The sequence below is a fragment of the Primulina huaijiensis genome, chromosome 16 (assembly GCF_012295235.1).
Source record: "Primulina huaijiensis isolate GDHJ02 chromosome 16, ASM1229523v2, whole genome shotgun sequence".
Taxonomy (NCBI): Eukaryota; Viridiplantae; Streptophyta; class Magnoliopsida; order Lamiales; family Gesneriaceae; genus Primulina; species Primulina huaijiensis.
Window position 1 is genome coordinate 15,161,210 of NC_133321.1, and position 70,038 is coordinate 15,231,247.

At 34.0% G+C, this 70,038-nt stretch overlaps 11 protein-coding genes across 16 annotated transcripts in view; 8 read left to right on the forward strand and 3 right to left on the reverse strand.

Moving 5' to 3' along the window:
- The window catches only part of LOC140960798 (transcription elongation factor SPT4 homolog 1-like), a 3,112-nt gene extending 1,508 nt beyond the window's left edge, over nt 1-1,604 (forward strand). For 2 of the 3 annotated variants that reach the window (XM_073419076.1, XM_073419077.1), the window contains exons 5-6: nt 900-961; nt 1,341-1,604. In XM_073419076.1, coding sequence (XP_073275177.1) covers nt 900-961; nt 1,341-1,391 — 113 coding nt within the window. In that variant the 3' untranslated portion in view covers nt 1,392-1,604. The remainder of the gene's footprint in view (nt 1-899; nt 962-1,340) is intronic. The other variant, XM_073419075.1, reaches the window with a different exon arrangement.
- A 979-nt stretch (nt 1,605-2,583) lies between these two features.
- On the forward strand, nt 2,584-13,232 carry LOC140961690 (casein kinase II subunit alpha-2-like). The gene is made up of 10 exons (XM_073420352.1): nt 2,584-2,775; nt 4,580-4,709; nt 5,469-5,663; nt 7,955-8,112; nt 8,865-8,955; nt 9,037-9,102; nt 11,527-11,609; nt 12,097-12,160; nt 12,278-12,346; nt 12,983-13,232. The coding sequence occupies exons 1-10, from the start codon at nt 2,690-2,692 to the stop codon at nt 13,040-13,042; spliced, it is 1,002 nt and encodes a 333-aa protein (XP_073276453.1). The 5' UTR covers nt 2,584-2,689; the 3' UTR covers nt 13,043-13,232.
- A 5,935-nt stretch (nt 13,233-19,167) lies between these two features.
- On the forward strand, nt 19,168-22,830 carry LOC140961814 (acyl-CoA-binding domain-containing protein 3-like). Of its 3 annotated transcripts, none has more exons than XM_073420530.1 (5): nt 19,169-20,319; nt 21,311-21,416; nt 21,505-21,623; nt 21,735-21,841; nt 22,558-22,830. In XM_073420530.1, the coding sequence occupies exons 1-5, from the start codon at nt 19,352-19,354 to the stop codon at nt 22,560-22,562; spliced, it is 1,305 nt and encodes a 434-aa protein (XP_073276631.1). In that variant the 5' UTR covers nt 19,169-19,351; the 3' UTR covers nt 22,563-22,830. The 3 variants fall into 3 exon arrangements, with proteins under 3 accessions (XP_073276633.1, XP_073276631.1, XP_073276632.1); XM_073420531.1 differs by having other exon boundaries at nt 19,170-20,319; nt 21,735-21,813; nt 22,558-22,827; XM_073420532.1 differs by lacking the exon at nt 21,735-21,841 and having other exon boundaries at nt 19,168-20,319.
- A 2,404-nt stretch (nt 22,831-25,234) lies between these two features.
- On the forward strand, nt 25,235-28,700 carry LOC140961867 (uncharacterized). Of its 2 annotated transcripts, XR_012172405.1 has the most exons (6): nt 25,235-25,442; nt 25,668-25,782; nt 25,896-26,549; nt 26,657-26,875; nt 27,336-27,608; nt 28,142-28,700. XR_012172405.1 is itself a non-coding variant. In XM_073420622.1 (5 exons), the coding sequence occupies exons 1-5, from the start codon at nt 25,366-25,368 to the stop codon at nt 28,165-28,167; spliced, it is 1,053 nt and encodes a 350-aa protein (XP_073276723.1). In that variant the 5' UTR covers nt 25,235-25,365; the 3' UTR covers nt 28,168-28,700. The 2 variants fall into 2 exon arrangements, 1 of the variants encoding a protein (XP_073276723.1); XM_073420622.1 differs by lacking the exon at nt 27,336-27,608 and having other exon boundaries at nt 26,657-26,837.
- A 781-nt stretch (nt 28,701-29,481) lies between these two features.
- Nucleotides 29,482-30,873, reverse strand: LOC140961890 ((S)-8-oxocitronellyl enol synthase-like). Its single transcript, XM_073420657.1, is given in 3 exon segments — nt 29,482-30,442; nt 30,444-30,697; nt 30,783-30,873. Coding segments are annotated over 3 exon segments (1,167 nt in total). The 5' UTR covers nt 30,828-30,873; the 3' UTR covers nt 29,482-29,574.
- A 6,667-nt stretch (nt 30,874-37,540) lies between these two features.
- LOC140960914 (putative cyclin-A3-1) lies at nt 37,541-40,255 on the forward strand. Its single transcript, XM_073419237.1, has 7 exons — nt 37,541-38,208; nt 38,687-38,919; nt 39,017-39,169; nt 39,265-39,298; nt 39,416-39,565; nt 39,655-39,789; nt 39,889-40,255. Exons 1-7 carry the CDS (start codon nt 37,855-37,857, stop codon nt 39,961-39,963), a joined length of 1,134 nt encoding a protein of 377 aa, XP_073275338.1. The 5' UTR covers nt 37,541-37,854; the 3' UTR covers nt 39,964-40,255.
- A 3,784-nt stretch (nt 40,256-44,039) lies between these two features.
- LOC140961064 (protein NRT1/ PTR FAMILY 8.2-like) lies at nt 44,040-47,195 on the forward strand. The gene is made up of 4 exons (XM_073419383.1): nt 44,040-44,509; nt 44,814-45,031; nt 45,637-46,196; nt 46,334-47,195. The coding sequence occupies exons 1-4, from the start codon at nt 44,410-44,412 to the stop codon at nt 47,193-47,195; spliced, it is 1,740 nt and encodes a 579-aa protein (XP_073275484.1). The 5' UTR covers nt 44,040-44,409.
- A 2,341-nt stretch (nt 47,196-49,536) lies between these two features.
- Nucleotides 49,537-50,248, forward strand: LOC140960711 (MFP1 attachment factor 1-like). The gene has a single exon (XM_073418955.1). It carries the CDS (start codon nt 49,634-49,636, stop codon nt 50,096-50,098), a length of 465 nt encoding a protein of 154 aa, XP_073275056.1. The 5' UTR covers nt 49,537-49,633; the 3' UTR covers nt 50,099-50,248.
- Nucleotides 50,249-53,398: 3,150 nt separating this feature from the next.
- On the forward strand, nt 53,399-54,272 carry LOC140961625 (F-box protein GID2-like). Its single transcript, XM_073420269.1, has one exon. The coding sequence runs from the start codon at nt 53,560-53,562 to the stop codon at nt 54,103-54,105; it is 546 nt and encodes a 181-aa protein (XP_073276370.1). The 5' UTR covers nt 53,399-53,559; the 3' UTR covers nt 54,106-54,272.
- Nucleotides 54,273-56,177: 1,905 nt separating this feature from the next.
- Nucleotides 56,178-57,442, reverse strand: LOC140961868 (transcription factor MYB73-like). The gene has a single exon (XM_073420623.1). It carries the CDS (start codon nt 57,323-57,325, stop codon nt 56,441-56,443), a length of 885 nt encoding a protein of 294 aa, XP_073276724.1. The 5' UTR covers nt 57,326-57,442; the 3' UTR covers nt 56,178-56,440.
- Nucleotides 57,443-66,395: 8,953 nt separating this feature from the next.
- Nucleotides 66,396-68,065, reverse strand: LOC140961810 (probable isoaspartyl peptidase/L-asparaginase 2). Its single transcript, XM_073420514.1, has 4 exons — nt 67,790-68,065; nt 67,408-67,641; nt 67,192-67,281; nt 66,396-67,089 (listed from the first exon to the last, which is right to left on the reverse strand). Exons 1-4 carry the CDS (start codon nt 67,949-67,951, stop codon nt 66,589-66,591), a joined length of 987 nt encoding a protein of 328 aa, XP_073276615.1. The 5' UTR covers nt 67,952-68,065; the 3' UTR covers nt 66,396-66,588.
- Between the last annotated feature and the right edge of the window lie 1,973 nt (nt 68,066-70,038).

Below are 70,038 nucleotides of genomic sequence, written 5' to 3' on the forward strand. Positions count from 1 at the left end.
AAACCCTTTGATCTCACACCCTTGTGTGACGAATTTTGTCTTCTTTTTTCATTTTCTCTAAGATAAAGTCATCTTGCCCGGCGGCCAGCACAAACAAGCCCAGAGAACTTGGGAATTGTTCCTCATTGAATTAATCCTTCCAAGCTGCAGTGCAAAAGATATGTGCTGCCTCGTATTAAGCCTATGCTTAATCTTGCAATTCGTGAAAAAAGAAATCTTAACTCAGGCATCAGTATAACTGGGAAATTTGACCACTCCGCGTCTCCTTGAAAAATCCAAGAATACCTTGGGACAATGCTTAGTTTTTCTCTCTGATTATTTTTTAGTTGAATTCAACAGTAAAACGACCATTTGTCTTTTCCACGGCCATTATGTCCATAATAATCATTTGTATTCTCTGTGATGCATGTTAGCACAACTATGATCAAGCTGGCAAATGGTGATTTTTCAGAGACTTGGACCATTTAGATTTCCTTTTTAAAAAAAAATTGGCTACTGTAGACAACCTGTATGTTTCCATGCAAAAGACAAAGACCATAATCACCAATTAAGGATAGAATGTTGGGGAATACATGTTAATATGACTTATAATGTTAGCATGAAATCTGGAAGATAGATCACATCGAGGACAAATGTGAATTTTATTATTAGGCTTTTTAGGGGAAGTAAAGAAGAATTTTCACATTCTTTCTTCACCATTATTCCTCTTTTCATCCATGAACCTACGAGAGAGATTGGGCTTGTTCATATTTTATCTAGCAAGTGAACAGATATTTTTTTTTACACGTACTCAAACTCCCTTTTGCACTTGTTTTGATGCATACCTCTATATTGTCTTGTTATGATGGAAAAATGTATTATAGCTTTTTCATTTGTGTGATTGTTTTGAAACTTTTCAGGAAAATTTGTTCCTGGTTGTTACACACTAGCAGTTTCTGAAGCACTGCCTCACGACCTACAGGTTTGCTCTCTTTGGTATCTCTTCAAGTAAACAAACTTGAAAAAATGGTCTTACCCTACTATCTATTCCCCCTTCTACATTTGTTCCGTTAGCACTGTGTTTCTTACAAGGTTTTAAATATCTTTGCCTATCAATTTTGAGTCTGAAGGTCTTCTTTGGGTGTTAGCCTCAGTTATGGTCAATTTTATCGGTGTCACTCGACCTTTTCTGCACACAGAGAACACTTGAGTTCCATTTAGTTGATTTTGGCTAAAGTAGATTAAGTGTGTCGCTAGCCGTGCTTGTTCGCCATATAGTTCATATCATGCTTGAAGTTTGCTATTAACGTTCTTTATTTGTCATGTCTACTGTTTCTGATAAATTATTCGGATGATTGTAGAATATTTGTGAAGACGAGCGTGTGCCATATGTTCCTCCAAAACGAGTATAAGTGATCAAATGTTTGCCCTGATTGATGATCATCTCTACACCTTCAGTACGCAGCTGTGGATGTCCTGTATTTTGATCATTGAGGAAGCATTTTTAGTTATTTAACTAAAAAAAATTATTATAGGAGCATTCTTGATGCTTGAGTTGCATAAATGAACAAGATGTTTATTGTTTAATAAATCTTTTTTTTTTTTGTCATTTTTCAATCGCTTGCCCGTTTTTGTTGTTCAAGTAGTTAATAGTGTATATATTGATGGTAATTAGTATCAATTTTAAATCCATATGCCCCACAAATGTTTTCAAATTCTCTACTTGAATTTAGTCGAATATACTCTTATAAAAATAGCGAAAAAGTGTTTGTAACATCTAAAACGAATGGCCCTTTTTAGTGTGACTAATGGAACCTCACTTTGATTAGATTGAAGAAGTCGCTATCATTGTTTATTGTGCTATCATTGTTTATTGTTTGTTTGGTGGTAATGGTCTCAAATCAGTTAGATAAAATCTCTGAGGAGAATTGAGTTAAATTCAAGTCTCAATCTTAATATGATATTAGATTGAAAAATGACAAAAATCTCTGAGGAGAATTGAGTTAAATTCAAGTCTCAATCTTAATTGATAGACTCAGACAATCTTTTCATTGAGTTAGTTTATGAGATTGAGTTAAATTCAAGTCTCAATCTTAATATGATATTAGAGCTCAAGTTATGTGTTGGACTAGCTATAATTGGGTCACATGTCATGCCATAGTTGGATCATTTGTAAATTTCACGTAAATGTGTGTGTTAGTTGTCACATATTGCTTGAATAAAATATCTGGGAGTTGAATACATGAACTTGGACAATCATTCTTTCTTGAGCTAGCTTTTAGGTTGAAATATCAAATATTTCATTGTTATTATTTGTTTAAAAACATCTCAAATATTTTCGGTTACTTCAATTTTCGCTTGAAACTTATAATTTCACATCTACATTTTTTTTGTACAATTGCTCATTTTACGGGGGATTGGGGATTGTAATACGACGTAGATTTTTTATTTTTAAATTATAACTGGGCCAAAAAAAGCCGAAGCAAAGATCAAAGAGCTAACAAATTATAACTGGGCTAAAAAACATATCGATTGACGTCGGCCCAATTTCCTAATAATCTCATCCAGCCCGTCCAGTTTGTAATATTATTTAGGGAATCTATTACATGAGTGAAAAAACAAAACAATGCAATAGCTAAATTCAGGTGTAATCGGAATTGGAGTCCAAATCCTGAGAAAATCTTCTTCAGCAACAGAGCCGAAGCTTGAGATGTCGCAAGCTCGCGTTTACGCTGACGTCAACCTTCACCGCCCGCGAGACTATTGGGATTACGAGTCGCTCACCGTTCAATGGGGGTATGAATTATCTGGAAATGTAGTGCCTGTATTTCCCACTTTTTCCGTCTTGTTGTGTGATTTTTTTTAAGGGCTTGGGAGTTCTTGTTTTTCCTCAATAGATTCCACGTGTTTCGTGCGTGAACAGTTTATTGCATTCGACTTTGTGCTCATAGATTTTTTCTCTTGGATTAAAGTAGGAACAAGCTTGTGGAACAATGGGGTCTCTTTGTTTGTTTATCAGAAACCTATTCGAATTGGATAATGAAACGCGTGACTTGCTATGCCCTGGAGGAAGTCTTTATCATTAATTTTACCTCTATTTGGACTTCTTGTTTTTTGAAACTCTTTTCTTCTCCCAGAAGTTTGTATTTGGCACAGTGCCTTCTGTATTAACCATTTCCTTCTGATGCTGGTGCCTGAAAAAAAATGTTGCAGTCTGGTTGGCTTTTCTGCTAAATTCAGCTTGAATTGTTTTGACTTTAATAGAATTCTATATTTTCTTAATGTAGGCTCGAATTTTTTTAGCCATAGTTTTTTTCAAAAGTTGATGTGGTGTAGAGAGATGTTAAAACTGTAACGATTATAGGAGAACAGTGAAATAGTTTATTGATTGGTTGGAAAAAAGTAAAGAAAAAATTTATTGTGTTACTATTTTGTTTTCTCTGTATAATAATTGATTTAAAATGTGAAATGATGTATCAATTTAAAATTTTGAAAAAATAATTTGAACTTATAAATTTTCTGCCCTTCATTTTGTTGGGCACTCCACACAAAAGCCCAACCAAAGTTGGCCAATGATTTTCCAAAATTTTTCTGAGAGGAGTTGGATAAGTTTTTGGCAGTTTAACATGCTAAGTTGTAATATTTAGGTTTGAAAATAGCTTGTTTGGATTCCTAAATTGTCTTTCATTTGTGTGTCTTGTGTCATTCGGCTGATTCGCTAATTCATAGTTACTCAAGATGGAGATTTGTTTTTTGTTTAATTGATAGAGTTCTGTATCATGGACTTGGATAAAATAAAAAACTGAAGGGCCAAATTATTGTCTTTGAGAATTTAAGTTATTTGAGATGACAATTGGTTTGGATGAGATCGAGCCTTTCAGTTGTCAGTTGTCTAATTCAAGGAATGATTAGTTGCTACTGAAAAGTATATTGGCACAACATATATTTTGTTTGTTGATTCAGTACATATAATTTTAGCATTCGCAATCTCGTAATATGAATCTCAATCTCTTTGAGATGTTCACTGTCAACCTAACTCCATTTGCTGCTCTCTTACCTTTACTTACCATCTTCAGAATGAGTTTAAGAAGTTGACAGATTAATTGCTTAATGAATCACTATCTTATCCTATAAACTAATGAGTTCATGGATAAGGACAATCCGAAGAAGGAAACTAAAAGATTGAAAATGTGATGTTCCAAATGGTGAGAATGGAGTTGTTACATCAGATAAAATTCAAGGGAAAGGATAATGAAAATGAGTTTTGTTGGTGTTAGAATCTTTTATGGTCATATTTATGATTTAGGACAATGTAAGGATGGAAACATAAAAGAACTTCAAATCACCTTACAACGCCGAGAAAGAAGCTGCTAGCTACTATGAATTTGTCTTTGGTTTACTTGGACAGCTTTGGAAACTCTTTGCATATAATTGATGTGGAAAATATTTAGGTCTCTGCTGGTGGAGTGGGTATCTTTATTTTATATTGATGGTTGTTGCCCCACTACTTTTTTAGCAAACTTGTTCGCTTGGCTAGGTTTTTATTTATTTGGTGGTTTTCTTGGTTTAGAATGACAGCACATTCATTTCTTGTGTTCAGTGATCAAGATGACTATGAAGTTGTTCGGAAGGTGGGAAGGGGGAAATACAGCGAAGTCTTTGAAGGTATAAATGTCACAAACAAAGAAAGGTGCATTATCAAAATTCTCAAACCAGTCAAAAAGAAGAAGGTAATGTTCATCGTTGTATTGTGCTGAATGAGAAAAAAGATACTTGATAATACCACTTAAGTAGGATTTTGATGGACTGGGAAAGGTTGATATCATGTGTTCTCTTTGATATTATTCCGGTGAACCTCAATATATGTATGTTCTCTGGTCTTCATGTCTATTTCTAAGTTGCAATTTTTTTTTTCTTCCTTTTCAATGTATCCTATTCAAACATAAGAAACATATTCTGTAAACAACAGACAAAAAGACTTTATTCCACTAAGTGGGGACGACTATATGGATTCTCCTACATTTGCTCTGTTCCCTACTGACTATATCATTGTCTATGACTATATTTATTTGAATTTATCATGTTTAATTGTTGCCAACCAAGTTTCTTCATTCTCCCTCTTACTTAGTTAATTTACATATTTGTCAAGGTCTCACGTTGTCTAACCGGGGCATTTATTGGTCACCTAAGTACATTTAATGATTATATTTTTTCCTCGACTCCTAGGGTTAGAATGGTTTTTTTCTTGTTCCATTCATGATACTGTTGCAATTTTATTCGATTGGATAAGGTTGAGTATGGTTGCTTATTTTTACTTTTTAATACATGTGCCTAGACACACATGCATGTATGTTGGTATATTTCACTATTCATCATGCTACATAAAGATAGCCTCTATGTTTGATGACACAATTTTCTCATTATTCGACACTGATTCAAAAGTCATCAAGATCTTTTACAGTACATGATATTATGTTGAACTTGTGCAGATAAAAAGGGAAACAAAGATTCTTCAAAATCTGTGTGGAGGTCCCAATATTGTGAAGCTGCTAGACATAGTGAGAGATCAGCACTCAAAAACCCCTAGTTTGGTTTTTGAATATGTGAACAGCACTGATTTTAAAGTTTTGTATCCAACATTGACAGACTATGATATACGATACTACATATATGAGCTTCTAAAGGTACAGTCATGTGTTAAATCTTGTAGCTTCCTGAACTTTTGCAGTTTCCTGTTGGTCTGCTCCTTTGTAGGTGTGGTAGCTTTTTATTTTTAATTTTCTTGATTTCGAGTTCATCATATCTGTTTCTGATTTTAAGCAACTTTATTTTCCTGCCTTGAATTAAAAACTCTAATGATTAAAGTTATGCCTCTCTCTTTTTTTTTCATGTGCAATATTGATATGAGAGAGAAATAATATAAATAAGAGCATTAATGAACTCTAATCAGCCAATTTATATGCTCCTTTCATTCTCTGATTATAATCTAAAAGCTTATGCCGATCGTGTGTCAACCTTTTTGAGCTTCCTATAATCAAGCGAGTACCCAAGTTAGGATAATAAATGAAGCATGTAGAAGCTGAACTTTGTTCATTTATCCTGCACGATACCATCTTTTTCTCGGGTTTGAGTTACTTGCTAAGTTATCAGACAACTGTTTAACAGCTGCTGACATAGAATGATGATATTTTAATTTTTAGGGTGTCTGGAGTGCTTCTATTTAGTTATGGACTTGAAAATAAGAAATTTTTTGTACGGTTTACTTGATCATGTAAATGAACTTCAGTGTTATACAATCAATTTACACATTTATCAGTAATATGAGTATTAGTTTACCACCCATAAAGGAGTATTCAAGTCCCTACGGGAGGTCCGGTGAATGATATAATTCGGAAACAGATGCGCCTAAGGCAGGACCACCTTTCCATTTCGCTCGCTTGTCAAAGTTAGAGCTGCGAGCATTCTTTCTGTCCCCGAAGGCGAAGCAGGAGGAACCAACCCAACAGTGTATCAAAGCGAGCACTAAATAAAGTGTATGAAACGAACAAATGAAGTAATAGTGACCAACGAGCTATTGCTTGCCTTTGCTTTAATAGTTTCTATTCGACTGAAAGAGAAAGTAAGCAACGAAGACATAAGTGTGAGCTAAAGACTTTTGTCTTTAAACCCGTCTCTGATCTTCTCTGCTGTTTTGGCTGCTTTCTTTCATATGGGTTTAAGGTTCCTAATGTTGTAACTCAGAAAGTATAGTCGTTTTCTCTTCCTAACCCTTCGGCCAAGCCACTTTGTCTGTTCATTGGATTGGTGTCTGATAGCTTTTCCCTCTCCCCAACCGCTGTCATGTCGTCTACTCTAGTTCTTTCCGTGTTGTGCTTTCCTTCATGTCTCGTATTTGTCTTGATTCTACTAGTTATCTCTCAAACAGCGGTTATTCCGCTAACACAGGATAAGCCGCTTTTATCTAATAATGAACGATTATCGGCTACTTCGGAGTCTTTCCGCCCCGCTTGAGAAAGAAAGAATACATTCCTCACGTCTGCATAGGCCTATGGGCTTTAGCAAGCCCCTTTCCAGTCGTGGCATATCATTTCCAAAAGTTCAAGGCATATCACCGTCAGTGCGCTGAAAGATCAGTAAGAAGATATAGGAGCACAACAAGGAGGTTATTGTACGCCTAGGCAGTGACTCTTCTATGTCACATAGTCTTTCACTTGAGATTTACGGTTCTGAGTTTGATTCTAATTGCGAGAAGGAGGAACTGAACTCTGATTGTGATGGCGACTGCCTAATAAGAATGGAGAATAGGGTAAGAATGGAAAGAGATAACGGCAGATAGTGAACTCTATTGGATCACCAGGGTCGCTTGGGAGCATCTTCTTGCTCCTGATGATCATAATTTGATTTTATGGAATCTAAGGTTCTGAAAGAACGTAGTAAGTGGTGAACTTAGTTTAATCTCACGTTAGATGAAGTGAATGGTTGGCTCGAAGAGGGAAGAGATGTCTTCAATGTTACCTGTGGGATGGTAGCTTTACTATCTCTATTTTAGTTGAGTAAGGATAGTATTCAGTTATGTTCTAGCTAATTAGAGCCTCTATGCATTGCTGACACATCTTTGAAACTGCATGTTGTTGCTGGTCTTGCTAGTTTTGATCTGTAAATTAATTTTGCACGAGATCATAGTGCTTGCTCTCTCCTTTTTCTAGTGTTTAACCTTTCTTTTTTTGATAACTGCAGTATCAGTTTTCGATTATTGTTGGTGGCTTTACGAGGACAAACTTTTCCTTCTCTGAATTCTTGTGATTGACATATTTTAAAATAGATGCTATTTGAATTTTAATCCTTGTTTAGCTTTAGCATCTGAGGGCTGAATTACAGTTTATCGGTGAACTCAATATACCAAAGATAGTTACTCTAGGTGATTTGGACGAAGATCTATTTTGATGTGATAGCTGTTCAAAATACAAAATTGCAGGCATTAGATTACTGTCATTCTCAGGGGATCATGCATAGAGATGTCAAGCCTCACAACGTTATGATTGATCATGAATTGCGAAAACTTCGTCTGATTGATTGGGGGCTTGCCGAATTTTATCACCCTGCCGAAGAATACAACGTTCGAGTGGCTTCAAGGTTTTTGTTTTGCCATTTTTTCCTTTAATATGTTTGTAATGTATAGGGATGGCAACGGGTCCGGGTTGGAGTGGGTTTGGGCGTTTGGCCAAACCCAGGACCCGCCGAAAATATATAATTTTATATTTATTCAATAAAAAATTTAAAAATTAACAAATTGTTAAATTTACATGTCCAAATTTATATTAATAATATTCAGGACAAAATCAATATTATTACAAGTTAAAATATATCAACTTGTATTCAGTTAATAACAAAAAAAGAAATGTAATGATATATTTTCATATTAAACATATAATAATAAAATAGAATAATTTCAATCCAAAAATTTTATAAATTAAAATTATAGATAAGGTATTAATTATTTAGTATAAATAATATAATTATATCATTAATAATATATATACATATATATTATATTTTTAAATATATAGCCCCCGGACCCGCCCGGACATGCTTTTAGACCCTACAATGCGGGTCTAAACCCGACTCATCGGGGCGGGTTTAGTACAAACCCAACCCATTAATGTAGGGTGAGGGTAAGGGTCTTTGTGCATCTTGATGTAAGTTGTCCTGAAGTTCCTATATTGGAGATACATATAGTGTTCTTTGATTCAGAAAATTTTATGCATATAATTATCTCATAATGCTCTTAGCCACTTCCCAATGCCTATATGGAGTTAATTAAAGTTCCCATTATTTTGTCATAGAGACGTGCTTTATGTATTTTTATCTTTCTTATTATCATCTAGATACTTTAAAGGGCCTGAACTACTTGTGGATTTGCAAGACTATGATTATTCTCTAGACATGTGGAGCCTTGGATGTATGTTCGCTGGAATGGTAAACATCCTTCTCTGATTAAAAACATATGTTATCCGTTTGTTGTTATTACCATTTGAATTATCATTACTTAATTTGCAGATTTTTCGGAAGGAACCATTCTTCTATGGTCATGATAATCGCGATCAGCTTGTCAAAATAGCCAGGGTATTAACAAATTACAATAACAATTGAAAAACTGCTTTATTGCTGTATAAGATTTCTTAATTACTATTTCTTCTTTCTTTTAATTAATAGTGGACTGATTTAAGGAAACTCATTCGTAAATGGGCTATAAATCCAAAAGTTTTTGGTTTAAATTTTCCATGAGTGCTACTGATACTGCAGTTTTTGACATTTTTTTTAACAAATTTTACTTCAAAATAGCATCCATATTGTGATGGCCTTTGTATCTATACTGTTATGGACCCAATTATACTGGACCTAGACAAATGGGGCAGAAGAGGCCCAAGCCTCCTGTATCTCGAAATAACCGAAAGAATTTAGATGGGGAGATTCATTCACGTTTTTACAGATTAGTGATTAGTGAGTTACTATCTGGAGCTACGGTATTTTGTAAAGGATTTAATGATTTGGCTGAGTGTTTCAGTCAGATTATTGCAATAACTTTTACTTTGAATCGATTGAACATTTAGTTCCTAACATATTCCATAATATTATTTGCACATCTTACCTGAATGAGCGGTTCTTCTTATTCTTTTAGGTTCCGTTTGGACAAGTACTTTAGAAATGTTTTTGGTGTTTTATAATTGAAAAAACTTAAAGCATGTGTTTGGATAAGATTTTTTAAAAAGTTTTTGAAAAATCTTTTTACAAAAGTCTTTTCTAAATATTGTTTTTAGAGAAGAATTGAGAGATATTATTTTTTTGTTTTTGAAATGAAATAACAATGAAAATAAAAAATATTACTTTTTAACTGTAAAAACATTTTTACAGAATAGTTGTCCGATCGCGTATTTGTTCTTAAAATAACTTTTAAAATCTTTTGTATTTTTTTTTTGTAAAAAACACTTTTATAAAAACGTTCTATAAGTATTTGCCCAAACGGAACCTTATATTATTATACAATAGCCAATATGCCAGAAAAGGCATAGTTGATTCTGTCTATACTTGAAGACCTTGTTAGGAAGAAGAGTACTCGGTGCTTTATGTCAAATAACTTGTTTGCCTGCTCTCTATCAATCTTCTGCTAAGTATCCTTTCTCGACTTTCTTCTTGTTTCATTCTTTTGCTTTTTTATGTCTGGTAGATTGGAACATGATAACAAATTTGTCCTTTTATTTTTTCTACTCATGCAGTTAATCGCTTGTTCACGGAATAGCTTCGAAAAAATCATGCATATACCAATAATTTGGTTTGGTTACTGTTTTTCTTCATTTGTTCGATCAACATAAAGTATTGATTCTGATTACTTTTTGATGAATATATTTTAGAGAACTATGTCTTGTTATGAAAAAATATTGTACTGGAAAATAAGATGGAGCATAGAATTTTTGCTTTGGGTTTGTTTTAATTAATGCTTATCAAAAATATGTATTTCATTCTAATTGAATTAAATTTAGTAATTTTTAGGGCTATGCCAAACTACCTGCTTGTACTTGTCTGGAACTATGAAGGATTTGAGTGTTTTAGTTGAAGCCTGAAAGCACTGTTCTCACTTGTACATTCTTGTCTAGTGATGTGATGTATTGAAATGGATATGCTAATAACTTTATTGTTGGATCCACCTCAACATTCATTACACACGGTGTTCTAAATGGCGGTCGAGGACCCGCCTTTGTCTAAGATGGTCTCTATAAGCGGTCTGAGGCTATCAAGCAGGCAAGGAAGCGGTGGAGACGGTCACTTATTTTAAAATCTTGATCAATTGTCAAAGTCGAATAATTTTAAAAATCTGTCAAAGTCAATCAATTTAAAAAACCCTAGATATAATAAAAACATAACTCACTCTCTTTGGTACTTAATTTTGATTTCAATTGTTCTCCGCTATCAGCCACCACCTATCTCAAACCTTCTCTGCCATCAGTCATCATCATGATTATAATCGTTAGTTGCATTTGTATATTTATTTGCACGTTGTCTAGATTGTATTATGTTATATGAAGCTTTTTTATGCATAAACATTATTTAATTACATATAATACATAAAAGATGATGTTTATTTGAAATTACATTGCATGATCATGTATAATTACATATAAATTGCTAAAAAAATTCAACCGCCTAGACGGTGCCTAGTGACCGCCCCGCCACGCCACCGCCACCCATCATTTACAACATTGACTACACAGTAAACGTCTATTAAGATTTCTGTGCAACGTTTTTAATACTAGATAAAAAGTTTAGTTGGTTGCAGGACGTATGGAGCATTTACATTTAAATATAAATATTATTTGTGTTATTTTGAGGAATTGATTTTATTAAATTTCCTGAACCTTTGTTGACTTTCAGTTTATATGTTTGAAATATCTATATACTAATTGATTTATTTATGCTTCAGATTTAATGGTGCATTTTTTAGTTTTTTTTTTCGAATTTATAAATGCCCTTGTATGACCTTAAACATCACAGGTCCTTGGAACAGATGAGTTAAACGCATTTTTGAATAAATATCGTCTTGAACTGGATTCTCAGCTTGAAGCTCTTGTTGGAAGGTATTGTCATACCTATGATGTGTCTCCATTCCTCACTCAAGGCATGTGCACCTGAGAAAAACTTTTAAAGCCTGAAATCCCATTGAATGTGATAATGTTATTTATTTTTATTTTTACTTCCTGGAAATCAAGAATTGATGAAGGAAACTACATTATCAAAAAATGAATTTCATGATTCATTCCCATTTAAACGCATATTTGAATAAATATCGTCTTGAATTGGATTCTCAGCTTGAAGCTCTTGTCGGAAGGTATTGTCATAACTATGATTTGTCTCCATTCCTCACTGGAGGCATGTGCACCTGAGAAAAACTTTTAAAGCCTGAAATCCCATTGAATGCGATAATGTTCTTTATTTTGATTTTTACTTCCTGGAAATCAAGAATTGATGAAGGAAACTACATTATCAAAATGAACTTCATGATCCATTTCCATTTATCCAGGGGCCAAGATTTACTCATAACTTACAGCTGTTACCTTCCCTCAGGCACAGTAGAAAACCCTGGACTAGATTTGTTAATTCAGACAATCAGCATCTGGTTTCACCGGAGGTTATTTCTTCTACCTTTGAACACTTGGAAATGTGGTATTTTCATCTTATTATACCTTATCTGTGCGATATCGTTGTTGACATCTTTTTTTTGGGTTTTGTTATATCATACTGATAGGCCATTGATTTTCTTGATAAGCTCCTCCGATACGATCATCAAGACAGGCTGACGGCCAAAGAAGCAATGGTAAGATCTAGCAGTCTTCTCCCCTCCCTTTTTCCATTTTCTTTTTCCATGTGAGCTTGTGCATTGGGTAGGTCGTCTGTACTTTATTAAATCTTACACTCTCCTTTATGAGTCAGGGGAAAAAATTATTTGTTTTTTCAAAATTTATTAGATTTTGCCCACCAAATCCTTGGAATTGACCTTCCTCCCCCTAATGAAATCGTTTAAGGTTGCGATTGGATTGGAGGATTTGGACTTGAGGGGTATTTGAAGGAATTATTTCAAATAACTCAAATTGGAATGAATTTGAAATCTACAAAGAAAACTAAATAAATAATTAGTTGGAATTTGAAATATATTATCGGATTTAACCAAATAAATTAATGAATTTGAGATCCTTAGCTCCAAATCCATCAATCCAATGCAATATAAGGTTCTGCTTGAATTAGAAGATTTGATTATAATTAATATTGGATTAATGGCCATTCTCGTTGTAGAAATAACATAAAATAGTAGTTGATTTTGGATCCGTGTATCTAGAATTATCGGGATCAATACATCAAAGGCAGTATAAATTTCGTCGATTTTTTTCCCCTTTTTTATTGAAATTGAACTTGATAGTATCATGGTGGTTTGGCATTTCCATCTCTGTTGCAGGCTCATCCATACTTTGCCCAAGTGAGAGCTGCTGAAAATAGTAGGATGCGACCACAGTAGTCGCACTCGTTCACATTCTTCAAATAACATCTCATTCGAATATAGTATTTATCAAGCGCGAGGCGAATCGAAAAAGCTTATCGACTCTGAATCTAATTAGAAGATAGAACATTTCATGCATTTGATAAATGCTGTTTGTAAATTTTCTTATCTCGGATCTATTTCTATTAAGTAGTTATCTTCGATCTTCTATTTTATTTTATCTATCTAAATGTGTAGCTCACACTAAGTGTTGACGGTTATTAAATTTTATATCGTTAAATTTCAATCTCAATCTATTATTTTTTATTTTTGATAATTTTAGTTTTTTTTTTAACGTGTTGTCACACTGGTAATTTTAGTTTTTTTCTGAACGTGGTGGAGATGTGACATTGATGTGACGTTGATGTATGTGATGTTATATCAGTATTCTCGATGAGAAATGATTGACATTATCAAAAATCAAAAGATACAAAATTAAAATTGAAATTTGATAACATAGTGATCATGGTAAAGAACCAAAAATACATGCAAAAAAAATGCACTTTCCCGTTTCTAAAATTGAATCATATTAATAAAACATTAAAATTATATATGTGCATTTCTCCTTTTTCCCGAGATATATTGAATGTTTGAAGTTCCAATGGAAGCCCACGCCACACAAAAACACTTTTTTTGCCAACAACGATCCGACTGTGTAACCGATAGGATAAGCTCGTGAAGAAAAAAACAAATATATATAGAGTAGGTCTCTTGTGAGATGATCTCACGAATCTTTATCTGTGAGACGGGTCAACCCTACCGATATTCACAATAAAAAGCAATATTCTTAGCATAAAAAGTAATATTTTTTCATGGATGACCGAAATAAGAGATCTGTCTCACAAAATACGATCCATGAAAACGTCTCACGCAAGTTTTTGACATATTACACAGGATAAGGAAGTCAAACTCGAAGGTCAACAAAATTGTGTAATTGGAAATTAATAAATTAATAGAAGTGAAATATAGTCAAATGTTTTCCTATATAAAATTTCACATGTAAGTCACTATTTTCACCCTCATATAAATGAGGGCCTTACAAACCATCTTCGCACTATTCGAAGGTTAAAATGTTTTCATCAACATCATTTTATTCGTGTGATGACATGATAAATGATGTATAATTTAATAATAACAAATCACTACACATAGGTAACAGCAGTGGCGGAGCCAGGAATTTGATTCTACCCAGGCTAGAATTTTGAACTCTAAAATCTTTTAAATTTTTAAATTGATCTACTCGAACTAATATCAAATTTATCCAAAATTATACAAAAATTTACATATAAATTTTTTAAAAAAAATTTGAACCACCCGGGCTAAAAGTAGTGTGGCTCCGCCCTTGGGTAACAGAAAGGTGTATGAGTCTAGTCATTTATAGAACTTAAATCAAACATTGAATGAAACACATACGTATATTAATTTAACATCTTATAATTGAAACAGATTGGTTATCACTTAATTTCCTTGTACGTTCGTCCATAAGGAAAACCGTCACTTGTCTTTTCATTACATTTAAATTGTACTTTTGTTGTAGTTTTTTGATTAAAAAAGAATAATATTAACTTTGTTTGTGGAAATTTATATATTCAGTTAAAATACGAAGTCCTTTCCTGATTTGAAATATCTGGTGCAAGCAATGTGTTCGTGAAGCAGCCCTCTATTATAATTTATATGTCAATATCAAAAAATGAATTGTTTAGTTGTAACGTTTCCTATTTTAATTTGAAATTTATTTCTTTATTTTTTGCATTTTTAAATTATATATCAAGAAATAATATGTCGTAGTGTTTTCTTATACAACTTGGCTATGGATTAAAACAACACATGGTTAAATTCATTTTTTCAAAAAATAAATTATTTTCACAAACATCTTATTAAGATTATCTATTATTATCATTATATAATAATACTTGAGAGATATGTATATTGATATAAATAAATAAAATATAATATAATATATCATGAATTTCTGAAACATTTACAGCTGGGATTAAAGTTTGTACGATTAATCGACTTCACGTAAGATGTTTAAATTTTTTTCACGTTAATAATAGCTTGCATGAGACGACAGAATTTAAGCGATCACCTTAATTTGACCTACGCGATCTTTAATTTTGAGATATAATACATCTCAACATTCCATCTATTTATTATATATTTATTTAAAATTTTAAATAAAATTTTAAAATATATAAGATCATTTTTTGAAAACATTATATGCTTTTATATTTAATTTTAAAGTTTTTTTTATTGTTGGATTAAATGAGTTAATTAAAAATAAAAATCGAGATAGAAGACAAAAAAAATTAAATATTCAAGAGAGTGAAAAAAATAGTAAGAAAAAATAAAGTTAATGATGATCCGAGATGTACTCCCTCTTCCGTCTTACATATTTAAGTTTATTTGTGTTTTTTACAGTAATTAAAAAAATTATCGAAAAACAAATTTTATAGAGAAAATTAACATGTTATTCAAATTAAATGAGTACTTTAATATGATATAAAAATTTGTTGGAAATAACTACTGTATTTAATTAATATGGTAGATTTGTAAAATAATAAATAAAATAATACTAAATATAGATATTACATATTGAAACGAATGAAAAAAATATAATTTTATATTTGAAAAAGATAAAGTAGTTATCATGATCATTTTAAATGAAGTTTCTGTATTCTAAAAAAAATATTATACTTTATGAGTTCAATAAGAATTTTTATTTTCATTTTTTTACATTACAAGTTGTCTATTTAGAGATTTTAATTAAATTCTCATACACGTAATAAATTACTTTAAATAACTTGTAATTTGAATCAAACTTATGAAGGAAAATTGGTTACTCAACCAAGACTTGAGTGTCTCATAATTAATTACTCTTACAGAGAGTAGAGACTTGAAACTCTCATAATTACTCATTTATTTCTCTTAACTTTAACATAAATAGAATTAGAATCAACACTTTATATTTATAAATATATCATAAGATAGAAAAATTTCTACCTAATCAAAATTTATTTTTTCAATGACGTAATTTAAATATTTGAAATCGAAAGTATTCCAAGTATCACATTTTGATTATCCTTTCATTATATTATATATCAGCAATCATCCTCAAAAAAATTACACTAACTTTGAACTCATAGAATTCGAATATATTTTTGTAGCTTTTATGCAAGCTTTCGAATGTAAAACTAGTCTATTTACCAAAAATGATTACCAATGGTTAAGGGACACTTTAAAAGTTTGAAGATTGGAAAAAAAAAATTAGTTTACAAAGGTAATATATGAAGTTTATATCAGCTATTGAAATTGTACAATCCAATCTACAGTTAAAAAAAAACAGATATTTAAAATATTGTTACAACATGGCAAATGTCTTAAAAAAATATATATTTGTCGGATTTTCGAATTTTGTGAAGAGTTCAAATCTATATTATTAGTAACAGTATAACTCAAATATTTTCAAATTATATAAGAATCTAAACATTGTTTTTCAATGGTTTTTTGAGCATGGTCAATTAGTACTCTAAACAACTCTTGCTTTTATTACTACACATATAGAATATAGGATCATCACGTGTGAATCAACCTTTTCTAAGTCCATACCATATGCGCATCATTCAACGATTTCATTTATCAATATTATTTTATAATGTGCTTCAAATAAGTGTCCGAGTTGTTAAATATATAAACTTTTGACCAATTGTCATATGTTTGATTCCTCCTATCAACACTTTCTCAAACGAGTATGCTCAGTGCGGTTGACATGGTTTTCAGGCTACTACGTTAGTGCACACTGAATTTTTCCGGCTATGGTTCCCACGTTTTTTTATGAAAACATCTTAAACCTGTCGGGTCCCCTGCATTAACACTGATCTCCATTGTCCCTGATGGTGGCGCAAGCCAAGAAAAAAATTGAGGAGAAAGTGAAGCATTTGGTTTGGCTACTTTAATTTAAAAAAAAATGTTCTTTTACTATATTCCAATTTATCAATTATTGTCCAATTAATTAAGGATTTTTTTTAACGGTAAATAAGTCGTATAATTTATAAACAAAAAATAGTCAAATCATGATTTATAAAAAGACTAAAAAAATATGACAAATTCTCTGTAAATTTCACTGAATCATTGAGTTGGAAGTCATGAACAGCGAGAAGATGTGAGACTTCATTGGCAGATCTTTTGCAATGTTGAACAGTTCACTTTGAATTCTGCTGACAAGCATTTGGTTAAAAAATAGATGTATGCATTGAAGCTCTTGGTTCATCTATATATCCGTTACATGTATATATCTGATTTATATCTAAAGTGAAAAATTATATTTTATAACCGATTTATATGTATGAGACGAGACGAAACGAGTCGATCCGATTTATATATAACAAACTTTGTAATATTTTTTTCATGAGTTAAATCGATGTAAAAATCTATCTTATAAAATCGATTCACGAGACAATCTCAAACATTTTAATTTTAGATATCATAATTGGATAATAAATCATAAACAAATGGTTTGTTTGTACTAAATAAGAATGAGTTGCTGGCAGGAAATGGGGAATCATCAATAACACGAGGATGATTGAAAAGTCAAGGCGGACCAAATTTGAACTCATTCATTCTCCCATCAATTTCCTCCCTAAAAATCCAACATTCTTTTATATCACAAAATATTAGAGGTAAATTGTCTTAAAATCTCCAATGTTAAAATTCAATATCTCTTCAGTTTTTATGCCCGAAAATTTGATGACAACTCCCTGACGTGAGAAAATCATTTGTTCGAGCAACTATTATATTATCTAATACATTTTTATTATTTTTAATGTCATTATTATATTTATTTCCCTTGTTTGTATTGGTCTCTTGTTTTTTAATTATATCAACCAAATTGGAATTGCATGGACACAAATTTCAATGAACTTTTTATAGTCAATTAAAGTTTTGGCTATGTTTGATTCAAATGATGAGATGATTGAATGATTAATAAATAAATTATAAAAATAATAATAGATAATGATGTTTAAAATGTTGTGATTGGTTTTGATTTTTATGAATAGAATTAAGGAGGGTTTGATATTATGCCCAAAATATCCTTAGAAAATTTTGAGCATTTTCTTTTATTATTATTTTGGGTGGGGGAAAAGGTATTTTGGGAATAAAATGGGAGTATATAAAATATTGATTTTTAGTCCTTAGGGTGTTGGTGGTTTTAGTTATCAAATTTTTTTTGTTAGACTAAAATCATTTTCATTATATATTCAATAATTTTAGTTATCAAATTTCAACACAACTTTGTCATTTTTTAGCTTGATAAAAAGGATTTAATAAAAAAAATGAACCAAACATATGTTTAGGCCCAAAATCATTCATTTATCTCACCTTATCCGTAATATCAAACAAAACAAAAGTGTTAGATTTTTCACATTGAGTGAATGTAATTCTTGAAAGTTGTACATATATGAATTAGAACAATCCTTCTCATTGAACTAGTTTTTGGTGTGGAGTTAGACACAATTTTTCGATCTTAACATGATATCAGAGTTTAGACTCATCACTATGTGTCAGATTGTCCTTATGAGTCATCTCCTAATATTTTGTAAATTTCACGTTCAAATTGTTTATTCCTGAATATGAGAGCCATGAAATATATTAGATGTCTCGTATCAACTAAATTGTTTCTGTCTTATAGGTCAATATTATTAGAGTAGGTCTCATGTGAGACGGTTTCACGAATCTTTGTGAGACGGGTCAATCCTATCTATATTCACAATAAAAAGTAATATTTTTATCATAAAAAATAATATTTTTTCATGAATGACCCAAATAAGATATTCGACCCACGAAATTGATCTGTGAGACCATCTCACACGAGTTTTTATGATATTATTATCCTCAAATCAAATTCATCATCTTTAACAATTAGACACCACCCACATAATAACAAGCACAAATCTAACACAAAAGAACATCACCAATGTTCCAGGGGACCCCACGATCCACATCACCAGCCAAAGTAGCCGAAAAGGAGAACTGAAAGAAAAGAATATGCTTTGATCTTCCGTCATAAACATTCCCTTTTTACATATAAAGTATATAAACATAAAAAATTAAGAATTCAATAACTAAGTAATATACAGTTGGTTGCTTTGATGATTAATGCTGCCATTGAATTTATAGTCCATCATTATCTTTAATTCATTCTCACTCATCTTTGAACCTCTCACGAACTTTTTATCTCCATTTTCCCGTTTCTGATAATCTCTCATCATATTCGTACACGAAAAGAACATGGAAATTTTTCAAGACTCGTATTTTACAGCTTTTGTGGTTATTATTTTATGTTTTTTAGCGGCAAAAATCGTTTCTTTTGCCGTTTCTGACTCCGCCGATGATCATAATTCTTCCGTATGTACTGATGTGACAAAAGAGGTGTCTTTGATTAGAGGGGTTAGAGTTAAGACCACAAAAGGCATAAAAAAAGTGAAGTTTGTTGACGATGTTAAGGTCCAAAGTGCTGATCGGTTTGGAGGTGAAGATGGGTTTGAAAGTCTTGTATTGTTGGATGATGCTGAATCGAAGAATGAGGATGAAATTAACGTTAAAAGAGTTGATGAAACAGAAGAAATGGGGCTAAATTTTGATTCTGAAGTGAAAAGTTCCGAGAAACAATATTTTGATGCTAGGGAGATGAATGATGTTGATGCCCAAAATAAGGAGTCTGAAATTACTGAAATGCTTGTTGAACAGGATCGTGGCGATGATACAATCGATATGGTTTCGGGAGAAATTAATGAAATGCTTGTTGAAAACGATGGTGGAGAAGATAAAATTGATATAAGTTCGGGAGAGAAGGGTCTAATTATTGAAGAGCGGAAGAATCAAATTGTATTGGAGTGCGATGACATAAAAAATAATCAAAAACAAGAAAATGGAGCTGTGGGTTTTGGAGAGAATGAGGGATTAAATGGTGGAGATGAGGCGGAGGTGGTGAAACTGAGAGATGACGGTGTTCTTGTTGATGATGATGATGATGATGATTGGGAAGGAATAGAGAGGAGTGAATTGGAGAAAGTATTTGCGGAGGCTGTTAATTTTGTGGAATATGGAGGAAAGGGGAAGGAGAAAGATGTAGATTGGTGGGCGAAATTGGATGGTGATAAGAAAACGCAGTTGTATGGACTTCATAAGGTTGCGGTGGAAGGGCCGTGTCGTGAGCCTCAACCTATGGCCCTCATGGTGTCATCTCGTGCCAAATGGTATTTGATCTTTGTTTGGGTTTGCCATGATTGATAATTGCTATATATCTTGGTGCACATTGCATTGTCTGTAATTTCTTAGCTGTTAGATGTGGAAACAATTTAAAACTGAGAATGACATGTAGCTATTCGGATAGCGAGTGTTAGGCTTGCCAAATCTGGTCCATCACTGTGAATGACTTTAGGGATGATTCTCAAGTTTTAATTCCTATTTGTATTTCCTTCACTGTGAATGACTTTAGGGATGATTCTCAAGTTTTAATTCCTATTTGTATTTAAAAAAAAATCATGATTCCTCTTAGAATCCATGACATAGAGCGGAGACAGTCAATGTATTTTTATATATCATAGATGTGAATTATTTCAAAAGGTGACTTAGTGTGTTGCTGTTATCTTGCGGTTGGATATTTATCACTGACCTCGAAGTATTCGCATATCTCGTCTAAGAAATGCAGCTTCTTTTGATGAAATTTCTTGGTTCAGTTTAGCTAGTGAGCATGCAAGCACCACTGAACTTTTCATAGTGTTACACTCTCTGGAATAAGTTGATACATTTCTCAAAATAGACAAGGGATGAAACATACAAAGGACGAATTAATAGATCAACTAAGCTCTCATGGGAAGCCTGCTGTAATATTAGCATACAGTGTACAAATGACATTTCTCTATTCACATTGGCATTTTATGTTCAGGTTATTATCTCAGTTATAGAGTCCTTTCCAATTATTATAGCTCTCCCATCAACTTGAACTTATCAGAAATTAAGAGTCATACCGAGTATGGGATCATTGTATTGTTAGAGAGCATCTTAGTTTTAGATAAAGAATATTTTAAAATTCTGAAGAGAAGCTTAGTGCTGTGAGAGCCTAGGTCCAAAATCCAAAGAACCTCGAAAAGCTATCACGGTATAGTTTGATTGCTAGTTATATAACAGGGTTGGTTGAAAGCCGCTTTATATGAGTGATGGAGACAACTAATTCCATTGTGCAAGGAATGCATGGCAAAAGCTCGGAAACATGAGTCCTGAGGAGGCTATGGAGGAGTATGTCAGAATTCTCTCAGAAAGCGTACCTCATTGGATGCCTGGATATTCAGCGGTAAGATTATCGTTTCTTGGTTCTTCTACGTATTCTGATTTCTGCATGTGAAAATGTCCTACACTATATTACTGAACTTTTTCTGCAGGATACTGATACGCGAGGTTCTTTTAAGTTTGAAACTGATACCGATTCCGATTCCGATTCCGAACCCATATTAAACCCTGTTTCCAAACCCATTTCAAGCCCTGTTTCGGAATGTGGAAGGTTGGGATGGATGGTTTTCATTTCCTTTCTAGTTCTTGTTCTTGATTTCCGATTTAGGACCTTTCGAAAATATTCAAGCACATATTGATAGCCTATTTCATTCATATGTAGGAAATTGGAGCTGAATGCCACTGATATAGGTGATTCTAACATCGGTCCAAGTTACGTGGAGAATGTGACGGCTGACTCGGTCTGTACCTTGCTTCCCATCCGAAAATGTAACAATATTTATGGTTTGGTCTATTTGTGTGCTGCCTTTCACCACCATTTGGCTGCAAGATAACGTGTAACTGATTTAATTATATTGCTCCAAAATGCTGCTTTGCAAGGAAACAAGAAAAATAGAAAATGTGATTTTCATTGCTTTTGGTTATTTCATCAAGTGTTTCATTTACTTTGAAATGTCTTTATTTTACTTCGAAGTGTAGGAAGTGTTTGGTTTGGTGCATCCTTGCTTCATATATTAAACACCTCCGTACATCTAGTCGAGTTGCGAGAAGTTTGGTGAATTTAGATGTTTGTCTCCATGGTAGTGTCCATCTTTCGCGGGAAGTCATGAAGCTTGATCCATTAGGTTGTGCTTGGATTGATATATTTGATTTTATGAATGAATTTCAAACGACATATAAGATTAAATCAACCACAATTACTATTAAAATTGCATAACTGATATAGAGCGGATTTGATATTCATTTTAATTTTATTCATCTAAGTAAGTCAAAGAATTTGAAGTCGATAGATTTGAAATTCATCGTCTTAAATTCATCGATCCAAGAACTTCATTGAATTTTGTACTGATTATGAGAATCGCGTAGTATGGCCTCAATGGATCAATAGCTGTATTATGATTTGGATTTCCATCAAAAGGGAATGTGTGGCTAAGTTGCTATGCAACAAAAATTAGAATCAATACCTTCGCTTGTAATATTTTCAGGCTAAAGAGTAAGCTGCCTACAGTCGTGTCCAAGACTACTACTCCAGCCAAGTGAGGCACAAGGTTTCAAGATTTGATATGTATTGGCTTCATATTTGCTAATTGTTTTATATTAATTAATGACAATGTTATGCATGGTATATAGTACAGTGCATAATATGTATATATCTGCTATTGGAGTTGATCACTGGCAATGCTTTGTGCTAGCTCGTTTGTATCATTTGGCCGAATGAATTTCCAAATTTGAAAATGTGATTTATAAAATTCCAGAGGACAAAGGATGATAGCTCAGAGAAAAATGTTCTTTTTCTCATTCTGGCATTAAGTTCACACAAATAATAGAAATTTATCATTTACTGCCTGAAGGGACCAAGGCATTCTTCCATATGCCTCTCCATATCCATGTCCCAATCCGAACCCAGGTCTGGATCCTCCATAATGGCCTCCTCCTCCTCCTCCAACACCACCACAATCTCTACAACCATTGCTACCATACCCTGAGCCTGAGCCTGAGCCTGAGCCTGAGCCTGAGCCTGAGCCTGAGCCTGAGCCATAGGGTCCTAAACCACCTCCACCTCCTCCCACTCCACTTCCTGAACAATATCCTCCCTTGTTCCATCCACCGCCATTACTGCCTCCGGACCCATATCCACCACCTTGGCCTATGCTGGAGTTCCCACCTCCTCCGAAGTCATCACCACCACCTCCACCAATACCAATGCCACCACCTCCCGGGCCATATCCATTACCACCATTGCCTCTACCACCGCCTCCCCCGCCCCCAAAACTATCACTGTATCCTCCACCTACATCAACGGACCCACCTCTTGAACCCGATCCATCTACAATTCGCCACCATTTCCACCACCACCACCTCCTCCATTACCTCCACAATATCCACTAATCCAACCTTTCCCACCATCGTTACCAACCCATTCCCATATTCGCCAGTTTTTAGCCCCCATATCAGCACCTTCATGACTGAAAATCCTTTGTATAGAGTCTGCCACATTGTGATTCCCACGGTGCAGAGACCTTCCTTCCCCTATAGCGTCAACAATTGCATGGTAATGAAGAATCGAACACACCATCATAACCAAGATAAAAAAATCCAGGAAACCACATTATACCTCTCCATTGTTCCTCTCTAAATACACCAACTCCAAAGCTCTTACTCTTATTTATACTCGAGATTGAGGAAATGTCTGAAACCCCGGAAAGATCCCGGGTCATCCTCGGACTTGGGCAGAGTAAGAGATCGGGAGATCGGGATGAGAACCAACCCTAGTAGAGAAAGTGCTCTTACATAAACCATCTACGGGTATGGAACAATTAGGAAAGTTGATCGACCAGCGCATAATCATACAAGCTTGGGCTCCCAGCCCAGCCGGGCTATGTAAGAAGACTAAGATAATGGATCATAGACCTTATCTGTGCCCTCACATCATGACCACTGCCCGAGCATCTCCGAACCAAAATCAACTATAGGCCCACAAGTATGGATATCATATATCGAAATCATTAGTATATCAATCAGCACACGTAAAGATGATGTGACAAGACTAGAAGCAGTATAGATGGTCAATCTTAATCGACATACATAACATAACTCATTATACATAACAAACATTTTGACGTCTTTATATAATTTCGGTCAGAAACTATAAAATTCTTGTAATTGGAGAGAGACATGAAATCGATCTCATGTTAAACCAAAATTGAATTTTTTTTAGGGAAATTGATTATTTTAGTCTATTTCAAAGTCATAATTTTAAAAATGGCCTTCTTTATTACATAATTTGCATTATGTCTTATATAATTTAAAAATCCTAAAATACCCTTTTTCTATGACCACACATGTTCCATTTTCTTGATTTATTTATTTAATTATCTATTTTTTTAAAGAGTTGATTTAACATTTGTTCTGTTTTATTTAATTTATAAAATATTTTTTTAATACTACTTACTCATATCAATAAACATATTTTAATAACATTATGAATGGTTAGTTTGGATTAGTGCATACGAAAACAACAAAGTTATAATATTTTAATTACGATTGTTGCTCATGAAAATAATCAAGTCAAATATTAAAAAAATTAAAATCAAAATTACAGCAATCAATTCTAGGCAATATATTCTAATGATTTGACATAAACAAAATTAATAACAAACTTATTTTGTCATAACCCATATACCTACTCACACAGTAATATCAATATAAAATCAATTTTTTTTACGTAAAAGTTAAGTGGAAAAAAAGAAATTCATACTTGTTTAAAAAAATAAGATTGATGTATTTCACAGCCGCATCTATACGCACGAAATTGATGAGATAATAAAATAAAGAGTTTGAGATGAATAAATTGATAGTGAATATGATTTAAAAGATAGGGATATCTTTGTAATTTGATATGATAAAAAGATTATTTTGGTAAATTAATTTAAATGAAGACTAAATTTGATTATAGCAATGGTGTAAAGTCTATTTAGGTAAATCTCTCTTTTTTTTACGATGAGATTGATATATAACAAACAATAAATAAATAAGAGCGAGCAAATTACACGATCCCAATCAACGCACACTTAGTTTGACTGCCATCAAACGACGCCGTTGAACGGATCCGCCATGTAAGATTGCGAAACCCCATTAAACATAAACCGCCCATTTCTCCATAATTTTTTAAGAATTCCTCCTTATCCGTTGTCGAATCAGGGGAATCCTTTGTACTCGTATATTTTCAGTTCATTTTTATTTTAATCTCTAATTTGTTTCTCAATTCAAGAGCGTGTAATTTTTGGGGAGAAATGGCCTCGGCTTTTGATAGGTGGGAAAAAGATCCATTTTTCTCTGCTGCGGAGGAAGTTCAGGAATCTGCCGACAGGTACTTTGAAAAAGAATCTGTTTTTTTTTACTTGGATTTTGATTCTATAATTTAGGGATACGGATAAATATTCGGCAATCAATAGAATATTTTAGCTTTTTCCACGGTTGTTATTCAGTTATTTGATCCATTTTTGTCGTGCGTTCCTTTATTTTTTTTAATGCTATTATACGAGACTTATGTTGTTAGATTGGATGTATTAAGGCTATTGAATTTCTTATGAAGGATGGAATCATCTTATAGAAAGTGGATCCATGCTATTAAGGACACCTCCGGGCTTTGGAATTTGGATGAGCTCCGACGAGATCTCCAGACAGCCCTTGGCACTACTAAATGGCAGGTGAATTAATTACGCTGGAATGCGTTTAGTTGTGGAGGTTTCACTCGAATTTGTGGTGGTATTGGTTTTTGTGGTGTGAAATTTTTTGCGGTTACTATGCTTGTGTTTTGCAGTTGGATGAATTTGAGCGTGCTGTGAGATCGAGTTACACTAGTAGTAGTTCAGCTGATGATGCCAAAGATAGGCATCACGATTTCATAAAAGCAATTGAGAATCAGACTTTGAAAGTAGAAGCTTCTTTGAATGAATTGACAGTCTCACGTGGCAAGCCACCACTGCCTTGGGTGCGACTAAATGATGGAGAGCGCGACGAGCTTGCATTGTTCCTATCAGGACCATCACCATCTTCCTCTACGGGTAAAATCATGGGAAAAGTTCATGGTAAGGACCAGGGTGTAAAAAACCTGCTAGAGGGTGATCGACAGTCAATGACTGAATGTTCGAGAAGTTCTTCTCATTTGGTTGAGCTGGGTCGAGGAGAGGCTAATGGGGAGATGTTTCCAGGGCATCGTAGGACCTGTAGTGCCAGTGCTGATATTGGCTCTTGGGAAATTGCGATGGATGATGATGTTTTGCCTCATGAATCTTCCCATGCACAGCCTGATCCACCCCCAGGGAAGATACCCAGTTTTTCACAGTTTTTGAGTACCATGGAATCGTCCATGTCTCAGTTGAAGTGGGAAAAGAATGGTTACAAGAAGTTAACGCTTACGGATCGCCATCAAGAAACCAATAACACATTGCCTCGATCTCAGAATTTGACAAACGTCAGTAATTGAATTTCCTCGATTACATTCAAAATTATTGTCTGCGGCTCTTTTATTGTTTATGATTATGATTAGTTTAATGGACGAGGTCTACATTTTCTGTGAAGGGCATCAACATATGTTACGAGAAAAACAAAAGTTGCCTTGATGGTTGTGATGATTGTTATGACAAGCAGCTGTATGGTTGGTATGGTGCCATACAAAGACAGTTTCAGAGGTCCCAATATCAGATGCAATATAATCGACCTGTTCAAGTAGTTTTCTCCATAATTGTCCTATGCTTGCTTGGTGAGCGTCCTGATTAGTTCTTTTTCATTAGAATGCAGGTTATTCTACAAAATCTGGCTGCGATCATTATGCATATACTTTAAGTTAAGCCCATATACGGAGTCTAATAGTGATTGTCATAGTTTTACCATTTGCTTCGGAGTTGGATCATCAAACTTGCTTCTAGTCTAGAATTTGTGTTTGCCATGTCTCAGACATTTTTTCTCCTCTTCAGTCTAGAAATTTTAGTGTAGTTGCTCCTTGTCCGACACCTTAGTTCTTCATCGAACGCTCAATCAACACTGTTGAATCAGGTCCATGACTAACTGAGAGTTTGAAACAGATTTATTGATATTATTTTTTATATACCTGTGGAACTGATCCAACTACAGTTCGATTTGAACCCGTAAACTGAACTTTGGATCGCTTCCTAAAAACTGGTATCAAAATTGTTTCCTGGCCATGATTCTAAAACCGAAAACGAGAGCCTCCTGATTAGTTCTTTTTCATTATAATCAGGTCATTCTACAAAATCTCTGGCTGCGATCATTATGCATATACATTAAGTTAAGCCATATATGGAGTCTAATAGTGATTATCATGGTTTTACCATTTACTTTCGAGTTGGATCATCAAACTTGCTTCTCTAGTCTAGAATTTGTATTTGCCAGGTCTCTGACATTTTTTCCTCTTCGTTCTAGAAATATTTTCGCTCTAGAAATTTTAGTGTGGTTGCTTCTTGACTGACACCTTAGTTCTTCATCAAATGCTCGATCAACACCGTTGAATCAGGTCCATGACTAACTGAGAGTTTGAAACAGATTTGTTGATATTATTTTTTATATACCTTTGGAACTAACCCAACTACATTTCGATTTGAACCCATCAACTGAAATTGGATCGCTTCCTAAAAGCTGATGTCGAAACCGTTTGCTAGCCGTGATTCCAAAACCGAATACGAATCCATGATCATTAGAATTAGTTGTTTGAAATGCTTAGCATTTATTTTAATCCAATTCGATGCCTGCTTAACACCAGTATAAGAAAGAGGTTTACATCTATTAATATACCAATCGGCTTAAAGGATGTTGTGGCAGTTGTCATGTTGTGGATAAGTGGCCAAAAATGTAAAAGCCATTATGTAAAGAAGTGAAGCTACCGTCTTAATTATTTGGTTCCTTTGGCATGGAATTTGACAGATATGCGCCCTTTCATGTGATATAAGAGCATGCTAGTATTGCCTCTCTTTTTTTCAATACTTGCGTTCATTGCGATTTAACTTCAAAACATGCCCATTGGGGCTTATTATGTTTTTTCTCCTGCAGTTTTATTGGCTTTGTGTGCATTCTGAGGAGCTTCGTCAGTCATTCCTATGTTTACTCTGATTCTGCGATCCTCCTGAGGTGAAATTATTGTTGAGGTGGCAAATTTTGTTCAGTGTCACCTGACCCAGATAGGTATTATGTTGTCTTCTAGCTTGATTTTACTCGCAATTGTATTAAGCACTCAGGATTCTTTAGTATCGTCAACAACTATCCCCTCCCTGTCCTGTATATAATTCGTTGTGGTTATTGTATGGTACAATGCGCAAGTAGGTAACACGATTCAGTTTGGCTCATATCTTGTACGAATTTTATTATCGTCGGTATCGAACTTAGGATATGGTACACCTTCTCTTGACGTATCTGTCAGCGTGCAAACTCTTCGTCTTAAAACCAAGGTAAATTGGATATAATATACATATACTATGTTTCTTTATCAGTTGTTCTGATATGAACTCGTGTATGCTATGTCTAAATTGATGGTTAGCTCTTTAAGTATGATGACTTGGAGGTATTTTCTCATGTGGTTCCTATTACAAGAGTTATGATTCTAAACGAAAGTTTGCATTTATTGCAATAAAAGAAATTGGTGTGATGGAAACTTTTGTTGTATGTGTGGAGTGGTGTTATTTTCAGCCTCAAAGGTGGAATGCCCCCATTTTTAGGTGTTTGCAACTCTTATTGGACTTCTTAAGGTTTTTTTTTGGGGGGGTACAGAGATGGGTGGTTGGTTGTAAACTTATAATAAATAATACTACTTATAGATTTATTTGGTGATGCGACTTTGGACTGGTCTTGTTGAAAGAAATTTAAATCTTACCTATGGTAAAAAAAAAAATAAATAAATGTTAATTTAGATTGAAAATGTTAGATTTTAAGGAGTTTTAGATTTTAACCAGAGAATAGGTCTTACGTGATATGATGGTCGATCATGTCCATATTTGGAGTGAAAAGTAATATTTTTGACATATTAAGTGATATTTTTCATGAATCGGGTCGGAGAAGAGATTAGTTTTATAAAATTGATCATTGAGATGAGTCTACTATGAATCTTTTTCTTAACGAAATTGGAGTTTTGGTGGTTGAATGACTTTTTATGCAACATTTGAGTTTGATGAATGTTTTGGACGTGAAACTTTGCAACGGCAAGTTTTAATTAAATAAATGAATGGAATATGATTTATATAATTTTAAAAAATAGGATAAGCCTGTTTAAAACCGTAGATAATAATATTCATATCATAAAAATATTAATAGTAGTTTAAAAAATATATATTAATAGTTATTTATTCCAATGTATTTGCTCTTTTTTTTACATGAGAACTTAACACAATATTAGTGACTAGATCATAATATAATATTTACTTATAATGATAAGCTAGCGAATTAGCCCACAAAGATGTAGTCGGAGAGTCACCTAGTGATTAATGACTCATTCAAGGAATGAACCTCTGATCCCTCATCTTCTGGATACAAGATATGAAAGACTTGGTGGTGTCCCTAAATCCAATAAAACCAAACTCCTTGTTCTTGTTCATGCTGCTCAACGTATCCCTATTCCTCAACGCAATATCAGCAAACCAAAATGCAGCAATATCCCTCAATTTTGTAGGGACCAAATTATTCTTCTTAACAATTTCATTCCAAATTGGATCCTTACCTTTCATCTGATCCTCCAGCAGCACCGGCTCTTCGCCTTCAACGTATCCCACGGCCTTCAAATCGAATTGCTTCCCCAAAACTTTCCATAACCTCTTCCACGTGAAAACGTCACCGTTGTTGCAATTGAATGCTTGGTTTTTCGCCTTAGGATCGGTCGCTGTCCACACGAAATGTTCAGCTAATAATTCAGCATCCATAGCATCAGAGAAAGCAGTCCAAGACACTTTAGTTCCGGTATACACTAAAGGCTTGTTTTCGTGCTTGCAAATGGCAGCATACACACAAAGCGTGCTGACAATGTTCATCAAGCTACAATGGGAGAACCCGAAAATGAGTGCGGGGCGATGAATCGACCAATTTAGATTGTTCTTTTTTGCTGCCACTTCCCAGAGGGTGTCTTCAAGATTGTTGTAGAAATTTTCTTGATTTAATCTAGGCAAATCTTCATAGAATGGACAATCATGTGGCTCATTTTTATTGCTCATATCAGAAAAATTACCCAGATAGTATTTGATTCCGGTTAAGAGGGATATATGTTTCAGATTTGGAGCATTTGGGATGACTGAATCGAGGATGTTTCTAAACATAATTGAGTTCAGGGTGCAATCCTCGGAGCCACTCCAAGTTAGGTAGAACACGTGTGATATCTGTGAGAGGGGATAACTTTGAGTATGTTTCAGTATGGTTTGCAACATCACATTGAATATATTCAACGTTGTGTTTGGCCAACCATGAAGGGCAGAGGCAACGTCCAACGCCGTAGATCTTCCATGGGCCGCCCGGCGTGTCCGCCAATGACAAGGTGGTGGCCAAGCCGCTGCCAGCAATGCCAGTGACGCCGACTACTAAGCCCACACTTCGATAATTTTTGGCAACTTCGTTTCGTTCAGAATGTTTCTGCGAGTAAAAAGAAGGTTATTTGATGAATAAAATATAAATACATGAAAATATTCTTAGTTGCGTGGAATATTGATTCGCATGCCTGTCCAGCATCACCGATTGATCTTTTGTAGTACCAGCTGCTCATTTTGTTAGTGTTATATGTTTGGCCTTCGAAGACAGGAAAGGATGGTCGATTATTTTTATAGAGTTTTGCGATTAGTAAATACTGTGTGTGTGTGTTATTTATTTGTAGATGTTGAAAATTAATATTTTATTATTGAATATTTGAATATTGAATGTTGAATATTTGAATGTTGAAAATTAGGTAAAATTAGGTGTTGAATATTGAAATTTGTGTGTGATAATGAAGGTAATGATGTAATTTATTTTTGGATTATTTGTAAAAATTTTCTATAAATAGATCTCTCATTTGTGAAGAAAATCACAATTGAGTTGAGAGAAAAATATTATAAAGTGTGTAGTGTGATAATTTTGAGAGTTTGAGATTTTTACTTTTTACCGTAAATTTTTACTTTTTCACAACACGTTATCAGCACGAAGCTCTAAAAGTCCTCCATATTTTTCCAAGCTCCAAAACAGAAGAAAAAGGTAACAAAAGTAATAATATTTATTTTACTGTTTATTTATTTATTGTGTATATACTTAATATATAATATAATGTTATAATAAAATAAATTTTTCAAAAACTTGTTATAAATCCTGGGAGGATGTTAAGACGACATCCCACACTCCCGGTAAGGGATACGACAAGTATAAAAGTCTATAAGGTTTTTAAACAAAATATCTTATGACACCTCATTATAATATTGTGATATGATATACATAATTATTTAAAACATTACTAATATTATATACACCATATTATTACCATAAAATTATACAAATACATACATTTATTTTCTTGTACACCAACGGTCATAAACGGTAACAAAACGGCTAGTTTTTGCCCTATAAATATGATCTCACAAACACATTCAATCACTCCAACTTTCTCTTCTTCTCTAAAATTATTCTTCATCAAATTTTTGAAGAAAAAAGAAGATGGCTTTCACAAAGTTATTTTTAATTACTTTGGTTATCATACTCACGAGTCTTGTATTTATCGGAGAATATCCTCCTCGTGTGTTTTCTTTATTTTTACGAATGCTTGTACTTGTTGTTTATCCATTACTTTGTATTGCAATATTCATTAACTAATAAAATGCATCATAATTCTTTTTAGTACCACCATGGCTAACTTGGCAAAGCTCGAATTCATTGCACTCGACATTACGGGAAAAAATTATATGTCATGGACTCTCGATGTAGAAATGCATCTTGAGTCATTTGGTCTAAGCGAGACTATTAAAGAAAATGGTATATCTTCATCACAAGAAAAAGCAAAACCTATAATATTTTTGCGCCGACATCTTGATGAAGGTTTGAAATGTGAATATCTCATCGAAAAAGATCCCATGACACTGTGGAAAGGATTAAAAGAAAGATTTGAACATATAAGGGAAGTTATACTTCCGACCGCCCGTGATGAATGAAATATGTTGAGATTCCAATATTTTAAGAAAGTAAGTGATTACAATTCGGCGATGTATCGAATAATCTCGCAATTAAAATTTTGTGGACATGGGGTTACAAAATCAGAAATGCTTGAAAAAACATTTTCCACGTTTCACGCATCAAATATATCTCTACAGCAACAATATAGAGTGCGTGGATTTACGAGATATTTTGAACTCATCGCCTGTCTTCTTGTGGCGGAAAAGAACAACGAGCTATTAATGAGAAATCATCAGTCCCGACCCACTGGATCAACAGCATTTCCAGAAGTAAATGTTGTAAGTAAAAATGAATTTAAACATGGAAACGAAAATCAAATTCAAAGACAAGGTTTTGGTCGAGATCGTCGTCGTGGTCGTGGACGTGGACGTGGAATTGGTCATGGTCGTGGTCGAGACCGTGGTTTTGAAAACAATCGAGATAGTTATTTTTATAACTCATCTCAAAAGGACATCACGAACCACCCACTGAAAAGACATCAAGAGAACATATGTGTTAATGAAAATCACTCGAAAAGATTTGAAAGTTCTTGTTTCAGATGCGGCACTCCAGGACATTGGTCTCGTATTTGTCGAGCCCCCGAGCACCTTTGCAAGCTCTATAAAGAATCGATAAAGGGGAAAGAAAAAGATATCAACTTCACTGAACGCAGTGACCGTTTGAGTAATTCAACTCATTTTGATGCTGCTGATTTTCTGAATGATTTCTCTGGAAATGATCAATATGTTGGTGGGATAGAAATGAAAAATATTGATGCTGCAGATTTTCTTAATGATTTCTCTGAAAATGAACAATATACTGGTGGAATATAAATGTACAATAATTTATTTTTCTTGTATTCATATGATAATGTTTCATAGTGTGTTATATTTTTAAATATGTATTGTATTGTATTTTATTTTTAGAAATGTATTGTTAGTAATTTTATTTCATTGCATTTTTTTTTGAAGTTCAAATATGGAAAATGCTATGAACCTAGCTGAAGTTTGCATACCTGATAGTGGTACAACGCACACTATCCTCTGAGATAAAAGATATTTCTTGGAACTAAAACCAACAAAAACAATGGTGAATACAATATCAGGTCCTGTAGACTTGATTAAAAGATGTGGTAAAACACAATTTTTGTTAACAAATGGTACAAAATTTTTGATCAATGATGCTTTGTATTCACCACAATCGAAAAGAAATTTGTTGAGTTTTAATGATATATATTCCCATGGGTATGATACTCAAACAATGAATGAAGGGAATGAGAAATATATGTGTCTTACCACATATAAATCAGGAAAGAAATATGTGATTGAAAAACTACCAATGCTCCCTACTGGATTGCATTATACACATATACGTCCCATTGAATCAAACATGGTAATTGATAATTCTTCAATATTAACCAATTGGCATGATCGATTAGGACATCCTGGTTCAACAATGATGCGAAGAATTATAGAAAATACACATGGTCATCCATTGAAAGACCAGAAGATCTTTCAGAATAATAAGTTTCAATGTAAAGCATGTTCTCTTGGAAAACTTATTATAAGACCATCACCAGCCAAAATCCAAACTGAATCACCAATGTTTCTTGAACGTATTCAGGGTGATATTTGTGGACCAATCCATCCACCATGTGGACCATTCAGATACTTTATGGTATTGATTGATGCCTCCAGCAGATGGTCACATGTATGTTTATTGTCAACTCGAAATGTTGCATTTGCAAGATTACTTGCTCAAATAATAAAATTGAGGAATCAATTTCCCGATTATACAATCAAGAAAATTAGACTTGATAATGCTGGTGAATTTACTTCCCAGACTTTCAATGATTACTGTATGTCTATGGGAATCATTGTTGAGCATCCTGTTGCTCATGTACATACACAGAATGGATTGGCTGAATCATTGATTAAACGTCTGCAAATGATTGCTATACCAATGATTATGAAAACAAAGCTCCCTATTTCTATATAGGGACATGCAATTTTACATGATGCTGCATTAATTCGCATCAGACCAAGTACATATCATAAATACTCCTCATTGCAGCTTACATTTGGTAAAGAACCAGACATTTCTCATCTGAGAATTTTTGGATGTATGGTGTATGTGCCTATTGCACCACCGCAACGAAAGAAAATGGGACCTCAAAGAAAGACGAAGATGGAAATTGAAAGAATATAAGATGTTTAGTTTGTACTATGTTTAGTTTGTTAATTTTTTTCTTATACGATGTTTAGTTTGTTAATTTTTTTTTCTCATTATTCTTTTAAAAATTTAGTAATATGCATAGATTTATCGAAAGAATATAAGATTTTTTAAAAATAAATTTATATATGATAATAAGATATTTGGATAGGGAATGAATATACAATCATCCGTCGAATATAAAGACGAAGATGGAAATTGAATACCCGACGAGTATTATGATGATGATTGAATTGAATATAATAAATGGCAATGTAATATATAAAATTATAAACAACCCCGACCCATTATTTTTCATAATCTTACTTATTATTATTGTTGGATCGAGAGTGCGTGAGTGAAAGCAATATTGAGATAAGTGACCTCCATGGAAGTTCTCATACGTCAAATTGACGATGTTGTCCCACCTGTTCTGGTTGTCTAGGCAGACCGTAAAATAGTGACGTCGGATCTTAAAGGGTAATATTGTTTCAACGGGAAATTGGCCTTCAGTCCCCAGCCGTCGATTTTTTTTGTGTTCAGTCCCTGGGTACTTTTTTAGTATCACATTTCCACATAAAGTGTACCACATTTTGTATGACATAGTACCATAATTTTGTGGGTAGGGAGTGAACCCAAAGAAATATTTTGATTGAGGATTTTTCACCAACTTCCCCTTGTTTCAACTAGGGATATGATCGACGAAAGAGAAAGGGTAAGACTGATCTTCAATGACATGCGATAGAATCAGCAGATAGACACATACCTCCCCAAACTCATGGGCCTAAAAATCTAACCCATTATCACCCAAGTAAGTACATTATGTGCTGCCACATGTATAAGAAAATAAAGTTGTTTTTTGGCTAGCATCTATAAATTTTTGCATAATGATATACGCTTGATTCTAACCATTGATATCAAAGCGAGATCACGTGTTCAAGTATCCCAACAAAGCATATTTGTATACTTATTGAGATGAAAAGAATGTAAGGTCAAACGTACATGAGTGGGAGCAGTATTGGGATGAGTGACATCCTAAAGAGTTATCGTACATCAAGTTGCTTGTGTTGCGCCACTTGATCTGATTGGCTAGGTGGGCTGTAGAAAAGTGACACCGAATTTTAGCGGATAATATTTTATCTGCTGAGGATATGATCGAAGACAGAGAAATTGTAATACTTATATATCTGGAATATGAGACAACACCATCAGATAGACACACACATTCTTAAACTCATGGGCTTAACAAACCGACAATTAGCACCTAAATTGGAGCACTCTGCGTTGCCACATATAAAATAAAATAAAAGTGTTCAGTGATTAACAATAATAACTTTTGACATATTGATAAGCATATTATCCCAATAATTATGAACATAGTTTAAAGGTTTGTCTACTGCCCAAAATTATTATAACATGATACATCATCGTACAACTGATAAGATAATAAAAATTACAAAGCAAATACAATATTTCTACAATTGAAAAATATTAGGATATTAGATTTGTGACAAAGTCTGTTATATAATTTTTATATTTACAGAACTGATTTGAAATTTTTTATTTAAACTTTGAGACAAACCGATTTTTTCAGTTTGGTTAATTTTAAATAGTGTGTTCGAAGGCCTCGAGAAAGGGTGCATTCTCACCGACTTGAGTTTGGCTAACAATGTAACATCATAATCGATTCGATTCGACTCGACAAAATATTTTAGTATTTGAATTTGATCATACAATAATTTAAGTCCAATTAATTACTTAGTATCAGATCTCGAATTTGACTATTTGGTTACACAAAGTCATCACATTTTCAGTAAAATTTATTATTAAAAGATTTAAAGTATTAATTTTGAAGGGGGAAAAAATGGAAAGTCAATGACAAAAGTCGCAAAGATTGAGATTGCCCATGGAATCAGCCGACAAAACAAAGCCAAACGGCTGAAAACATTTGAACAAATATTTATAAAACACTTGTGAAAAGCGTTTTTTATAAAATATTTTAAAAATTATTCTAAAAATAAATATATATTTGAACAATTATTCTATAAAAATATTTTTAGAGTTTAAAATATGTTTGACCAATTATTTTTAAAAACGATTTTATAGTTACAAATAATTAACAAGATATTTATACAACTATTTTATAAAAAATATATTTTTTTGATCAATTTTATAAAAATATTTTAGTTATCATTTAACACGCATTTTTTTTAATTCCAAAGACATTAAAAAACACATATCGATCTTCATTTAAAAATTAACTAGGAACAGTTTTAATTTTTTTTACANAAAAAAATTTAAGTTATCATTTAACACGCCATTTTTTTAATTCCAAAAACATTAAAAAACACATATCAATCTTCATTTAAAAATTAACTAGGAACAGTTTTAATTTTTTTTACAAACCCAAACACATATTTATGTTTTTTTCAACTTATAAGACACTAAAAATATTTTTAAAGTACTTCTCCAAATGAAACCTCACATACATGATATATTTATCTATAGGCTTGATGGGATTTTAGCGAATAAGATAATTAAAATACGAGGCAGAAAGTTTGTATACTAATATTAACACAAAGACAAAAACTCAGGTGAAACATTTTCACAAATTGATTTTGTGGGATTAATCATCAATCTGATCTCATTCATGAAAAATATTATTTTTTAAAATGTCAAAAATATTACTTTTCATAATATTTTTTTACTATATATATTCAAATAATATAAAATACAATTGTGAAATTTTTTATCTCGGGTTTACAAAAAATGTATAAAACTTTGGTTAAATCAAACTAAATATCAATTATGAACAAATATTAATAATATGATTTGAATTGTTTTTATCTCATTCTAGATTATTAATTTGAGACATATGATATCTTATTTCTATTCGTTAAATTTTTCAAAAATTGACCTAGAAATAAAATGAAGTTTGGTGGGAGAAATATATATTTATTTTAAAAAATTGAGTATTTTTAATATATTTATTACACATGGAAGTTATTTTATAATATTAGAGGCATAATCATTTTTGCCAAAATATGAAAGTTATTAAGAAAGTGTTTAAATCACAGAGAGCCATTTCCAAATTCCAAATGTTTTAGCCGGGAAGCTCATCCAAAATCCCCAAATTCTCGAATTTCAAACCATTTGCACAGTCCTCCCGGGCCAAGAATTGGAAATTAAATCGAAAACCCATTTCATTTTCAGTTCCAAGTTTTTCAGCGGACCGCCCCGCTCGCTCAAATTTTTTTGAACCTCCTATCCAATGGCGGTTCTTGTAATGTCATATGTAGCTTATATACTTCAGCTACTTGCTATGCTCAACCTCTCTTACTCGCCGACATTTCCCTTATTCTTTCTCTGCGTAGCTTTCTTGTGTTCACTGTTTTAGGTACACTACAATGGCGGACCAAGAAAACTGCGTCAGAGTAACGCGCTTGGCTGCGAAGAGGAGAGCAGCTGCAGAGTCCATGGAGGAACGGAACGAGAAGAAGAGGGTGGTGTTGGGTGAGATTCAGAATGTCGCGTCTTCACGAAATGTGGGATCGAGCGAGAGCTTGAAATCTGATGTTGTAGGTGGGAAGAAAGAAAGGGGGCCTAAATTGGACGCGAAGAAGAGAAAAGCGAGTACGAGGATAAATAAGAGCGCGAATGAGGAGTTTGATTCTGGGATTGATGTGGTCGGGGATTGTGATGATCCTCAGATGTGCGGAGCTTATGTTTCTGATATATATGGATATCTGCACAATATGGAGGTGTGTGTAACTTTCGATCGTTTCATGATTTTACTTTCTGAGGTTAATTGAACATGGTTTCTTGTTTTGTTGAATGTGATTGTTGATTTGAGTTGGTGAAGCTCACTAGCTAAAAACGTCTGGATTCTGAGGTTTAGTTTGAGCTTAAAGCATACGATTGCCTAAGTCTGGGTTCGAAAACTGGTCTCAAATTATCTTCTGGGATTATCCGTGTTTCAGATTTTGCAGTTAAATGAACTAGTTGATAGCTAATTGGATATTAACGCTGCAGGCATTCATATTTTAGTAAGATTTTGTGCAGATGTGATAAAATTTTGGACGGATTTGGCTTTATGGGTGATAAGTTTGATTCTGATGCCACAACTATGCGATCGATGATGATTAATTTTCTGGATTACTCGTGTTTATTCTTGATAAATTGAATGGATCTGTTGTTTGGGAAGATGAAAAAGATGCATTTTCCTTTTTTGTTTCCCAGATGGAGCCCAAGAGAAGGCCACTGCCAGATTACATAGAAAAGATTCAGAAGGATGTCACAGCAAACATGAGAGGGGTCCTAATAGATTGGTTAGTCGAGGTTGTGGAGGAGTACAAGCTTCTTTCCGACACATTGTATTTGACGGTCTCCTACATTGACAGATTCTTATCTTCAAATGCCATTAATAGGCAAAGACTTCAACTTCTTGGTGTTTCCTCAATGCTCATTGCCTCGTACGAACATTCTTATCGGCATTCTTTCTATTATTCTGCAGCCCCCCTTGTGTTTTTTGATTTTGCTAATTGTATTTTATATGTGCTTGATTACTAGGAAATACGAGGAGATCAGTCCTCCACATGTGGAAGATTTTTGCTACATCACTGATAACACATATACCAAAGAAGATGTGGTAAAGATGGAGAGTGATGTGCTTAAATCCCTTAAATTTGAAATGGGCAATCCCACCGTGAAAGCATTCCTTAGGTAGAATTTGATCATGATTTTTTTGTTGTCATTTCTTGTTATTTTCTTAGTTCATTTGACTAAAAAGTTGTTACTTGTAATAATTATAATTGCAGAAGATTCGCAAGGATGACTAAAAAAGATGACAAGGTAAATTGTAAACCTGATAAGTTGTCCTTTTTGCACCCTGTCATCTTGCTCAAGTGTTGCATTATTATCTTTAAAGAATTTAAGGTAACCGATTCTCATTTACCTGGACATATGCAGGGGTGTAGTCTACAATTGGAGTTCTTGGGGTATTACCTAGCTGAGTTAAGTTTACTGGATTATGGATGTGTTAAATTCTTGCCTTCTATGGTGGCCGCTTCAGTCACATTCCTATCAAGATTTATCCTCCAACCTAAGCAACATCCTTGGGTAAAGGCAATTTAGATTTCTGTGACAGTTTCAATGGATTGCTGAATGAGATGAATTGTGAAACTTGATGATTGTTTGTCTTTCTATAGACTTCGGCTCTTGAAATTCATTCTGGATACAAGGCAGCAGATTTAAGAGAATGTGTTTGCATCCTTCACGACTTGCAATCAAGTAGAAAATTGACTTCTTTGGTTGCAGTAAGGGAGAAATACAAGCAACACAAGGTTGGTATACCTATCTTCACGCATGTTTTCCCATGTTCTGATTTGTGTTTAGTACAAAAACTGTGAACAATTATTGACAATGATTCTTTTTTGTAACAGTTCAAATGTGTGTCAACTCTTTCTTCGCCTTCAGAAATACCCGAGTCTTTTTTCAAATGCATCGAAGTTGAGTGATAAGGTTTGGTTTATGAAGCCTCACAATCGGCCGAATGAGTACAAACTACAAAGCTTTACGAGTACATCTGATGGACATGCTAGGTTATTTACCAACCAGCTCGGTTGAGGGATCTTTGGGACGAACTGTTGTCGAGAGTCACCTAGATTTGGCTTCAAGTGAAATAGGTAAAATCGACATACACTATGTTTAGGCAAACAAAAACGTTACTTAAGAGTTTCCCTTGCAGCCTAAAACTTCCAAGGAATTTTTTCATATTTTTGCTCAAATCTACATTTTATGTTAACATTTTTGGAACTGTGTTTTAAATGATTGTTGGGACAAATTGTGTATCAATTGACATCCTACTTATATACAACTAGTGTATATGTAATTAATTTTGTGCATGAATCGATCCAAACTGAAAAAAGATTTGACCGCAGATATCTTTGTATTATATGTAGGGCTCCTTCATTGCTTCAATTGGGACTATACCATACCAATAACGTTAAAACCAATCACGTGGAAATTAAAACTACACAATTATGAACTTGATAGTGCCAAATTAATAACCTGGAAATTCATAACTTTAAATTTAAGAATAATTGAATCAACTTTAAATTGTTCAAAAATTCCTAGTGCCTCTCTGAATTTTGTAGTCAGTCCCCATCTGAGAATATATTTATTATTATTCTCAGACAAAAGAAATGTATATGTTTTAACTCCCTAATGAATACCAAAATACTCAATTGTCCTCATTTTAAATAAAACCCAAAAATACCCTCTGTATATATTATAAGAATATCACTTTATTTGTATCTTCTTCCCTCCATTTCCCGACTACAAAGAGTTTGACGGAGTGAAAGAGTAATGTCATGAAGAAGAAAGAATGTTTCGAATGAGATGCACGAAATAGGGAAAAAAAAGTGAAGGACAAATCGTCAGAAGCTACAAGAAGATATCTTTAATAATTATGATCTTAGTACGTTTTCAATAAATTTTATTTTATTTTTTGTTTTAAGCTTGGTTATGTGAGACAGTCCCAATTTTAAGATTACTTTATCCTCGAATGTTTAGGTGGGGGAGAAGCAAGATCCCGCTGAATGCAGCCGACACTAAATCATTATTGAAAAACATAGATTCAACTCAAGTACTTTTTATTATTTTAGTTTATTAATCTAGATGTGTAAAATTCATGGTTGGTTTGACATTTTATTTATTTTTTGTGAGTAGATTCTGTCGATACATCCATTTTGTGAGGATGTGAAGTTTTTATTAGACATGAAACGTGTTTTAAAGAAAGAAGAAGGTAGATCTGAAGCAAAACGATTAGAGAAAATTGTCATGGAACAAATGGATGATATAATGTAAGGCCCATGAGCCTACCTTTTTTTGGGTCCAGCAATAATAGCCCCAATGATAGCTCATTAAACTTTATTTACAAAACTCTCCACTCCTGGCAGTAGATTACATGCTTTCCCAGGTCTTGAACCCAAGACCGTCTAGGCCACCATAAGTATTTGGATTAAAAAGACCTCGTACCAATTGAGCTAGTATTGTAAGGCCCATGGTCCTATCCATTTTTGGTTATGCAATCACAGCTCTCATAATAGTCCATAGAACTCTACTTACATAACTCCTCACTTCTGGAAGTAAAGTACATGCCTCCTCAGTCTCGAAGCCAAGGCCGTCCATGCCATAAGTACTAGCTCAATTGGTACCAGGTCTTTTTATTCCAAGTATTTATGACCTGGACGGCCTTGGGTTCGAGATCTGAAGATGCATGTACTCCACTGACATGAATGAGGAGTTCTATGAGTAGGGTTCCATGGACTATTATGAGGATGGTGATTGTAAAGCCCAAAAAGGGTAGACCCATGGACCGTACAATAAAAAACATGAGCTGCGGGACCTAAAAAGGATAGGCCCATGGACCTTACAAATAAAGATGTTGAAAAAGAGGTTCGGTGAATTAGATGGTGGAAATGTCACGTATAGTGAAGTGAAAAGAGTTTGTGGTCGATAAATATGACAATATTGTTGAAACTGAGGAGAAGGTTGATAAAACCAAGGAAAAAGTTACTTTTGAGTTAGCACTTGTTGTAGTCGCTAACTTTGATGATTTTGTAGATGTAATGGTATAAGAAGTTGTTTCTGATTTGGCGAAAGAAAACAAAGAAGTAAAGGGATCTCATTTTTTGAATTATTCAATTGATCAGATGGAAATTGGTACCAAATGTAATGCATTGATACATAATAATGTTGATGTTTTAAAAGAAGAAAACAACTACGCGTTATGAGGTTATTCGAGAAATGGATCAAGTAATGAGAGTAGTGGTGGTAGTGTTGTTGCTATTTCAGAAGTAGAGAAGTATACTGTTTTTCAATCTTCAGTTGTGGATAGAATGAGGAATATGGCTGATCGTTTGAAGAAAAGAAGGTCCATGTTTGTGACTCCGGCTAGCTCAACACCAAGACGTAAGAGGAAGTTGACAAAACACGTAAATAGAGCATACTTTAATCCCATATTGATTATTTTAAGTTTAAGTATTTTTTTTAGTTATGTTGTTGTTAATGATGTTTGGATTTTCTGTTATATTACTAAATATATTACCACTTTGAGACATGAATTTGTAGATGTTGAGAAGTAAGGCAATACTCCGGACAAGGTTTCCATGGATGAATTCAATGATATATCTTATTTTTGTGGACATTAAGAATCGGTTGATGAAGAGAGAAAATTGGAGACATATTTTTTTGCTAGAAAGGAATTAGAGTGCATTGATCTTCCTTATGTTTCTTCTTATTTTCATAATAATGTTTGCTATTTTTTTTAATGGAATTGAATTTTATTATTATAGTGTTATCGTTTGACAAAATAAGTTTAAGAGATTAATTGAACCAATATGATGTCATTTTCTATTTGGTGATCATGTTCAATCTACGATAATTAATGTTTATATGATAATTATGCAAAAGTAAATGTTCAAGTATGGATTTGAAATTTATTGCATGGACACAATTGCGCAGATTCGTAGCAGTTCGAATTTTTCGACAATTTTTTTTTGCTTTACTGGATTAAGATACATGAGTATATGTTGTCTTGAACACTTATCGAGCCAGTATGGTAGCCACAATATTATATGATGAAAATAGGTTGTTGAAAAACAAGTTTGAATAATTAATAATTTGTCATTATGCTTATGGTTAAGAAGTTATAGTAGTATTGGAGTTTAAACATTGCAAGTTTATGTCATTTTGTTGGTTTAAATTATATAATGAAGACAAACAAATGGTTGTTACTATGTATTAATTTTTTTTAAAATTTGGGTTTAAATTGGTACGTAATTCTTGTGAATAAGATATCTCTGAATATAAATTGAGTATAGTAGTTTACTGATCGAGTATATTGTACATATACATGGAGTATAATATATCTTCGATCGAGCAGTACGTAAAATAGGTCATATAATCATGCTAAGAAACATAAGTCAATTTCAGATGAATTTATAGTATGACAATGTCGAGGTACATAAAATGTCCGATTTAGTATAGTAGTTTACTAGCCGAGCACATTGTACACATGAATTGAGTACAATACATCTTCGATCGAGCACTTTAAAGTAGGGAATATAATCATGCTAAGTAACATAAATCATTTTCCGGATGAAATTATAGTGTGACAATGATGAGGCACATAAAATTTCCGATTTAGCATATCGAAAGTGAAGGCCTTGGAAGCTGAATGCAAGCCAAGGGAGGCCACAATGGAGTACTCTTTAGTTTAGTCCTTGACTAGTTTATCTTGTATCTGTACACCTGATGAACTAATAATACTTTCATTATTTTTATTAATTCACAATATTATCAATTTCAATATTATTTTAACTTGCTAATAGTAAAATCTATGTTGCTGCTCCTTGCTTGGTTCACACATGGATGAGTAGGCCTGAATGCTGGGACGGCACCTAAATTGACTAATTCAATATAACAATAGATTATGGTTTATAATATTTCAGCATCGAACTGTAAAAATTTGTCTGTATTATTCGTGGACACTATTTGCTGAACATTTTCATTTTTTCCAGCTCTTAAATGTAAGAAACAAGTATAATAAACTCAAGTGCCGCTCAGAGCCATGACCCTGTCAAAAGCAGCATTTGAAATCACTTCAAAGTTTCCAATCAAACTTAATTTAAATAGAATTTGAACCCGAAAACAATGAACTGTCGAGGACACATTAATTTGTATATAAACGTAAATAACTTGTGATACTCAAAATACTACCAAGTTGTCTCTAAAACACGAACAAATGACCGCCGGAGAGCTTTCGATGGACGGGATTGGAGACAAGAAAAACAACAAGGCAGGATTTTGAATCACATTTACATTCGTTGATATAAGTGATCATTTATTTATTTTTGGTTCCTAAATTGCATGGAAGTTGTTTTTTGTAGGAACAAGGCATGTCTTCGACTTTGGTTTCAAATGGTTGTGTTGATTATAAAGGGAGGATTGCTGATAAACAGTCCACCGGGGGATGGAAAGCTTCCCCTTTCATCATAGGTTCATTCCTTGGCCATATGAATTTTTTCTGGAATTTAAAGTGAAATTTTTCTGAAACAGATCAAATCCATATGTTAAGTTGGCCATGTCTTCCAAGTTCATCTACTGCAAAGAATATTTGTGTCCTTTCTGTTTTGTGCAAGCCATTTTTGTTCCCTCAGTTTACAAAATCATGCTGCAGTAGTGGAGCTTGGGGGACGGCCATTCCCCGAATATTCGAAAGCATAGTATTTTTTTGAATACAGATGTGAATATCAATTCTTGGTCAAGCCACTGTCCTTATGTACCTTTTTTTTTGGTGCAGTAAATGAGGTGGCTGAGAGGTTGGCATTCTTTGCAATTGCTGTGAGTATGGTTCCCTACTTAGCACGTGAAATGCATCAGCCTGTCCCCAATGCTGCTACACACGTAACAGATTGGATTGGAGCAGCCTATGTTCTTACATTGCTTGGAGCCTTTATAGCTGATGCATATTTGGGACGTTTCCTGACCATCATAATCTTTTCTTGCATCTACGCTGTTGTAAGAACCAACAAACCACCATCATTTCTTTATTTACCAGAAAATATTTCAACTATTCAAGAATTTGAGACTAGTTCCCAAAAGTTCATATTATTCCTAGTTATATTGTGGTATATAATATTTGTTCCGCAAAAGAATTTGAGACTAGTTCCCATAAGTTCATATTATTCCTAGTTATATTGTGGTATATAATATTTGTTCCGCATCAACTTCATAAGAAATAACTGTAAGATGACTTAAAAAGTATGAGTTAAATGACTTATTTTCACGGCTGGGCTTTCCTGTTTAGGACGCACAACTATTATTTACACTTGCATTTAGAATCAATGCAATGGACAGGTGATGTGAAGAGGCTATAATCAGTATGTGTCTTTGTTTTACATTATAAGCTCAATTAGAATGCATACTCTGGTTATTAATTGTTAATTGAAGCTATTCATTGTGGCCTTCGAGATCCCCGATTTCTCAAGGTTTCACAGTAGTACGATCTCATGTCTAATTCCCATGCATTAGTAGATTTATTAGCAAGTTTAAGATGTTTTTCGATCTAATTTGCTGGTCTTCTTCATTGAATCGATAATTATAGGTTCGTGTTTTCATATCAGGGAATGGTTTTGCTTACCTTTTCAGCCTCCATAGACAGCTTAAGACCACCTCACTGCACGAAAAAGCCCTGCATTCCTGCATCCACCAGCCAAACAGCCTTCTTGTACTGTGCCTTGGCGCTTATCGCCCTTGGGACTGGAGGCATCAAGCCATGCGTCTCCTCATTTGGCGCAGACCAGTTTGATGAATCTGATAGAAATGAAGCACATAAAAAATACAGCTTCTTCAACTGGTTTTTCTTTGCTATAAACATGGGAGCACTTGCAGGGATAACCCTTTTGGTGTACATACAAGTAGAGTTTGGATGGACTTGGGGATTTGGGATTCCAACGGCATCAATGTTGGGTTCAATCTTTATCTTGGCTGTTGGTTTGACAAAGTATCGGTATCAGAAGCCGATGGGAAGTGCTTTTACACGATTTGGTCAAGTGATTGTGGCTTCTGTGAGGAATCATGTTAGAGGCGTCAAAGTGGGGCGAGTTGATAATCTGTATGAGGTGAACACCAGAGAATCTGCCATTTTTGGTGCACGAAAGCTTGCTCACACTGAACAATACAGGTAGTTTCTTATTCAATGTATTGGAATATTGTGTGGTATTTCACAATAATTTTTGCTTAAGACTTGTTTTTTTCTCCTTGTTAAGAAACATAATTCTAATAAGCCTAAAGCAATCTAACTATGGCATTTACCCGCAGATTTCTTGATAAAGCAGCTGTGATAACAAACCCGGAGTGCAACACCAAGAATCAATGGAGACTTTGTACTGTAACACAAGTAGAAGAATTCAAATCTTTTGTCCGAATCCTACCCGTTTGGGCAACAACAATCGCCCTCGCCATCTCCTTTGCACAGCTCTCCACGTTTTTCATCGTCCAGGCCAACTTCATGGACAGAAAACTTGGGCCTCATTTCGAAATCCCGGCAAGCTCCACCCCTGTTTTCAGTGCCATAAATGCACTGATATTGGTACCTATATACGAAAAGCTCATCGTCCCATCTCTCCGTGCCAAAACAGGCCATCCAAGAGGAATCACCTCATTGCAGAGAATGGGGATCGGCTTGTCTGTCTCCATCTTCGCCATGGTTTCAGCCGCATTGGTTGAAAGAAAACGCAGAGAAAATCCTTCCGTGATCAGCGTTTTCTGGCTTTTCCCACAGTGTTTCCTCATCGGGACAGCAGAAGTTTTCACATATGTGGGACAGCTCGAATTCTTCTACGACGAGGCTACGGATGGGACAAGAAGCATAAGCAGCGCCATGTTTCTGTGCGAGATTGGGATAGGAAGTTGGCTGAGTACCGCCATTGTCAAGATCATAGAGAAAACCACAGGAGGGGTGAAAACAGGGTGGCTGAGGGATGATCTTAATCAAAGCAAGCTCGACTATTTTTACTGGATTTTGACAGGGATAAACTGTGTGAATTTCTTGGCGTATCAGTGTGTTGCGAAGTGGTATAAGGGAAGAAATGGAGGTGGTGGGAGTGTGAGAGATGAATCGCTTGTGATTGAATCGGCTGGCAAATGTGATGATAAGGTGGAAATTCGGAGTAACAAATGATTTGTTTTGAGCTTTCTTCATTTGTGTTGTAATCTTATTATGTGTTACACTACAAGGTAATTGTCTTTTTATAATTATTTATGTTAAATAAATCGTTTTTTATTTTATATGGTTGGTTTTATTAGTATTTTAATTATTTCTCCTCTATTGCTTTTCATATCATCTATAAATAATAACTAATAATTAAATTAAATTAAGATTCAAAAACTTAACCATTTTAAGCAGTTTGTAATGAGATTTTAAATTTTCACTATAATTTTAATTATATTAAATCACTTATCATTTTAACAAAAACTATAACCGGTGATAACAATATCACTCAAATATTTTAAACTGTACAACAACTCAAATGTCACGTTTCGATTGTTCTATCGACTTGGACAATTATTATACACCAATAATATCTCGCTCAATAATTACATTTCGTGAAATCAATGAGAATCGAACCAATGACTTTGGTTATGATATCAATTGTAGGACTGAATGCTTGTCGCTTTACCAAAAATTATAGCCGGTTATAATCGTGTAACTCAAATCTTTTAAATCGTACAACATTTCAAGTATCAAGTTTCGATTTTTCTATCTAACATGGACTATGATTGATCCTCAACATGTTAAATAACACATAAATATGCAAAGTTTAAGAATAAAAGCATAAATCTTAAAAATTTCTTACTAAGCGATGTTTTGTTTAAGTGCTTTTAGAGTTTTTTGTTTAAAATTTTGGAAAATTATATATTTGGTCATAAATGTTTTTTTTGTGATTTAGGTATTCTATCTCGTCAAATTTCAATTTTAACCCGTCATTTTTTGGGATAATTTTAATCATTTTTTCAACGTGACACTGACATGTATGTCGTCACATTGATAGCTTGATAAAAAATTATTAAAATTACCAAAAATAGAAAGATAGAAGACTAACAATAGACTTTGATAATATAGATGATTAAAATTGCAAAAAATCAAATATGAAAGACCAACAATACAATTTTTCCTAAATTTTGTGCCGCCAAATACTTGTTATTTATTATTTATTGAAAAGATACAATTTAACTTAAAAATAATTTTAAAATAAAAATTAACTTAAAATTTTATCATGAAACTCACTCTTTTTATGCCGTACTTACATCCCTCGGGCCCAATTTGAAATTTTTTCTTCACGATTTGCGTTATTTATAACACTGTTTTTATTTTATGGCTGATGATTCTAACAATGTACACTTGTTATACGTAGCACCTCACCCCACAAGGATAAATATGTAATGAAATAAAGTAGAAAATTATTCATCCCCATAAAATTCATTGGAGGTCTGGATGAGCCAAAAAAATGTTAAAGAAATTCAGTTTGGTTAGTTCAGGAACTCGGTTTTAATTTTAAAAAATATTGGATAAATCGGTTCGGTTTCGGATTTTGAATTTAAAATTTTGATAATCAATTTAATCGATATATTTTAAATAATAATTGCTAGAAGCGAGAATAGCACCATGATAGCACACATGAGAGTTTTGCAATGGGACAGTAAAATGTTGTGCTGATACTTTATAAAGTGCAGATTTTGTGGTTATTTTTGTAAATTTGGATTAATTAATTACTGATTTGGTGGTTAATATTCATTGTTTTTTTTTTTTTTTGGGTAAATTGGATTAAATTGTGTTTAGACTCTTTAGGGATGTTTTCTTCTGTATTTTTTAAGTTTTTGATTTAGGCTTCACCATTCACGACAAATTTTAGTCTACACGATGCAACCAACGTTAATAGTTAGACGAGTTTTCTAGTAAATATAAATATTTTCCCCCTCAAAATAACACTAAAAAGAATTATCAAATCAGCATAAAGAGCCACAAGATTGGCTGTTATAACACTATAAAGAATAATTTTTAGTTTTTATATATAAACTACTTACCAAGAAATTTATATGTAAAAAATCTATATTCTATATATATATTTGAGCCGAAATAAAGATAAATAGTGCGTTGGTGTAATTTTTAGAATTTTCAAAATAAGTCTCTTTTTTCAGATCCTATTTCTTTTTTTCCCATGAAAATTAAATTTTTGTAAAAATAATCTAAAAAAATATTTTAAATTTTAACCTTTTTTAATAAGAATACTTATAAAAAAAATCGAATGAACATTGCGTGAGCTAGTAGTAATAAGATAATCTCCGACTACAAAATCTATTTTAACGATCTATTTTAGTGCAAAATATAGCGCCTAGGAGCTTTTCACATGGATTAATTAATAATTTGGGATTTTAACTTATTTTTAACAATATTTTAAAATTACAATAAAACTTTGAATTTATGAAAAACAATTTCTCCAACTAAAAAAAAACGAAGAGAAAGCACTTTGCCTGACCATCATTCCATCCCCAAAATCCAATATATCTCACACCTCTCTGAGACCTAATCGTACCCAATAACGCCAGAAAGCCACCACCATGGCCGAAGCCGAACCTCAACATGACGCCACAAGCACCGCCGACGCCGTCGCCCCGAAACACACTAATGTTTCTTTCAGCATTTGGCCGCCAACTGAACGCACTCGCGACGCCGTGAGAAACCGCCTTGTCGAAACCCTATCTTCCACCTCCATTCTGTCTAAGAGGTACGGTACCCTTTCACGCGATGAGGCAGTTGATGTGGCCAAGCGTATCGAGGAGGAGGCCTTCGAATCGGTCGGTGAGACGGCTCCTACCGATGATGACGGGATCGAGATTCTTCAGGTTTATTCCAAGGACATTAGCAAGAGAATGCTGGAGACTGTGAAGGCCAGATCTGGTGAATCGGGGGCTACAGCAGCGCAGCCGGCGGATGAGCCGACTCCCAAGGCTGAGGAGGAGGACGCGGGATCAACGGCTCCGCCTCAGAGTGAGAAAACCGAGTCGGTTGCTGATGATGAATGAGTAAACTCTCCTCCGTGCAAAAATATAGATTGTCCTCTTCTTTTTAAATTTTGGTGTACTTGTTTATGTAATCCGTTTCTGATGTTTTCTGTCGTCTACTGTTATCTGGATCCTTCTTTGCTAATATAATATAAACACTATATTCCATGACATTGGCTTCAGAATGTGTGTACTTGCTGTGATTTTCCCTTGCTTCTAGCTGTGGCATTATGCTCTTAATAATGTTCACGCCTAGGAGTTTTTCGAAACAGATGTGTTCTTTGCCATTACAGTATTCAATTAAAGTGTGTTTTATTTTTGTTGCGAAAGCAAGTGTCATGGACGAGTGGCTTCCTGGTGTAATTATGCTCTAATTTAGCGAAAGGTGTTGGTAGATTCACGCCAGTGTAGTCCTTTAGATGATTTCCTTTCCACGATAGTGGATATATTTGGGATTGAGCTCAAAATTGAGGTTAGTCAGTTTCATAGTTATGAAAGGCGCTCTATCTTCTAAAGCCTAGGGTCAAGATTCAGGTTGAGATGCGCGCTTGAAGTAAGGTGCATATTTTATAATTGAGATCAACGAGAGATAGAGAAGTGTGTCCACTAGCATCTAATATATCATGTATAAGCAAGCCGTATAATAATCATAAAATTAATATTTTTTTTATCATATGCTATAATGGGCATACTGGATATTATTTAGAAAATACAATCTTCTTGTTTGAGGCAAACTTAAAATGTGCCTTGAGCTTTTTAAATGCATTTGGACTGGTGTGCATCAATAAAGTTGTGCTGTGGGCATGTTTCTAGGTGCAAAGACCGAGCCTTGCTGACCCTTGAGCATAGGCACGCACGCTTTTCTTGCATTTAATAACTACGATCAGTTTGAAGCAAGCTTGATGAGGTGAAGCCTAAAATAGTAAAATAATATACCAAACTTAAGACGAGATCCTTATTTTTGTTATTATTATTATTTTTTAAAAAAAAATTTCAAGGTGAAGTAGGGGTTACACAAGTGTGCTTGGAAATAAGAGGCAAGCATATTAAAGAAATGGTTAGTGCAACTTTATCAGACTCAGTCTCTATTGTTAGAGGTGTAAGTGAGGAATTAAGGGCAAATAAACCTAATTGATAGTGTCTGATCTGAAACTAAGTTACAAAAGAAAAGAGTAATCTAGTTAAGTGACTTTCCTAGTTACGCTTGGATGATGATAGTGATTTATTGAAAACTTACTGTCAGGCTTTCAAGGATACAGAAGGGTTGCTTAGTGTTATCTGTTTTAGAACCCAAGTAGAGACCAGAGAAGTTAATGCATCATCCTTTGCCTCACATCCTTTTCTTTTGATGCACAGGAAGAAAAACCGTTAATAGAACACTTGAATAGAAACAAGTATTAAGGAGCATCAGAAATTTGCAGTAGCTTAATCTTTAAAAAAAAAAAGAACTTGTAGTAGCTACATTTTCCTTATTTTTACCTAGGATATAATGTTAGATTTAGATTATATCAGCTTGGGGTAGACAAATAACATGCAATTTTACATGAGACAGTATTCTGGTGGTTCATTCACCCTTCATTTGGCGAGGTTCCCACACAAAATGATTTGGTTGATACTACCCATATAGATAGTGCACTCATTTACTCGGCTAATGAGATATGTGTTGAGTGATGAATCATGACCAGTCATTCATACATCATTGTTGAATGAGTGACCGTGATTTATCCATTCATCACATGTGTCATGTGTTGAATGGATAAGTGTACTATCTATGTGAGTGACATGAATCAAACCACACTAAATGAAGGGTGGATGCCACACTGGGTCGGGTGATCTTCACTCGGTGTGACATAGAATTTCCCTAGTTCGTCAAGGGTCTGCCAGTTGTTTTCATTGTCATGTGAAACTTGACACCCCAAATAGGGTCACTGATCACCAGGTGCAGCACAACCCTTCTCAGTGATCTCCATGTGCAAGCACAACCGTTGTACCAGGGTGGACTCTACATGTTTTGTGTGGGGTCGACTGATCCAAGGGCTAGACCCGGTGGAGTGTAGCATCAGCCCCCAAATATATGATACATGGGTAGCATGATATACCGTGTGCACAATTAGGTTATGTGATATATACAGATGTCATGTAATTTTGGATGGGATAAGTGCATAAAGTGGAGAATGTAATCGTTTGTGCAATTTTTAATATCTTATTTTCGTATAATTTTATACAGGATATGTACATATCTAGTTTGAACTGACACGTTTGGGCCAACTTCAATCAACTTTTACAATTTTTAATAATTACATTTGATTAAAATTGTTGGGAATGATTATAATTTTTTTTTGTTAGGATTGGTAGGAAGTTAAGATGAATGATACCTGTTGTGTAAACAATACTAATAAGAAAATTTTAAAGTTTTGAATTAGTTCGAAAAATATAAAAAAATTTCTTTTAAGTTTTGAGTTTGGATTGATCTGGAAATGGTATTTTTCTCTTGAAACATATTATATTTTAAAAATAACTTAAAAAATATAGGTACTCCAAATATTTTGATTTTAGAAGTATGTATGATAACATTTATCAAACATTGTAGTGGAGTGTGATGTTCTTTTGCTAGTCGATGTTTTAAACAGCTCTGTTTCAATTGTCTCAAATTCTTGTAATCTTATCGAAGATGATAAAACCCTAATATTGGATATATAATCTTGCATTTTTGTTTTTGGAAAAAGATCAGCAAATCAGATCATTCATGCATCAGTTAGTAACGCTACTTCTATGTTTGGTCGTATAGATTGGACTTGGGACCCCTTCGTTGCCTACTTTTGTTTTTACAACAATCATATATGATTTAGGTCAATAATATTTTTTAGTTGTCAAACGAATGATCGAGTTGATGTAGTAGGTTAGCGTTTCATAAATGATTATGAGTTTGATTCTTCCGATTAATATTTTTTCGGACGAACAGGTTACACGGACTTGCTCGATAAGATTTTTTTTATTAGCGTAGTTTGCATATCATTATATTAACTTACAAATTTATCCAACATATACCAAAATATACCAACGGCCAGTTCTTGTATCATAAAAAAATGAGTATACGGGACGAAAGAGAATTTTAAAAAAAATTCTCTAGTTTTTTTTTTTTTTTTTTGATTACAACTCACGCGGGGAGGGGGGATCGAACTCGGGGTAACCGGTTATTCTGGCAGGGGGTGAGACCACTGGGCTACAAACCCTGTCTCAAAATTCTCTAGTTTTCGAACAAAAAAGAAAAAGAAAAAGAAAAAGAGAAGTACAAGTTAGGACAGGGTATGTGTACAAATCCAAAACCCTCCACGGGGTAAACCAGTCAATTCGTACAATACGGCCAAGACTATTCATTTCGCACTTTTACCCCATCACGAACCACCACAATTACCACTGTCCTCTTTCACTTGTCCTCGAACAAAACCCTCAAATCCCTAGATATTGGGTCCGATCCGACGATGAAACGTCCTCTCGCCGCCGGAGACTCGGATTCCTCCACCGCAGTCGATGAAGCCACGAAGAAGAAGATCAGGCCAGAAGGGAAAGAGGAGGAAGAAGAAGGGATGCCGCTAGAAGCAGAAGCCGTGCTGCTAGATGACAACCTGTTGTACGAGGTGTTTAGGCGCGTGGACGACGGGCGCACCTTAGCCAAGGCGTCTTGCGTAAACCGGCAATGGAAGAGGACGGCTGAAGACGAGCGGATCTGGGAGTTGATCTGCACCAGACACTACCATCGCAGCCCGAATCAGCTGCGAGCTGTCGTTCTAGCCCTAGGAGGCTTCCGGAAACTATATTGTAGCCATCTCTGGCCTCTGCTGAAGCCATCTCCTTCGACACCGCCTGTTACTTCGTCGTGGCCTTGCCTTCCGTTGGCTCACGGACCACAGCCTCAGAGTACAGCGAAGTCTAAGGCTAGATGGGGAAAGGATGAGGTGAATCTTTCCCTTTCATTGCTCTCAATTAAGTACTTTGAGAAGATGAGCTTCAATAATCGAAACAAATGATCGGATTGAAATATTTACGATTATATTGATATGCTTCCGATTTGTGTTTATATTATATGGAATTGGATTATAATTATAACGTAATATTTGCCCTTGTGGTGTGCTTAAGTATCTGTATTATATGGAATTGTTATTACTGATAATGAATTCATTGTCCCTCTTAGTCATCTTGGATTTAAAAGAACAGCAATCTTAGATCTTGTTGCACAAGCATAGCTGCTAGACCTGGTTCTACTAAATACTTAATTTACGATAATTGCTGCCGTGGAGTTTCATCACAGAGATTACAAACAATTCATTCTCCTCTGGGCGTGTCTAGAAATGAAACTAAAAGATGATAACCAAACTATGCCTAAATGTGAAAGACTCCAAGGATTAGTCTTTGGTCAATCCATATATTATTTTATACTAAAATGTGAGTTTAATATTCACCAGATTTTTAGGATATGAAGCGAACTTCTTATATTCTTTTTTGAGTCGTATTTTGAATTTTCTGTAGTTTGTCCATCTAATTGTCTCAAGCACATGGAGTACACAAGTTTGATATATGCAGTATGCTACAGAGTAACACTCCTGGTGCATTTTATACAATATATTCATATGAACATCTGAATTCAGAACAAAAAAGTATTAATTAGTCCACGTTTTTTAATTTAGATATTCAGAATATCTTGCATAAAAATACACACTGAGACTGGTAACCTACTTCTCAGCGGTACGAAACGGAAGTAGGCTAACGGTTGGAGCAAAAATGATAGCTTGTACCCACCAAGTTGTTGCCATGTATGCTTTGTCAATAGTATCAGCGTGATATTTGAGACAGATTCATTATCTTTGAGGTAAATATTATACATATTCTGATAGAATCTAACAAAATAGATTTAATATTTTAAACCCTCTTTAAGTGATGTTGACTCCAATTGTTTGCGATATAATTATCTCTTAAATTCAAGAACCAAATGAAGAATGACCAGAAATAATCATAATAGACATTAGAAGACATGACAAGGAAAGAAGAAGGAGATATGTAGAATAACTCTTATATTTCGTCCCTCATCTTCGAAAGTAACCATCCATATGTATATTGCCTTCTAAATAGTAATCAACAACTCTTAAAATTATCTGATATGTTAACTTGCTTACGAGTCACGACCGTTGTGGAGCTTTACGAGTCCTTGTAATCCGATAGTTTTCATCTCCAATGCTTTACATGGCTGCGTAATGGGTTTCTCGCCTTCCAATCACTTCTAAAGTTGATGTGTATAGTGGAATTGTAGTGTTGGAGATGGTGACTGGAGAAAACCCGAAAGAATTGTATGATAAAACGAAAAACCGTGGGATGAAAGGGAAGATTCTGATGAATTGGGTTATAGAGATTATGAATGAAAGATTATGAATGAAGAGGGGTGGATTGAGAAAATTGTTGGTCCTCGTTTTGGAGGTGAGTATGAGGGGACAAGATTGGGGAATTTGGTGGAAGTGGCTTTAAATGTGTGGAAGGAAAATGGAGATGATCGGCCAACGATGAGAGAAGTTATTAGTAAGTTGGTTGACCATGGGATTTGGAAGAAGTTACATGTGTTTCTTTGTAGCTATTAAAGATTGATAGATAGATATGATGTTTCCTTGTTGCTATTAGTCACTCCCTCTGCCCATATGTAATAACTCTCATTTATGTGCCTCTTCAAGCATCTATTTGATTCTAGCATAGCAACGGTTTTGTTCATACTATCTATATAGCGTCATGTGTGTTGAATCAATCAGTCAACGATAATTTATTGCTCTTAATTTAGTCCATACGATATCACAAAGATTTTAGATTTGGATTTGAAATCAAATCAAAACAACCAAATTTAACGAACTGATTCTATCACCAAGAAGAGCACAAGTCATATATCAGAGACCGAAAACGATTTATAGGACACGAGTTAGTAGTATCTTTGATTATTTAAATAATTTTATATACCTAAATTTTAAAGCTTGGGAAAAGAATTTCTTCTGGAAATATCGATTAGCATGCTACTTCGTCCAAATTTCTTGGACCTCACATATTGTCATACACAATTGCTTACTTGGGTAATTCCAAAATTAATTTAAGAATCAGAAGTGGAACAAGTAAAAGCCTTAATTAGACGGAAATTTCTTCTGAGATTTTGTTTAAACATTATCGATTAAACATGAAATACTGGCATCTCTCCTCCTCCGCGCCTCCTCTGTACACTATCCATCCCCTCTTATCCAAAATTATTTCTTTGAAATTCTACGCATTAGAAATTTTGATTTTCTTTCCATTGAAAATCATCCTCGTTATCAACACCCATAGAATTTTACCACATCAGTCAATCTTGCTTATTGCAATTCGCTTCACCACAGCATTCTTAATCGCCTCAGTCGGCATACACAACCCCTTCTGCTCAATTCCCGCCATGTAGTTCCTCACCTCCGTCCTCACAATCTCCTGCATCACCGATAAGAACTCAGGGTTGAAGAACTGTTTCTCCCCCATAGATGCCTGCGGAGGTTGTTGCGGAGGATGTGATTGAATCATATGAACCGGGCGGGGAAGGGGTTTGGGTTTCAGACAAGGCTCGATCGCCGGGTTAGGATTCGGGTCGGGCTTCTCTTTGACAGAGCACCCCGGAGGTGAAAGGGTGAGCGACGTGATCAGGTCCGGCGGCGAGAATCCGCCGGCTCGAGCAACGGGCTTAAAGACATGAACGGCCGAATCACTTGCATCCGACCCGGATGGACTACCTGGATTGAAACAAAACCCAGAGCCCGAAACTGCCATTACCGGGCCGACGCTAGCGGATCTTTTCAGCGGCTGTTGAGCTTCCGGATCAAAGCTGTCGAGATCCTCCGACGTCATGGACAGGCACTTCCGCTTGAGCGTCGAATTCCAGTGATTTTTAATCGCGTTATCCGTCCGTCCGGAGAGCAATCGGGAGATGGTGGCCCACTTGTTGCCAAACTTTGAATGGGCCCGCAGAATAGTCTCGTCCTCCTCCGGCGTAAATGGGCGATGCTCCACCTGAGGCGAAAGCTGGTTACACCACCGAAGCCTGCAAGATTTCCCAGAACGACCAGGAATCGATTTGCTAATCAACGACCAATTCCTGGGGCCGTGCTTCTCCACCAAGCTCTGCAACTGCTCATCTTCCTCCTGGCTCCACGGCCCCTTTATCCGATCACTCTCCTTCCTCTGCATCATCGCCGCCATAATAATATAACCAAAACCTCAGATCAATGAATTATTTAATTTAACCTAAAAAACAAACAAAAACCCTCGTATTTATCCTTTTCATTTGATTTTTCAGGCCAATTCTAGAAATAAAAACAGAGGAATGGGGGATTTTATAGAGGGAGGTTGGGGGAGAGGATAGGGATGACCGGTTGAGCCGGTGAGGGGTGAGTGGAAGGAAGGGCAGTTACGAGTGAAACAGCTGGACGGGGACACGTGTCCATAGACGTGGACACCTAAGGAAAAAGATAAATAAATAAAATCACCGACCGTTTTAGAAGTTAATATGAACGGAGTTGAATTTTGACTGAGCCAGCCTGTAGCGCATTCTGGGATTTCATTTGATATTTCGGAAAAACGACAAAAAACTGAACTACAGGCTGTAAATAACTGACACGTCTTTCCAGCCGTTGGATCAACATCCACCAATCTCACTATGTCATCTTCTGAAACAGATGTTTTATTTATTTTAAAATCAAATAAATAATTTTATAATATATACGTACACGTGTTTTTGTGTACATAATATTTTTCTATACTTTCCTAATAGCTTTTTATAAATATTTTAACTAAAATAACTATATTAAGTAGGACAATCGAAATAAGATATTATAAGTTAATCTCATTGAAAAATTAAGATAGAGACGGGATAATTTATTTACAATATATGAGGATATACATAACTTGTGATTTTTTATTATGGCTCCACGAATCTGTTTCTATTCAGCAATACATATTTGCTTCATTTGAAAATCCATTGGACAATATAAACTAAAAACAATTTGAAATATTAAATTTGTTCAATCATAGTTTAGTGAACCATCAAATACTCGAATCATATAATTGACATCAAAACCAATGCTTCGTGTTTAAATTCTATAAGGTCGATGTTTGATGTAAAGAACGGAAAGACAAAATAACAATTTTAGGAGATCGATTTCGATGCACTTCTAAGCAATTCTATTAATTACAACTTTCAGTGACGTGGAACAAATTGCTAAATGGACCTGAAATCTTCGGCCGTTGTCCCGTACTTGTTCACACTTCACAGCGTGTCCATTAAATGTTTTAAACAATATTTATAAATTTGTCACGTGCTGGCGTCCACAAGTCTTCACCTACTACTGTCCTTTTTGCCGTACTCCGCACGTGCAGACCACAGACACCTCGCGTGACCGGCGCTCTGCCCCCCCGACGGGTATGTTGGGGTTTAAAAATTCATTTTATTTCTATTATATTTTTTTAAAAAAAAAACAATATACTAGAAATTATTCCGGCCCGCACATTACACACTTCTCACATGTTTTTCTATGAAATATTAAAAAAACTAAAAAATGAATTATTTGAAGTTTTTTGGATAAACTCAAATCAAGATATCTCATTGAAAAAATGGTTTGTAAGTTTGCCAATTTGGTATTTTAGTTTTCTAAGTATTTAATTTTGGTTTTCTCCGCATAAATTAGGTTTCGTTTTTTTTTAAAAAATCTTTTTTCATTGAGTACTAATGTGACGTCAGGACTCAGACATATCATTATTTTCTGATAGCACATCCATATTTTTTTGTGTCACATAAGTAATTTTCGACATCATATCAGCATTCCGTGAAAAAATACTAAAAAAACAAATCTAACATAATTTACAGGAAAATTGAGTGCTTACATGATCAGTATAAAAAATGGGCAAATTTACATGACCATTTTGACTATTTTTACTAAATCATATTTCAAAACATATATATTTATATTTTCATTCATTTAAAAAGTAGGCAAACTATACTTTTGTCATGTGCGTTTACATTTTTGTGAATTTTGTTCTTCATATTCTCAAATTTTAATCTTAGTCATGTATACTTCGATTTTGAGCAATTTCAGTCACATTTAAGTAAGAATGCTTATATGATATTAAACATGATAACGACATATTAATGTCACGTAAGAAAAATACTAAAATTGTCTCACACACAAAAACAAATAAAGCAAATAAATCTAATAAAATCGAAGTTACACAATTACCAAAATGCAAAAAAATGTATGAGACGGTCTCACGGATCGTATTTTGTGAGACATATCTCTTATTTAGGTCATCCATGAAAAAGTATTACTTTTTCTGCTAAGAGTATTACTTTTTATTGTGAATATCGGTAGGATTGACCATCTCACAGATAAATATTCGTGAGATCGTCTCACAAGAGACCTACTCTGACCAAAATAGTTTTTAAAAAAAAACCAAATATATACTACTGAAAATACAATTTTCTTTAAACAAAGTCACGGTGGTGGTTCATAGAGGCGTCCCAATCCGAGCTCAATCAATCTGGGAATAACTTTAGGATTCTTGATGATTTTCTTTTCTAAAAAAATTATTTAACCACCGATTTATCAACATTATTAAACATATGTTGGGTTAACAAGTGTTGTCACGCCGCATAAACAAAACTATTTGTCTGCTTTCGAGTACACAACAATAATTGACTAAAGCTTTTTGGTTGGCACATGGGTTTGCCTAATTTTCCCCAAAACGAACATATTAAAGCTTGATTTAGTTAAGCTTTTGGGATTTAAACTCAGATAATGTCTACATATGAAGAATATTAAATTTGATTATTAATACGGATCTACGGCTGTTAGTACCTAACAAAAGTACATTTTTCCTGTCAAGAATAAATGATTATGTTAGGCAACAAGTTCCCATGCTTTTTCAAAACTTGGTAATTAAGTTTTTATTTATATATATTTATTAATTGTCATGGCAAAGATTCTTTTCGAGTTCTGCGCAATATTTTAATATTAGCAACATGGTTCACATTGCAAATACTTTTTGCAAGATCTTATCATTGATTCAAAAATTATAATGAGTCACAATTTTATTTATTTATAACTATGTGAGGAGCGCAAATCTCTACATTGGACGACAATTATATATGAGAGATGTCAAAAACTTGTGTGAGACGGTCTCACGGGTCGTATTTTGTGAGACGGGTCTCTTATTTGGATCATCTATGAAAATGTATTACTTTTTATGCTAATAGTATTTCTTTTTATTGTGAATATCGGTAGGGTTGACCCGTCTCACAGATAAAGATTCGTGAGACCGTCTCACAAGAGACCTACTCACGAGAGGTTGTACTTATTTGAGTGTTAATAGATCGAGTTGTTTAGCACATGAGTATGGGAAGAGTTTGTCTTACTGATAGTGTTGTCTGATATCATTTTAAAAAAAATTAGTTTTATCTTCTTTTAGTGACAGTGTTGTCTCAAGTCTCATCAAATATCAGTCTAACTTGTTGAGACATCGTTTTTTTATGGTTCATCGGACGAACCAGATCGTATAACAATATCAACAACTTGAAAAGCAAGATCTTCCTCAAAAGTCGTTTAATAATACTACATCATACTGGGTTCAACAACCTGATTAGGACAAGAAGATAAATCATAACAGAGCTACAGAAATTATTTAATACAGCCGATTAGTTCTAATCTATAGGTCAGGCTCTTAACCTTAGGAACATGTCTAACCCGACAATTTTGAATTAAATTCAAGTACAATAAATTTTGATCAATGATTTGATGGAATGTAAATTTTAAGTTTCGTACAAACTATGAGTTCGTACTTTAAATTGCATATTTAATTAATAATTGTTGAAGTGTTTGGGCTTAATAAAAATTAAACAAAATAAAAGATAAATAAAACTCGATCGAATAAAAACCTTCATATATACTTCTTAAAAGTTGTGAGGAAGTTCTCCAAATAGCAAGAGAAGCGCCTATTCATGCCTGACATTAATTGATGAAAAATTACGATATTTCGTGAATCTTATATTCAAATGGTGTCTCTTGACAATTTCCATGATAGTTTTGGATGAATGGACACCTTTTAGATGAATATTCAACATGCATCTGATGACTGAAATATATAAATACATGATTAAAGACAATCATATGATATTTATTTTTTATCATTATATTTTTTTATATATTTATATTCATTTTGATTTATCTTCCTTTTATTTTAAAAAGAGTATACTTCATTTTATGGTTATTTTTGTTATTATCGTAAAAAAACGGGTTGTTGTATCTTGGAGAAAAATTGTCATAACCGGAGCACCAAGATGTGGGAAAATTATTTATAAGGAGAGAATAGTCAACACTTACTTCAACTCAAATTCATTCCGAGTTTTGCCATTTACATTCTCAAATTTCAAGATATACCACAATCCACGATATAAATTGATTATTAAAATTTTAATGAAATTCGAAGTCTAATTCAAACTTAATTATGATTCATGATTCCTTTTAATTTTTTTAGTTTCAAATTTCAATTCAATTTAATATACGATATGATTCGTTTGCCCCCATTAATTAGACCCACTTAATTATATCATTTATTTATAATGTTATGTCCCACGTAATGATTTTATTCCTAGCATTTTTTTCCATTAATTTTTTAAAATATTTATTTCACATTAGGTAAATATTTATAAATTCTCCAAATTTGGATTCGAGTCTCTCGAGATTTATAAATTCTAATAAAAGTTTTTAACTATTATTATTACACAAAAGACGAGACATACCAAAATTCCTAATCAATCTCTTGCTTTAATCCTTTTTTATAGAACACTGGAAACTGAACCTAATCTTACAACAAATGTACGACTACCAACAGAGGTTGACACATATAAAACCGTCGCCAAATTTTGTGATAATTTTCTTTAACGGATGTCCTAAAACCGTCACTAAATTAGGGACGGAATCTAAACACTGTCGCTAATTAGCAACTTTGCGACAGAATTTTAGAAACTGTCGCCACGTTAGCGACGGATTATTTAAACCGTCGCTAAATTTGCGAATAATTTATAAACAGTCGTTAATTAGCGACAGTTTGTTTAAACCGTTGCTAACTGGATCAGCGACGGTAGCTACAATTTTATCAAAAAACGTCGCTAAATGTCTTTATATTCAACCTCTCCGAGCTCATTTTTCCACTACAATTTCTTGTCTCATTTCTATATTGGCGTGTTTGTGTCTTCTACAACGAGCCGTCTTCTTGTTTTTGAGATATCAAACTAGAGATTTCATATTTTGATTTTTATTATATCTTGTTGCATGTATAGTTTGGAAAATATTTCAGATTTGTTTATTATGATATATAGTTTAATTTGTTTTGTTGCATGTATTAATTTTTTTTTAAGACCATCGCTAATTAGCGACGGTTTTATACACCGTCACTAATTTTGGCGACGGTTTCTATTAACCGTCGTTAATTAATTAGTGATGAACATAACCGTCACTTATTAGCGACGGTTTTTCAGCGACGCTGACTTTAGAGATGGTTTGAATGTCTGTCACTAAAACCGTCGCTAAGATATAATTTTTTTTGTAGTGTAATTTGTATGAATCAATTACTCGACTTAGGTAAATGAAATTAAAAGCATTACTTTAACTTATATTTTCTATAGAGAATAAATAATCTATGTAATTTAATATTATAATTGGTGAATACTTAAGTTTAATATTACTTGCTTTTGTTTTTCGGAAACAATTTTTCTTCCACGACACCGAATTAAGTAATACTCTCTAATTCATGATTTTCGTGGTGTTCATATCTACAACATAAATATTCTTATTGGTCCAAACAAAATACAAAAATTATTTTATTACATGATATACTAACTCAAACAATTTATAATTTATTTCATTACAAAATTTTCAACATAACATAATGTCTGAAATGATAATATTATTAATTTTCGAAAGCAAAGTCAAACAAAATCCTTGGCTTACATCTGAAGAAATTTCGAACTCAAATATACCGATGAAAAGTGTTTTAGTTTGTTCCTTAACAGGGATAATATAAGAACAAGAAAAGCCATGTTAGGCAACAATTTTTTTTTTTTAAAAAAATATTTCTAACTTCTCACGTCATTTACTTTTTTGACCAGGGAATAAAGCAAGCATATCGGGTTGTAAAGTGAAATAACTAAAGTTCAACTCAAGTCATGTTTGAACTGTATATTTAGTGTCGTCGTTATCCATGTTGTCGATGGACATAATATGTGAATTTATTCGAGAGAGAAGCCGAAATAATTTTCAATTTTTTTATCGAACTACGAAAGATAGGGGTGTTTATCGGTCGGTTCGGTTTTCGGTTTTTTATTTCGGTTTTAGAAATATATAATGCGATATCCGAACCATTTTTCTTCAGTTCGGTTCGGTTTTCTACCAAAACGGTTCGGTTATTTCGGTCTGTTAATTCGATTTTTGTATAATTATTTAAATTAATAATATAAATATATTGTAAAATATTATATGTTAATTTTCTACATATTTTCTTAATAAAATATTTAAATATAAGATCTAAATTAATTAAACAAACAACAATCAACTAAAAATTGTTCAAAATGGTTTTACATTCACTAAATATCATATCAAAATGTATAATAAAAATAAAAATATAAAAAATTTATTAATTTAATGAAATTTCGGGTTTTTCGGTTTTTCGGTTTTGACATATATAATCCGAAATCGAACCAAATAAACTTCGATTTTAACATTTATATCCGAATTACAAAATTCGGCTTTCGGTTTGGTTCGGTGTTCGGTTTTTTCGGTTTGGATTTTCGATTTTTTCGGTTTTATCCGAAGTTTGAACACCCCTAACGAAAGGGCAAAAATTTATGTGATACGGTCTCACGGATCGTATTTTGTGAGACAGATCTCTTATTTGGGTCATCCATGAAAAATTATTAATTTTTATGCTAAGAGTATTACTTTTTATTGTGAATATCGGTAGGGTTGACCTGTCTTACAGATAAAGATTTGTGAGGTCGTTTCACAAGAGACATACTCCTAGTTGTCTTTGAAACAATAGTACTCCCCCTAAATAATATTCATAGTGATTTGTAATTCATCACCTAAAATAATTCAATCACGGTTTCAAAATTAATAGCACAATTTTTTTTTAAGTTCTTTAAATAGGGGTGAAACCAATATTTAGGTTCTAGGAGACTGTTAGGTTATTTATTTATTAATTTTAATGTTCGATGTGAGACATTTGTAACATTGTCGACCCATTGAGAAGCTGAAGATTGCGGTGGCCAATTCAAGATGACTTTCACACACTTTCTCGTTATTTAGTTAATGCATCATGTACCTTTAATCCATCCTATATAATATGTCTTTTTTTACAATTATTGACATTGATTTTATGATAGTCATATATAATGTCTTTTTTTACAATAGAAAAAAGTTGTCTCTTTTCTGATATATTGACTCTCAATGAAAGCACAAATGTTATATTGTAAACTTAAGATATATCATCACAAATATTGTCTATTCATATTCACGAGTTTATAAGTTATTACACAAAAACTCTTGTGAGACGGTCTCACAGATCAATTTCATTGGTAGAATCAAATTACCGAAGAAAAACCGCCAAAAAAAGGCATTCAAAAATGAGAACACACAATCAAATTAAATCAGCAAAAAGTAAATTCCAACCACACAGCTCACAAATAAATAAAAATTGGAAAAGAAATATTGCATAGAGTCGAGGGGGCAACGGGGACTCACTGGAGGTGGCGGCACTTCCAACCGAGAAGCAATACGAATTTTTCCTCGTTAAACCCTAGCGAAGGATCAAAGTCCAAGATTTTGGGGCTTAGGGGAATGTCAACTATAATGTGGGAGGAGTTTTTTTTATTTGTAATAATGAACGATTCTTTTCTTTGGTTTGTTTAGATGGTTCTAGAGTATGTTCATTTATATTAGTCGCAAGCTTGAGTTCAATTCATTTATCTGGTTCTATTTTGTAGTATTTCACCTTATCCTCTTTTTAAAGAATAATAACTAATAATATATCTATTATAATATATTCCAGAAGGGATTGACGGAACCAAAATTATTAATCTACACGAGTTAGGATTTTGAACTATAAAATCTTCAAATTTTTTAAATTGAGTCACACAAATTAATATCACATTAATGTAAAATTATCAAAAATTAATACAAAAAATAAAAAATAAAAAATGGCATATATGTGTCTCCGTCACTTCCAGAAAGAATATATTAATTTATGAGTTGGTCTTTTTTAAAATGATATCTCAGATAAATATCCGTAAGACGACACAAGTCGACTCAATTCATATTTGGAGTGAAAACAAATACTTTCAGTATAAAAAATAATATTTTTATGCATTGAATAAGAAAACCGTTTCATGTGAGTTTTTGTATTAATTCATGTGTTCATTTAATATCTTTATGTGTCATGTTTAACTTTGTAAAACACATATAGTAAAATCCCATTTTTTTCAAAAAGATAAAATCTTTATATATATTAATATAGTATGTTCTTGTGAATTGGACAAAACAATTAATTCAAATTATAAGGGAAGATCTGTTAATTTAGATTGTCCAAAAGATAATGAGTCCTATTCACTGATAGGATGGAAACTGAAAAAAGAAGTGTAAATTCTTGTGACCAAAAGTAATGAACATGTATAAATAATTGGAGCCAAAGCATAGGGACTAGATTGGGCTGGGTTAATTTTTATCACTTACCCAAATTAATACGAGTGTATAAATATTGGACCCTAACTATGTTTCTCCCCCGCTTTAAACTATATAGACAAATATTTGTGTGAGACGGTCTCACGGATCGTATTTTGTGATATGGATATCTTATTTGGGTCATTCATGAAAAAATATTAATTTTTATGCTAAGAGTATTATTTTTTTATTATGAATATCAGTAAGGTTGACCCGTCTCACAGATAAAGATTCGTGAGACCGTCTCACAAGATACCTACTCAACCATATAGATGTAAAGACTTTTTGGTTGGTTTAATATATTATAAATAAGGCCCTCTATCTTTTTCTTTCATTTCCAAGTATAAGCATACATGATTTTAAAAAGTCCATATCCAAGGTTTAATATATTATAAATAAGGCCCTCTATCTTTTTCTTTCATTTCCAAGTATAAACATACATGATTTTAAAAAGTCCATATCCAAGATTTTATATTTTAGAAATTCATGTCGTAACATATGGATATTACAACTTTAAATGAATCGAGATCATTTGCCTATATTATAATTGTCTATGGCTAAGTCTATGTTACATTATTTTATGTGTGTTTTGTGGCTGATCCAAAATGATCACGTGACCATATGTTCAAATTTTCCCACAAAATATAGACACTTTTATTTTTGGACAAATATAACAACTTTTACTATATTATACACATCCTATTCCCAAATTCCAACTTCCATGAAACCATTTTCAGTAGCGAATCCCCTGAACATCCCAACGGTATTAAACCCACAAGCCACTTCCCCATTACTCGACACCGCGATCAGCCCAGCCTTGCCATGATCCAGCCGATTCGTGATCACATAATCCACCGCGTCCTGAAGGTTTAGACCCTTGTACTCCATAAGGGCCGCCACCTCACGAGCCAACGTCCCTCGTATAATCGCCTCGCCTTCACCCGTGCATGACACACCACATACGTCGCAAGCGTAGGTTCCGGCGCCTATGATCGGCGAGTCACCTATTCGACCGGCCATTTTGTTCATCAGTCCACCGGTTGAGGTTGCGGCTGCGCACCGGCCTTGGGTGTCCACCACCACACATCCGACTGTCTCGGGGGCGTATACACTAATAGGAAGTCCGTTCATTGTCAACGGAGGAGTCTCGGCTTCGGAAGTGCAGGAGTCTAATCCAACTGTTGGAATCCTATATTCAAACTGTCATCCGTGTACGTAGATTGAATAGCATTAGATACCCTTCAAATTGGCTTTAAATAAAATAAAAAACGGGGCAAGAACAATTTATCGGAGGCAACTCACGAGGATTTTGCTTGCTTCTTTTGCCAATTTGAGAGTGCCAACGTTGTCCTCTGTGATAAAGTAATCGTTGTCGTCCACCATTTCCACTCCCTAATTGCATAAAGACTTGATTAAAAAATAAAACTTTATAATCGCATTTTGATGTCTTTGCATGGTAATTTTGGTTTATAAAGTATTTCTTCAACATGGTATTAGAAGGTAGGTTGAAAGTTTAACCTGTTGTTTGGCGAATTCTTCAGCGCCAGAAAAAGCAAGATAGGAATGGGGTGACTTTTCCATGACCAAGCGGGCCAGGGAGATAGGGTTCTTCACGGTGGTGATGCCTGACACGGCGCCGCATCGCCGCCCACACCCATCCATGATGCTCGCCTCCATCTCCACCGTACCTTTCTCAGTCAGTGCTGATCCACGGCCCGAATTGAACAGAGGATCACTTTCCAATTCTCGCACCTAAGAAAATATTCCTCGTATATTAGTGTCCCACGAACCGGATTCGAAATTCATGCATGATGAACGGGTAAAGATTTGTTCTTTCTTTTCGTCGAAATCATGCAAAAATAGAGAGAAATGAGGTTTGAAAAAGAAGGAAACAACGTACGACGAGTTCAACGACGTCAATGGCGGGGAGGGAAGAACGGAGGGCGGATATTCCGCGATCGAGGCAACGAGTGAGGAGTTGTTTAGCGTCTTCCTGACGTTCTACAGGGAGGTTTGGGTCAACACCAGCGCCGCCGTGAACCGCAATAGCCCAACAACCCATTCTCCCTTCGCCGCCGCTCGCCGCTGCCTTTGCCTTAACTTCACCCGCCGTTTCTTTAAATATTTTATTCGTATGAGGATTGGTGGCAGTTGATTTTCGTCGTGATTTTATTGGCAGATTGAAGGCCTTTTTATAACGGAATTTGAGATTTCTTCAGTTAGATTTTTCATGAACAAAATACTTCATATTTTATATTATGACATCATTTTGGGTTGAGATTCCACGTAATTATCAATATTCTATTTATTGTGTGTTGAGTGCGATCATATAAATTTTATAATATGTAGATTTGATTTAATACTTACGAAATTGTAAATTATATATATTGTTGGCTTATAATGTTAGAGATCTTTAATCCGTGATTTGAAAGCAAACCGAAACATAGTAATATGTTGTGTCATTTCATATACCGGACATTTTGAAAATATTTTGCAGCTTAATTAATTAATCATATATGTATACTGTATTAAAGTTATTATCCAAAAACTAAAAAAATACACATACCATCCAAACTAATTATAAATATAATCGCTTCATATTTTTAAAAAATATCACATTATCCACACATTAATTTTACAAATTATATCAAAATAATTATAAATATTTTTCAATTCAGAGTACAAACTATTCGTAATCTAAAATTGTTTATGTTTTAAACAAGGCAAAAACTTGTGTGAGACGGTTTCACGGATCGTATTTTGTGAGACAGATCTCTTATTTGGGTCATACATGAAAAAGTATTACTTTTTATGCTAAGAGTATTACTTCTTATTGTAAATATCGGTAGAGTTGACCCGTCTCACAGAGAAAAATTCGTAAGACCGTCTCACAAGAGACCTACTCTCTAAACAATAACTTAACTTCAACAATAATACATTCATCATAAAATAAAATATTCAAGCATATAACGTGTACATACGATTATCAGTACTATATGAAGGTTAAATTCTTTAATGGTGTATTGGTGAAACCTTCTATAAATATCTCTACAACTTTCAATTTCCATCAATTTCATTATTTTTACACAAAAACTCATGTGAAATGGTCTCACAAGTCAATTTTGTGAGACAAACATTCTATTTAATTCACACAGAAAAAATATTACTTTTTATGTCAAAAATATTATTTTTTATTGTAAATATAGACAAGGTTGACATATCTCACGAATAAAGATTTTTGAGACCGTCTCATAATAGACCTACAATTCTGTCGAATATTCTCCGTTCAATCCCTTTTCGATACAATTTATTTAATAATTATAATATTTATAGGTTGATACGAATCTGACCGAGCACGGCGTGCAAATTATGGGAAGGACGGCTAAAGAAATTCAAAGAGGTGGCGTGCAAATGATGGGAAGGACGACTAAAGAAATTCAAAGAGGCACTACAAGGGCTTATGAGCAATGTTGAAGGATTTACAAGCAAGGTGCAGAGTTCTGAAGGGTTTGTGATGCATAGGAGTACGTTTGGGAGTAATAAGAACACCATTCAAGGGATGAATGAAGAAAACGTCCAGAATGCGCCGCGCCCGAGCGGTAAAATACTACCGCCCGAGCGCCAAACGTACTGCCCAAGAGTTGATTTCCAGAACATTCGGCGCCCGAGCGGTCATTTTCTGCCGCCCGAGCGCAAATAGTCCAGAACCCTCGGCGCTCGAGCGGTAATATTCTACCATCCGAGCGCGAGTCAGATGCGAGAAAATCTTTAGTTTCCTAGTTAGAGTTTAATTGATCTTGGTAACTTGATTTTGAGAATCTTTAGATTGTATACAATATTATGTACGAAATTTTACACACAAGACACATTATTATTATTGAGTTTATACAATAGTTTTGAGTTTTTCTCAAACTTTTTCAAAGCTTTGCTTTGTAATCAAAATCAAACTTATCAAAGTTTTACTTTGTAGCGTTTGTCGATCGTTCTTGTGCGGATTGTCAAGGGCTTGTTCTTTGAAGGTTCGTTATAAATTCGGTTGTTTATTTTCCGTGATTATTTGTTGCTAAACTTGTCATAGTTTAGAGGTGAAAATCACACACACACTTGATTCAAAAGATCGGGACAACACATTGATCCTTGCTCGTTATT

What these genes read in the sequence shown, in the direction of transcription:
- LOC140961064 (XM_073419383.1), top strand. Translation starts at nt 44,410, where the DNA reads ATGTCTTCGACTTTGGTTTCAAATGGTTGTGTTGATTATAAAGGGAGG. An exon ending in TTTCTTGCATCTACGCTGTT is followed by an intron (nt 45,032 to 45,636) that starts GTAAGAACCAAC and finishes TTTTCATATCAG; the next exon opens with GGAATGGTTTTGCTTACCTT. An exon ending in GCTCACACTGAACAATACAG is followed by an intron (nt 46,197 to 46,333) that starts GTAGTTTCTTAT and finishes ATTTACCCGCAG; the next exon opens with ATTTCTTGATAAAGCAGCTG.
- LOC140961690 (XM_073420352.1), top strand. Translation starts at nt 2,690, where the DNA reads ATGTCGCAAGCTCGCGTTTACGCTGACGTCAACCTTCACCGCCCGCGA. An exon ending in ACATATATGAGCTTCTAAAG is followed by an intron (nt 5,664 to 7,954) that starts GTACAGTCATGT and finishes ACAAAATTGCAG; the next exon opens with GCATTAGATTACTGTCATTC. An exon ending in AGCATCTGGTTTCACCGGAG is followed by an intron (nt 12,161 to 12,277) that starts GTTATTTCTTCT and finishes TCATACTGATAG; the next exon opens with GCCATTGATTTTCTTGATAA.
- LOC140961814 (XM_073420530.1), top strand. Translation starts at nt 19,352, where the DNA reads ATGGAAATTTTTCAAGACTCGTATTTTACAGCTTTTGTGGTTATTATT. An exon ending in GGATGCCTGGATATTCAGCG is followed by an intron (nt 21,417 to 21,504) that starts GTAAGATTATCG and finishes CTTTTTCTGCAG; the next exon opens with GATACTGATACGCGAGGTTC. An exon ending in CCTGTTTCGGAATGTGGAAG is followed by an intron (nt 21,624 to 21,734) that starts GTTGGGATGGAT and finishes ATTCATATGTAG; the next exon opens with GAAATTGGAGCTGAATGCCA.
- LOC140961810 (XM_073420514.1), bottom strand. Translation starts at nt 67,951, where the DNA reads ATGGGTTGTTGGGCTATTGCGGTTCACGGCGGCGCTGGTGTTGACCCA. An exon ending in AAGAATTCGCCAAACAACAG is followed by an intron (nt 67,282 to 67,407) that starts GTTAAACTTTCA and finishes TTATGCAATTAG; the next exon opens with GGAGTGGAAATGGTGGACGA. An exon ending in AAGAAGCAAGCAAAATCCTC is followed by an intron (nt 67,090 to 67,191) that starts GTGAGTTGCCTC and finishes CACGGATGACAG; the next exon opens with TTTGAATATAGGATTCCAAC.
- LOC140961867 (XM_073420622.1), top strand. Translation starts at nt 25,366, where the DNA reads ATGGCCTCGGCTTTTGATAGGTGGGAAAAAGATCCATTTTTCTCTGCT. An exon ending in TTGGCACTACTAAATGGCAG is followed by an intron (nt 25,783 to 25,895) that starts GTGAATTAATTA and finishes TGTGTTTTGCAG; the next exon opens with TTGGATGAATTTGAGCGTGC. An exon ending in GATCTCAGAATTTGACAAAC is followed by an intron (nt 26,550 to 26,656) that starts GTCAGTAATTGA and finishes TTTTCTGTGAAG; the next exon opens with GGCATCAACATATGTTACGA.
- LOC140960711 (XM_073418955.1), top strand. Translation starts at nt 49,634, where the DNA reads ATGGCCGAAGCCGAACCTCAACATGACGCCACAAGCACCGCCGACGCC.
- LOC140960914 (XM_073419237.1), top strand. Translation starts at nt 37,855, where the DNA reads ATGGCGGACCAAGAAAACTGCGTCAGAGTAACGCGCTTGGCTGCGAAG. An exon ending in TGACTAAAAAAGATGACAAG is followed by an intron (nt 39,299 to 39,415) that starts GTAAATTGTAAA and finishes GGACATATGCAG; the next exon opens with GGGTGTAGTCTACAATTGGA. An exon ending in AGAAATACAAGCAACACAAG is followed by an intron (nt 39,790 to 39,888) that starts GTTGGTATACCT and finishes TTTTTGTAACAG; the next exon opens with TTCAAATGTGTGTCAACTCT.
- LOC140961868 (XM_073420623.1), bottom strand. Translation starts at nt 57,325, where the DNA reads ATGGCGGCGATGATGCAGAGGAAGGAGAGTGATCGGATAAAGGGGCCG.
- LOC140961625 (XM_073420269.1), top strand. Translation starts at nt 53,560, where the DNA reads ATGAAACGTCCTCTCGCCGCCGGAGACTCGGATTCCTCCACCGCAGTC.